The 61,884-nt window shown below is 35.5% G+C and overlaps 9 protein-coding genes, 1 long non-coding RNA gene, 1 other non-coding gene and 1 pseudogene across 13 annotated transcripts; 5 read left to right on the top strand and 7 right to left on the bottom strand.

Moving 5' to 3' along the window:
* The first annotated feature begins 569 nt into the window (after window positions 1-569).
* TRNAW-CCA lies at window positions 570-641 on the top strand. The gene has a single exon. It is a non-coding gene; the product is annotated as a tRNA-Trp (tRNA).
* A 2,980-nt stretch (window positions 642-3,621) lies between these two features.
* Window positions 3,622-5,380, top strand: LOC123216272 (uncharacterized protein At4g00950-like). The gene is made up of 2 exons (XM_044636679.1): window positions 3,622-4,343; window positions 4,922-5,380. The coding sequence occupies exons 1-2, from the start codon at window positions 3,747-3,749 to the stop codon at window positions 4,997-4,999; spliced, it is 675 nt and encodes a 224-aa protein (XP_044492614.1). The 5' UTR covers window positions 3,622-3,746; the 3' UTR covers window positions 5,000-5,380.
* Window positions 5,381-5,856: 476 nt separating this feature from the next.
* Window positions 5,857-8,194, bottom strand: LOC123216273. The gene is made up of 3 exons (XM_044636680.1): window positions 8,023-8,194; window positions 6,705-6,787; window positions 5,857-6,127 (listed from the first exon to the last, which is right to left on the bottom strand). Exons 1-3 carry the CDS (start codon window positions 8,099-8,101, stop codon window positions 6,098-6,100), a joined length of 192 nt encoding a protein of 63 aa, XP_044492615.1. The 5' UTR covers window positions 8,102-8,194; the 3' UTR covers window positions 5,857-6,097.
* Window positions 8,195-9,539: 1,345 nt separating this feature from the next.
* Window positions 9,540-12,805, bottom strand: LOC123216583. The gene is made up of 3 exons (XM_044637042.1): window positions 12,572-12,805; window positions 10,405-11,368; window positions 9,540-10,318 (listed from the first exon to the last, which is right to left on the bottom strand). The coding sequence occupies exons 2-3, from the start codon at window positions 11,346-11,348 to the stop codon at window positions 9,841-9,843; spliced, it is 1,422 nt and encodes a 473-aa protein (XP_044492977.1). The 5' UTR covers window positions 11,349-11,368; window positions 12,572-12,805; the 3' UTR covers window positions 9,540-9,840.
* An 870-nt stretch (window positions 12,806-13,675) lies between these two features.
* LOC123216582 lies at window positions 13,676-29,769 on the bottom strand. Of its 2 annotated transcripts, none has more exons than XM_044637040.1 (16): window positions 29,298-29,769; window positions 26,026-28,734; window positions 24,362-24,824; window positions 23,209-23,437; window positions 21,937-22,101; window positions 21,190-21,462; window positions 20,799-21,044; window positions 19,816-20,202; window positions 18,282-19,706; window positions 18,061-18,117; window positions 17,365-17,793; window positions 16,597-16,820; window positions 15,988-16,121; window positions 14,912-15,175; window positions 14,652-14,830; window positions 13,676-14,522 (listed from the first exon to the last, which is right to left on the bottom strand). In XM_044637040.1, the coding sequence occupies exons 1-16, from the start codon at window positions 29,689-29,691 to the stop codon at window positions 14,418-14,420; spliced, it is 7,683 nt and encodes a 2,560-aa protein (XP_044492975.1). In that variant the 5' UTR covers window positions 29,692-29,769; the 3' UTR covers window positions 13,676-14,417. The 2 variants fall into 2 exon arrangements, with proteins under 2 accessions (XP_044492975.1, XP_044492976.1); XM_044637041.1 differs by having other exon boundaries at window positions 26,026-28,714; window positions 29,298-29,430.
* Window positions 29,770-32,265: 2,496 nt separating this feature from the next.
* On the bottom strand, window positions 32,266-33,267 carry LOC123216289 (LOB domain-containing protein 1-like). Its single transcript, XM_044636699.1, has 2 exons — window positions 32,995-33,267; window positions 32,266-32,825 (listed from the first exon to the last, which is right to left on the bottom strand). Exons 1-2 carry the CDS (start codon window positions 33,187-33,189, stop codon window positions 32,487-32,489), a joined length of 534 nt encoding a protein of 177 aa, XP_044492634.1. The 5' UTR covers window positions 33,190-33,267; the 3' UTR covers window positions 32,266-32,486.
* A 916-nt stretch (window positions 33,268-34,183) lies between these two features.
* On the bottom strand, window positions 34,184-37,930 carry LOC123217372 (protein KINESIN LIGHT CHAIN-RELATED 1-like). Of its 2 annotated transcripts, none has more exons than XM_044638374.1 (3): window positions 36,895-37,930; window positions 35,238-36,150; window positions 34,184-34,577 (listed from the first exon to the last, which is right to left on the bottom strand). In XM_044638374.1, the coding sequence occupies exons 1-3, from the start codon at window positions 37,508-37,510 to the stop codon at window positions 34,343-34,345; spliced, it is 1,764 nt and encodes a 587-aa protein (XP_044494309.1). In that variant the 5' UTR covers window positions 37,511-37,930; the 3' UTR covers window positions 34,184-34,342. The 2 variants fall into 2 exon arrangements, with proteins under 2 accessions (XP_044494309.1, XP_044494308.1); XM_044638373.1 differs by having other exon boundaries at window positions 35,238-36,146; window positions 36,891-37,925.
* Window positions 37,602-39,303, top strand: LOC123216430 (annotated as a pseudogene).
* Window positions 39,304-41,002: 1,699 nt separating this feature from the next.
* On the bottom strand, window positions 41,003-44,216 carry LOC123216429 (probable alkaline/neutral invertase F). The gene is made up of 4 exons (XM_044636838.1): window positions 43,566-44,216; window positions 42,506-42,943; window positions 41,479-42,037; window positions 41,003-41,349 (listed from the first exon to the last, which is right to left on the bottom strand). Exons 1-4 carry the CDS (start codon window positions 44,214-44,216, stop codon window positions 41,057-41,059), a joined length of 1,941 nt encoding a protein of 646 aa, XP_044492773.1. The 3' UTR covers window positions 41,003-41,056.
* An 8,673-nt stretch (window positions 44,217-52,889) lies between these two features.
* Window positions 52,890-55,229, top strand: LOC123216306 (laccase-6-like). Its single transcript, XM_044636721.1, has 6 exons — window positions 52,890-53,053; window positions 53,145-53,296; window positions 53,392-53,636; window positions 53,726-53,854; window positions 53,927-54,868; window positions 54,963-55,229. The coding sequence occupies exons 1-6, from the start codon at window positions 52,934-52,936 to the stop codon at window positions 55,091-55,093; spliced, it is 1,719 nt and encodes a 572-aa protein (XP_044492656.1). The 5' UTR covers window positions 52,890-52,933; the 3' UTR covers window positions 55,094-55,229.
* A 2,419-nt stretch (window positions 55,230-57,648) lies between these two features.
* On the top strand, window positions 57,649-59,297 carry LOC123216795. The gene is made up of 2 exons (XR_006502339.1): window positions 57,649-57,855; window positions 58,806-59,297. It is a non-coding gene; the product is annotated as an uncharacterized LOC123216795 (long non-coding RNA).
* Window positions 57,857-60,204, bottom strand: LOC123216792 (pyridoxine/pyridoxamine 5'-phosphate oxidase 2-like). Its single transcript, XM_044637364.1, has 7 exons — window positions 60,050-60,204; window positions 59,911-59,960; window positions 59,778-59,835; window positions 59,655-59,687; window positions 59,445-59,540; window positions 58,283-58,447; window positions 57,857-58,175 (listed from the first exon to the last, which is right to left on the bottom strand). The coding sequence occupies exons 1-7, from the start codon at window positions 60,137-60,139 to the stop codon at window positions 58,074-58,076; spliced, it is 594 nt and encodes a 197-aa protein (XP_044493299.1). The 5' UTR covers window positions 60,140-60,204; the 3' UTR covers window positions 57,857-58,073.
* Between the last annotated feature and the right edge of the window lie 1,680 nt (window positions 60,205-61,884).

Raw genomic sequence — 61,884 nt, 5'->3', positions numbered from 1 at the left:
TTTGGTTGAAGAATATGCTGAAAATGGTTTTCAAAGAAATAAAGGCGTTATCAAGAGCTTTTGAATGGTTCAAGTATATGGGTAGTTTAGTCACCCTTTAAAAGGCATAAAGGGATGTGTCTTATTCTCCCTTGGTTTGATTGAGAAATGAATTTGATTCATAGACTGAAAGGAAATAATTGCCTTGTTTGTTGAAAACGCCTTTTCAAGTATGAGAAAACCTTGTAGTATTCTGGGTTTGGAATGGGCCTTATGACACATTGAAGGAATTTAACTCCTGTAAATGTACTCATAATGGCTTCACATATTTTACCCGTTTAAGTGAATCAATCTTTGTATTCCGTTTTGGGTGTTTCCTAAAGGTACAAAGTATGCATGTTTGCAACTTTTAACCAATGTCTGTTGCTCATAAGCTAATTCAGTTAAAGTCTGATTAAAAATTCAAATCTTGCATGGTTTTAAGGGTTATACGGGGTGGTTTTTTTTTAACTTCAGCACCGATCAACCTAGATAGTAGGTAATAAACCTTCAAAAATATTTATATACATAAATTTACACTCTTTTCAAGTGGATCCGTGGCGCAATGGTAGCGCGTCTGACTCCAGATCAGAAGGTTGCGTGTTCGATTCACGTCGGGTTCAATTACCTTTTTGAGTTTTTGGCCCAACCCGCAATGGGCTTATGTTTGGCACGGAAACTGGCCCAACCTTTGGTGGGCTTAACTTTTGCTACAATTAGGGCAAATCAAATTCAACCAATAGCACATTAAAACGCTTAAGTTTCGTTAAAATAGTATGGAAATGACACATAACATGTATCTTCATGCCGAATTTATGACTCATGCTATTTGATATAAAGGTCAACTATCATTTTTTTCAAAAAGGCAAGTTTTATATGTGAAAAATAAATTTTTAATAATCTGTGGATAAAAAAAGATGTAACTTCAAGTTAGCTCTCTCTCTTTCTCTCTCTCTCTTTATATATATATAATTGCATTGAGAAACGATCTTAATATGGCATATTTATGTCAACATGTCATCATTTGTTTCTATATTTATAACATGTATTTGCATGTCAAATTAATGACTCTTGTCATGTTATTAGGCATTTAGATCAATTATCATTTTTTCTAAAAGAACAATTTTCATATGTGAGAAATGATCTCTTAATAATCTGTGGATGAAAAAAGATGTAACTTCAAACATTATACACACACACACACACACACACATCATCATCATCATAGTTGCTTTCTAGATTTGTTGACATTATAAGTGTAGTTTTATTGAAATTACAAATTGGTCTGAGTGAGCAAGCATGCTGGGCCAATCTAATTGATGGGCCTGGCCTACGTGCAGTGTGTCAGCAACCCCACCGGCTTTACACTTGTAGTTGGTTGTTATGATGATTGAGGCCTTTGAGATAATTCAATGGGTCGTCATCGCTTTCAATTTATCGCAGCTAAGCATTTAGAGCCGTGCCGTTACAAGACAAACCAAACGAATTCCAACTTTATTGACCAATTCCGAGAGGACAGAGTAGGTCAATATTAAGTAAGCAATAGACAAGCAATCTAAATTCGCTGTTTATTTTCTCCCATTTCAATAAGCTATTTGAATGATCAAATAAATGTAAAGAAGGATTGTATATACAGCATGTTCCTCTTTACCACCTTTCTCATTGGTGTATATAGAGACTACACATTTAGTTTTCAAAGGGCTCGAGAGGTAGTAGGTGAAAGGAGAAATGAGGTGCATAGATAGATAATTCTGTACAGCATCCGGCGGGCTCATTTATGGCGTGCCTGAAAATGACAGAATCTTTCCTTTTTTGACTTTTGTAGTTGGGAGCTAGCTGGCCAGCCTCCGATTCTCTAGCTCGTTTATCACAGTCTACATTTGCTTTTCTCACAAAAAAGGTTGGCAATTTGGATTAATCGCATTACCATTGAGATTAAAATATGAAAAGTGAAAAAAAAAGTGCTCGAGCACCGCCAGATTAGAAGGATCTAATCATCCATCATCATTAACAAAACTTTCAGAATGTACCCTTCTTCATTGGAGAATAAAAGAACAACATATGTTTTACACCACCATGCAAGCCTTTAGGTTTAATGATAGACTATTTAACATAATATTTAATAATATAAAATTTTAATTTAAAAATATTATTAAAAAGATTTAAACTCTTATTTTTTTTTTTATATTCAAATATCATGTTAAAAATTTATATATACCATTTAAATATTTAATCAAACACTAAAAACTTAATGGGTCAACATGAGAAGTCCACTAGTGATACAGGAAGGTAAGTGGGTATCCAATGCAGTAGAAAAAAATTGGGTGTGTACAGAATTACTGTAGTTGCCGACACTGAAGCCTATCTATTGGCTGAAATAAGTTGAAGTCAAAATCTTGTTGCCACGTTTAAAATTTAAATAAAAGGGAAACCAATAAGACTTTAGTAAAGTAAGGGACAAATTAGATCAGAGCAGGTTCTCTGATTCTGACCCTTAAGACTTTACCCATTAAAAGGGGTGAAATGATACCGATGCTTTTGTTTTTTTTTTTTCCCAAGTAAAATTCAAAGGTTGAATTGGTTTCTTTGAAATATTTTGTGCTGTCGCCATTTAATTATCAATAAAATATCACTCCTTGTGGCAATTATCAAATTATAAATTTCTCAAAGTATACTGGTTGTCCAAGTTTTTTTTTTATTAATTTTAAAAATTTTATTTACCTATTTATAAACAGTTAAAATTAATTGAGTCTATTAATTATATTATTTTTTTCTTTAAATCTTAAAAACTAATAATTTTCTCCGATCCAAATTTTTAGAAATAATATTTTTTCCTTTAGGGTTTCTAAACTTTCAGGTTAAATTTTTTTACGACAACTAATGATCTTCAGATAACTTCTCTTTTTTTCAACTGTGTTTCTTCCCGTCCTTCTCAGCATCATCATTGATAAAGACTTTTTCATCGATGATGATACCAAAGAGGACGGGAAAGAGCACAGTTGAAAGTAGAAGATGTCGAAGAGGAAGAGATGCCATTTGAATATCATCGGTTGTCGTAAAAAAATTCAATTTGAGAGTTTAGAAACCTCCGGGGGGAAAACGCTGTTTCTAAAAATTTGGGTTAGAGAAAATAGTTAGTTTTTAAGATTTAAGAAGGGAAAAAAAAATCAAATTTAAGTTTATTTTTAATATTACAGATAAAATAATGATTTTACCTTTAAAATTGTTAAACTTAATCGTTTGTGGATAGGTATATAGAATTTTTAAAATTAATAAAAAAAATTTGAAAAATCAGCATATTTTGGATGAGAAATAGTCCTTTGGCCTATTAAAAAATCATCTATAATTAATCACATATTATGAACGGTTTATATATATATATATATGTATATGTATATATATGTATATGTATGTATGTGTGTGTGGGTGCGCGCGTAAGTACACACACAATAATACAACTAAAATCAACCATGTATATATATATATATATTAGCAATGAGTTAACGTGGCAACTTTATGTGCGTTCTATCTGAGAGCTCATAAAAAATCAGATAGTAACGATCTTTTATTATGATTTACCTTGTACTTAAGACTGTGTCGAGTAAGGGGGTGAAGGCCAGGGGCCCTCCTTTTGTTCACTTTCCTTATTTTGTCTCTGTTATCTTTTCTTTCCTCCATGTGGTTTTAACACTTTCTCTCCACTCCACTCAAACCCACTTTGTTTAGTCATGGGATCTGATCAGCATCAGCTAGAGCAAAGCTCCACACCAAAGCTCTCACTTTTATTTTCAACACCAGTTGGCATGGAGTCACCTGAGAGACCTGGAATGATAACCCCACCACTGTACTCCTCAGCCTCTGTCCCATTTCGTTGGGAAGAAGAGCCTGGTAAGCCTAAAACTTGCACCACTCTCACCACTTACTCAAACCCCAAGTGTTTAGAACTCCCACCTAGACTTTTATTAATGGAGCCCTCTCCCACTACAGTCCTTGATGGTCCTTACATGGGCAGGTCTAAGATCCAGACTTATTCGTTTAGGTTGAATACTAGTGAGTGTTATGGTTCCTTTCGTAGGAATAGCTTCAGCCCTGAGAGAGATCAGCATGGTGCTATTGTTATTAGTAAGAAAGGGCAGAAAGAGAAAGGGTTTTTGGGTTCTTGGAGGAAGAAAGGTAAAAGAGACGTTGGTGGGGGTAGTTACGTCTTTCCATCTTCTGTAGATAGAGAGAGTGACTGCAGCAGAGAAGACGAAGGGAGAAATGTTACCGGTATCAGGAGGACAGGCAGCTTTTCTACTCTTTCAGCTCGTCGGTCTAACTTCTGGGTAAATTTTTGGCTCTTTGAATGTTTGTTTCACTTATTCAATTTCACATATGTCAAGTTTGAGTGTTACTACTGCTAGGCATTACTTCAATTGGTCGTTTTTGCTTGTATTCTTGGTCAATTATTACATGCTTTATGTCGAATTTTTCATCACATTATCTGAATCAGTTTTCTTACCTGCTATGAAGAATATTAGTAAATATCAAGTCTTAATAAATGCCCACAGAAGTGCTTCTATTTCTTGCTACGAAGTTGGATACACTTTTATGCTAGAGGTCCCCAGCTGCAGCGAGGCAGAAGGGGGGGGGGTTTCGTGGGGGGTGGAATGAATAGTGAACAGCGTAGGTTTAGAGAATGACTGGAGATAGGACCAATAACTACTAGTGACCATTTATAAAGTTCTACTTCATTAGACAGATCTAGTTTCTTCATTTCAAGTACTTATGGAATCAGAATGGTTAACGTTAAATCTGCAAAAAAAAAAAAAAAAAAAAAAAAAAAAAAAAAAGGAGATCTTTTGGCTCTTAACGAAGTTTTATGAGTAAAAAGTTAATGCTGTCCTGACCAATGACAATGCAGGCGACGATATGTGGTGGCTTGAAGCAAGTGGTGCCGTGGAAGAGTAGAAAAGTGAAGAAAGATAGGCTTCTGGGATGACTTTTCTTGGGACAACGTTCTTCCTAGTTAATTAATTACTTGTACTACAATTGTGTGATTTTGTGATAATTATCTTGGTGAATGAAAATGACTTTGAAATGTAATATAGCACATCACTGCTTCCGCAACCTGCACCACATCCCTGTATCTTTGGTGTGTGAAAATAGAAATTATTGTGAAAAATTAGTGAATTATGAACCGCTCAGACAACTGGTTAGGTGTAATAAATTTGTATCTGCTGGTGATTGCGGCAACATATGGCTCCACTCGTGCTAGTGAAGCTACATCTCTAGTTGTAACGAGGCAATTGTCTTGTGATAATTTGCTGTTGTCTCAAGTTGCTATCAATGCTTACGGAAAATAGTGGTCCCTGTTGTTATATACTCTCTTTTCCTTTTTCTGGGTTATTATTGATTTTGCCTACCGACTGTTTTCTACACTGCTAATAGTCTAATATGAAAGAATCTTGCGTATGCACAACTCAGGGATACTCTAAATGCATTCTTTGAAGAGACTAAAAATGGCAACGTCAAACAGGGCAGTTAGCATTAAATCTTAGTTACCGTAAAAAGTGTCTGGTTAATAGCAATTGATCAATTGACATTGCAAAGTTGTCCAACGACCAGAAAGCTTCCTATTAATGTTCTTGACCGCTTGGGTCCTCGTCTCCAAAAAAGTCGCCCCTTCTGATTGCTACCTACATTGCAATTAAATCAATCACAACCACGACCAATTGACACCTTTTAGATGTCATTGAAATATTAATACCCAGGAGATTGCTTCTTCAAAAGACTCATTGGAATTACAATAATGATTGATTCCTATCTGATGGCAGAAATGAAAATGGTGAAAAGAAATAAAATCTCAAATCCTTGTTTTCAATTAATGCTAAAGATTTAACATAACTTGAAACATTCGCATGCTTCCATGAAACAGGATAAGGTTCAATATTCAATTTTTCTTTAGAGTTTCTAAAGTTTAAAGTCTGGCTTATTTCATTTGTGATGAGAATGAAACAAACATGGAAAAAGGTGTAAGAGGCACTGGTAGAGTGCGGAATGCTAAGCTTTCAACTTGAATCGGCAAACAACATCATCCCTATTTTTTTCCAGTCACGCCTGCAACCACCTGCAAAGATACAAGACAAGTATTTAAAGAAGCAAATGCACATCAACATGAGTGGATACGAAAATCAATTGCAACTGTGTAAAACACACATAAGCTGGCATCATTGCCCTCTCTTATAATGTAGGCCCAATTAAACACCAATTTAACTTTCTAATTATCCCTAATTGACACTTGGAGGTTTGCAGGAAGCTCATTAATACATTACTATTTTAGCCACCATTTCAGCAAATTTTCTTTTTCTTCCAAAAATTGAGATTATAACAATCAGATAAAACCAAACAAATTCAGAATATTAGTAGTCTATTTCAGTGGAAGGGACAAGTGCAGAAATTAAACAATTCATACATTATAAGATGCTGTATAGCACTGGAGGCAGCAGATCTCAATTACAACTTAGAGCAGTCATGCACAACATGCAGAATTCTATATCAGAAATGCTTCCACTTAATGGCATTAAGTTAAATAATAAATAGAAGCAGGTTGAGGAACTTGGCTAAAATTCATATAGCAACAGAAAGATCTATAATTTCTGAGCACAAGAAAACATTGAAATCTTAAAACCAAATTCAATACTCACATCACTTAAAGCAGGTTGAGGGACTTGTTTAGATGATTCAAATGAGTCTAGCATGGGCCTTACGACAGCAGGAAGGAAGAGGCCTGAAAATTTCAGAACATGATAAGTCAGTTAGCAAGAAAATGAAGTTTCATTTCCCCAAGAAAATGAATTAGTTATCTTTCCCAGCAATATAATGTAGAAAACCCTTGGTGCAAATAAAACTGGAAGAACTTAAAAAACAGATGAGGTCCATTGCATACAACAAAGACTAAAGCAACTAAACAATGAATTGATGCAGAATATACTGGTAATGGTTAAGCAATTCAATAATTTTCAAAGAAAACAAATAATTTCATTCAAAGCTATCTAGCCAAGATGATGAGAATTGTGTCATTTAGGAAGCTTAACATGATTAAGCTTTCTCCTTCAGGTTTTGCAAAACAATGATTGCATCCAAATAACGCAAAAAAGCTGTCAGTGTTTCTCCAAAAGATGTCATGGGAAGTTTCATCCTGACAAACTCAAGAAAACTTCCCTCACTTGCAACAAACAACAGCCGCCACTGGATTTTTTCCCTTCTTTGGTGGGTAGAGATCATATAACACTGACAGCCAATATTGCAATGTTCCACTGTTCCCAGTTGGACCTCCATATCCCACAGAGTAGTATATAGTGAATGCTCCCATAGTAATGTAATTTATTGTAAACTTCAAATGCAATATACTTATGTATTTTCACATAAGTCATCTTTGGCAGCGATTATTTACTGCTCACTGCTCAGCCTTGAAAAGATGACCTTTCTGAGCAAAACTACGAAAAGAAACTGCTTCTAATTTGCATAGAAAATATTTCCTCAACTCCAATAGAATTAAAAGTTAAAAGAATTTCTGCTCACAATAAAAAGAAATACCGCCAAAAGTTTGCATAAAAACCTATTAAAAACCATGTGTTCAAATATCAACAAAATTGTTAATAATTGGAGTGGATGCTCCTAATTAAGAAAAAAAAAACCAAAAACTTCGAGATCTAAAATCGATTTGAAAAATCTCAATTATTTGAAATTATTTAATTACCTACAAAAATCCCTAGTTGCACATCAAATCATCGTGGCAAGATCGAGACTAGTACAACACGATACTTTACTTCAATAGCAAACGTAGGAAACCCCAAAAAAAAAAAAAATCAAAGGAAAAAAGATTCGTTACAAATGTAATTCACATTCAACGGGTATAAAGAAAATTATTAGAGGTTGTATAAATTTGTAAAAGTAATCAATGGATTAACAAAGAGACATAAATTAGGGTTTAGAGAGAGAGGAATTAAAAATGAAGCGTACCAACACCAGCCATGAGACAAGAAACGGCGACAACGGGCTCTTGCACGAACATCATTCTCAGCTTCTCCATCATCGGCATCTTGTTTGTTCTCTATTTCACAAAGCCTTTGCTACACAGCTTCTTAACAAGGACTTGGCAAACTGTAATACATTCACCTATAATTTATTGGGGATAAACGCCAGGGGATAATACGGGTCCAAGCGGGTCGGGTGGATATGTTACTTCGTATATATTGAAGTAAATTACATTGTCCCACTCAAGGAAACAACTTTCCACCTTGATGATATAAATAATATTTTTTTATCTAAAATAAAACTCTTTAAGAAAAACTAATGGTGTAAAAAAAAAAAAATTAACATTCATAAATTTTGAAAAAGATTAAAAAAATATACTATTTTAATATTATACCTGAACTTTTCAAGTATGATAGTTTAATCTTTCGAATATGCTTAAAAATTTGTATACATACTCCTAAAACCCGAACCACTATTAAATCTCATTATTATTGTTGTTGTCGATTGAGCCACAACGCTAAGGATATCAAAGAAGGTAAGATTGTGTGATATAAAAGTAAGACAAAGATAAGAGAGAGATTAAGTTGTGTCAGAGATAGATATTATTATATATTTCTAATTAGAGTGACAAAATGATTTCATCGATGTGAATTGATGAAATCTTTAGAGAATGAACTAAAAATGGAGGTCTCGACATCTAGAGTGGGTTTGGAAGTCGAATCATAATGATTGTCGAAAGTGAGAATGACGATTAGAGTTTGGTTGGTTCAAAGGAAGATGAAGTTAGAGTGAAAGAAAATAAAAATAAAAAGTTTCTGATGTCATTTTAAGATTTGAAAGGTCATTAATTTTTGTTGTTAATTTGAGATTATATATTAATTTTTAAAAATGAAATAATAAAAATAAAATAATAATTTCACTTTTGGACATTGTTTCAAAATTTTTATTAATAAAGTTTGATTATAAATGAAACAATATTATCTATATGAACAGAGGGTGAAAAAGTTTTTTGGGCCAAACCTTGAATGAAAAAAAGTCATATATTGTTTTTTAAGTATTATATTACGATAAATTATATTTAATTATATGATAATACATTATTTACTTATTTAATTATATACTTAAAATTGAATATATATAATATTATTGGAGATGTAAGCCTATCAGTTAACGTGAATACGTATAACTATCCATATTCTTATTATTCTAAATAATAATGATAAAAAGAAATTATTTAGAGTACATATGTTTTTTACTAAAAATAAATTATACGGTCGTAGTTTTAATACACAATTTAAGTATATAGATGATATGTCATCATATGATTGAATAATTTTAAATTTAACATAAAACAATATTCAATTATATAATGATACAGTACACATACAGTCAAATTGTGTACCCAAAATATATATACACATTATAAACCTATCATTAACGCATAAAATAGATGGAATATAATGTTAAAGATATGTTAATTCTCAGGTAAGAATTACACAAAATAGAACAAAAAGTGCATCGCATAGAGAGAATTACAAAATAAAATACATAATATACAAATATCACCAAGGAGAAATTTAATGAAATAGGAGCATGACCACATGTTCAACCAATATATACATATGAACAGCTCATCACATCATTTTTACATAAGAGTAGACGTTCAGTAGAAAAAGACAAGTACATACAAGACTAAGAAATCTGACAATGTAAACACATAAGAAGATACATTTTGATTTTGTTGCCTCTCTTTGTAAATGAATCTTCACAAGAAATAGGGTTTTACTTGATGACCTATAGAGTCTAGAATAACATCCATCCCACAGTCCATCCCAAAAGCAATCCAGCACCAACAAGACCCAACCCTAAAGCCAGAGCAACTGCATACTTTGATGTGTCATTTTTTGGGCGGCTTTGCTTGCCTCGTTTGCCTTTGGCAGCCTTCTGCCAACTCTTTCTCAGTTTCCTAACTTTGTTAGGCGTCCATGGAAGTGCCACAGGAAAAAGAGTAGAGATTGGCTGGTCGCTGTTCTTGATCTGGAAGTAAAGGGCTTCCAGCTGTAGCAGTTGGAACCACTGCTTATATGCAAAGAGTTGCGAGGCTTGTCTGAAAAAAAGTTTGAGAATGTGCTCCTTCTCAGCATAGGCTTGCTTTGCTGCTGTCTCAGCTTTCCTAGCACGTGTTTGAGAATGGCACAGTGCTTCCATAAGCTTAAATTTGCAAGGATCACTCTCTGAAACTTTTCGTATTTCTGAGATGTCCTCGTGGGTTGTGCTAGACCTGATAATAAGGTTACAAGTTCATCTAAATGTAAGCTAAGGAATTTGGCTATCATGTACATAAATGTGTAAATACGCACACTTTACCTTAATGCCTGATCAGAAATATCTGGTATTTGCAGTTTTTCAACTGAGGCTCCTCCAGGATCAGAAGAGCCCTCTTTATAAACAATTAGATTCGAGATAAGGTCAACTTCAGATTTCCAATTCAAAGTTGATGCTTCAGCCTTATTAATATCTGCAGAACAAGAATACATGTTTCTCCTAACGTGCATCTTCTGGGGCGGAGGAAGGTCACAATTCTCCATGTAGCCGAGTGACTTCTGTGCAACCAAGGAGGCCAAATCATCTTTATCTGTTGTGCGCCACCATGGTTCACCCTTCCCATCCCCAATCCAGGGAGATTCTGGATCAAAGTCACTCTCATTTAGCTTTTTTGAAGTTGGACATCCTGCAGAATCTATTTCGACAAATTCATAGTTTTCCCTTGTGTCCATCAATTCAATAAATTCTTGGGTGTTCTTACAATCTAGAGCCTCTACATCTTGTTTCCTGACTTCATGATCTTTCACCATATAAATAGCAGGGACCCTATGATGTACATCAAGAGGAACCTCACTGTTCTTATTGACATTGACATGAGTAACACCTGTTTCATTCGATGGGTGTTCCCCACCAACCTTGGAGGATGATTTTACAAAACCAGCTCGCAGGGCTTCCATCTCAACCTCGAGTGCATTCAATTGCTCACATGTTAAACCCTTTTGGTAACCACAGTTAGGTTGCAGCTGAAGCCACCATCTTGTATCAGCAGGTAGATTGGAATATGACTGATTCCTGTTCAGCGGCATGAAACCTATAGCAGGATTATCAGGTGCATCTGCTGCACCTGGAGCTCCTGCATCAATCTGTTTTGATGACGACGACGATGATTGGCAGCAAGCTAACTTGGGAGCTCTCTTGGCATCTTCTTGGACAAAGCAACGATTGGCAGTCCTCTGCCACACAGCCCTTGCTTCAGCTGCCGCCATTACTGTGTGGATACATTTATCTGTTAAGGGAAGAACTTATTAAGAGTTGATTGACTAAACGAAATTGTATCCCAAATATACACTGGCAAGCTGGTTACTTTAGCCAAATAAAAATTATCAAACTACAACATATGTTAAAATGGACTTTCACAGGTTACATAAGGATGAAATATTACGATGTTTGTTACAAAGCTTCTCCTCACCAGCAAAAGGGGGTAAAGAAGAAAGGAAAAGGAAATTGAAAAAGCAAAGAAATTAATAGCAAAACTAATAATACTTAAATCTGTCGCACCATGATCAGGTAAATACAGAACTTGTACAAAAAAATGTATATAAGCAACACTTTTCATAATACTCTAACATATCAAAAGATCATGCAAACAATGTCCACACGAAAATAGACACATGTACAGAGAAACATGATGGTGTTCTCAAAACAATCAAAATTTTTGAGGACCGGTAATTTTACATTGAACAATTATGGCTAATAAATCCCTCTAATCATAAAACATCTATGAATACACACTAACCAAAAAAAAAAAAAAAAACAGAAGGAAGCTCATCGAATTTTGGCATCTAATAAATTTTAACTTAGAATTTATAAAATCCTGATGATTTTCCAGGAAAAACTAGAGAAAATATACTTACAAAAGGCACAACGTATTTTAAAATTGCCAGCAAAAGATTCTAACTGTTTGAAAGCAAATCAAGTAATTAAAAGTTGATTGCCCTCAAATTATAATCTAATGTAGTTCCATTCCTCCCATCAAGCATTGTTTTTCAATTCTGCTAGAAACCAAAATAATACCTTCTTACCGATGGAAGTATATCAATAACATAAAAAAGGAAAAAAAGCTATGATGCAGCTATTTCCTCATAATTCAGGGCTCAGAAACATGCCAGTATCATCACTAAAAAATAATAATAATAAAAAAAAGGAACATATATCAAGAATGGATACCTTATATTTGACTTAAACATTCCTGTTACAAGAGGAATCAGGAAAATCCATATAATAAATATTCATAAAATTAAACTTAGAAAATGAAAAACCAACAAAATTGAAGCAGCCATCAAGAATAGGAAGATCAGCTGAGTCAAGCAGCAAACATGCTTACAAAACCCAAAGACAGAATAGAAAAGCAAACAACAAAACAGAACTACAAGAACACAAAATTGATAGAAAAAGAAGGAATGAAAAGTAGAAGAGAGCAAGTACAAACCATTAGAATTGAAATTAACAAATACTGAATCTGGGAAGTAGGAGTTTGAATAGATCCAATTATAGTAAAGCTCAAAATGAAATGAAAACCATTTGTTTTCAGATCTGAAAGTGTTTAATAAAAGAATCTAAGAACACGAGAGAAGTGTACGGGGTCGTGCAGCAGTTCTTTAGATGTTCAGTTATTTATCAATTATCATCATTCTCTCATACCTCCGTTTGCAAAATACAGGCTTCCCCATTTCTTATATTAACCAAAAAAGAAAAAGCCAAAAATAAAAAATAAAAACAAAAATAAAAAAGCGGTAGAAAACGACAACGTCTGAGCATCGACGTGTCGTTTTTACAATTTGTGAATGGGTCCATGTTAAAGAACCGTGAATCGCAAGATAGCAAGTTACCAGTCGTTGAGTGATCTGGTCCGTTTATTTTTCGGTATTTTTTAAGAAATACGTCAATAAAATTTCAGGTAAATATGCACGAAGGTCAGCATGTTATTATTTTGTGATTGACCCCACCGCCACGTAAGAAAGATTCCAATGTTCAACTTGAAAGCAAATTAAAAAGGAAACAAGATATTTGATTTTAGAGTTTTGAGATGATCAATAAACAATTTTATAGTATTTAATTTAAGAAGAGTAATTATCAATGGCAAGGCAGCTCCATAATAAGCATTCTGTGTGTTCCCATGGTTTCGTGGATGATCCCCCGCCCGTCTAGATGGCAGTTTTGCTAAAATCAGGAAATAAACTGAAATTTAGTCCACGTGTCAGTTGATTAATGTAAAGATAAAAGAAAAAGCAACTTAAAGTTAGGTTTGAAGTAATCTTTTAGAAAGGTCTGGAACGAAAGTCACTAGTGTTAGAATGAGACTTACCGCCTATGTTGTTGACCTTATAACAGTTTGCCATTAGCACACAACTTAATGCAGGGAGAACCGGTGGTATGCGATACGTGTATATTATAGGGACTTTCAGCTGTCCACTGCCCACAGAAAGGGCACACAACTGGCGACCACCCACTCGTAGAATATAGGTGATTAATGAACGGTGAAGAAGTTGGTGTAAAGAAGTTTGCGCTCTCCATGAACGACCGAGACAAAAGATTGAAGTAGAAACAGTGGAGACCAACAGGACTCCCTAGAAATAGAGTCTAAGTTAGTTATTTCAACTTCGGGTGGCCAATACCGAATTGGTATATGACATTGCTATTCCAGTAATTACATATACACATACTCAACTATTTACAAAAACAATTACTTTAGACCGCAAAACAAATTCAGTTCTTAGAAAACATCATACAAAACTTGGATTGGAACTTTCTCTAATGCCTTCTCATGACTCGCAGAAGTACTTCAAAAACCAGAATTAGTGCTCAGCATTGGCAGAACGAGACAATGTTTGAATACTGTATGAAGACTGAAGACTTCGCACCCAACACACCATTTTCCCTTTACTCAAGACGACGAAGCTTAGCATTGAGTTGCTGCCATCTATATGGCACCAGAAAACAAATGTGGGGAAGGGGGAATTTTGTATTACCAATATTGTTTAAGACAACAGCCTGTAGCTCAGAGGCAGGGCACAGGATTCTGCCTTCTTTCCCCTTCCTCAAGTAAATGCACCAAAAAAATACTCTGTTTTCTAGGCTCCTATCAATTTTTTTTTGAAAACGAATGGCAAGGAGGTCATCTGTATAGGGCACTCACGATAAATATATACATGGTAGGGTGACACATACAAAAATGGACAGAGTTGCACTATCAACCAACTTCTCAAAATTCCAAGTTAGCCCCATTTCACAGATCTGTAAGATCGCCTGTGAGATCTAAATAGAACTTGTTCAACTTATCTGAAGTTGTTAGTATCTTTGAGTTGTACCAGCTTCACAGAACCATCTCCGCCACATGTAAGAAATCCATGTGAAACAACTTGTATATCTGTGACAGCAGCCTGTGAAATATATGATAAGGCTTTCTTGAGTACAGAAAAGCAAAACCAAATGCTATCTATATACTCTAGCCAAATATGATATACAAAAAATGGGAAGGCTCAAAATTAATGCAAATATATTTTGATTACCCGAACGACTCCACCAAAACCCCGAGAGCTAGGCTGCAAAAAGGTGTGCCTTTCATGCAATTTTGACCAATGATAAACTAACTTGGCTGCTTTGGCATCCCAAAGTTTAACATCTCCATCTTTGCTTCCAGTTAAGAACAAACTGGTATTTGGGATGGTAGATATTCTTGTGACACTCCCTTCACGCAGATAATTAAATGAATAAATTGATTAAATCTCTAATATACAGTTAAATTATCAGGGGAGAAAAATGCCTCTACCTGAGTGAGCCTTTGGTATATACCAAAGCATCCCATTGTTGTCTCTAGGATCATTCCCAAAGCCTGTTCGTGTATCATTATTTACAGATGAGTTTATGTTTGGTTCACCAGAATCCAAATGCCTGTGCCTTTTAGCTCTTCCGGTTACTATGTACCGGAAGTCATGAATTCCAACATCACCAGCTTTACCACCAGTCAAAATGAGGGGAGAAACAGATCCACTTCCAATGTTATTATCAAACACAGAAATGGAGCGTGCACCACCTCCACATAAAAAGGAGAAGGGTGAATGCAGATAATAAATGGGAGATTCCACTAAACTAAAGAACAATTTTCTGAACAAACGAAATCTTAATTGTAGACACTAATAATAAATGCATCAAACTGTGATGCATCATATGAAATCACACCATTGATCTATACCACATAATAGTAATGTATATTTTCCTATTATATGTTGCTAATTAGTCAATTTCATTTTCACCACGCACTCCCAAGAACTGGCATTTTGACTCCCGCATCTCAATTTAACTAAAAAATTTTGGTAATTTTTTCTTTTTTGGGTCAATATTTCACTATGATTACTTCAAAAACCAGAAAATCCCACATATATGCTATGTGAAAAAACAGATTTTTTTTTTCTGAAACTACAAGCAAAAACAGAACTTCTACCTAGACATTTCAAAGGGGTCGGCTGTGCCATGCCCCTTGAAAAAGCACATTGCAGGCCTGCAGGCTGTGCTGGCTGTGACGGGAGCCCTAGGGTCTGACCCATAGGCCGGCCTGGCACGGCCTACAAAAAAATATAAATATAATATGGTGGGTCGGCCTGCTAAAGGCCTATGATGCATGGCCTGCAAGGCTGGCCCTTTGGCAGTGGCACAATGGGCCACACTGAATTTGGCTTGACATGGCCCACTGCCATGTCTACTCCTTGTGAGTGATCATGAAAAATATTTCGTATAATTTCCTGTTTTAAATGTCAGTATCAAAGGTTAAAGTTGATAAAAAAAACTCAAACATGATTATTCCACCCTATTGAAGTTTCAAAATCTTTAACAGGGTGGGAAAAAAACCTTCATGACAAATGATGGAAGCTCTGGAGCTTGAAGGTGGAGCCAAAGTGTCCCAGATAACCACATTAACACCACTAGAGCTATGTCCAGCTGCAGCAATAACAGATCCACTTGAGGTAATGTAAGTGACATCCCTGCAATTAAACAACAGTTGGTTAATTTTGACCATTTAGGGGCATGAAGAAACATCTTAACAAATAGAAAAGACCTATTTTAAGTGTTAATCAAAATTTAAAAAGATAGCAGCATCAAGTGGACAAAGAAAATAATTACATGGATGCGGGAAAAGAATAAATCAGACAGTACACAATGTAACATATGATTAATCAAACATACTCCAAATTCTCCAAATTCATAGACCAAGGCCATTACAATGTTGCTACAGGCTTTTTCAATATTTTTGCAACTACCATAAGCTAAATGCATAATGAGCTGAGCAAAAGAAAAACCAACCTATATGGCTGAAACAACAAGCAGACTCCAGAAGCCATTTTCATCATTTTAAAGAAGTGGAGGTATTATTTTAGTTTTTTCAAGGAAATTAATGTGAGAATTTTAGAATCTGTTCATGGATCAATTATTACAGAAATATAAGAGGAGGAAACATACGTTGCATGATTGTTAAAGCAGAGTGATGATTCTGTCGGACGGACATTGCTCCTCCCTCCCACCTCGAGCTGCCATGTGCATATAGTTCCATCCAGTGCAGCACTAGCAAATCTGTGCCCAAAGTGATCAAATTGCAAAGCAGATATTGATGCGAGAGCATATGGGGGAGGAACATTTGCAGCAGGAAGCACACCATAAGTAGCAGTAGCTTTATCCTTACCAAACTGCAACAGATATGTTTCACATGAGCCAAATACTCCTAAAACCTTGAGATATTTACAAAAATTTTGCAACTTCTACATCAGCTATTGACTGGTGGTTTTGAAAAATGCAAAGAGATTTACAAAAGCGGGATGGATCAACTTGACAGTCAGTAAAAATACAGATAAGTCTCCCACTATGTACATGTCTAATGATTAATTTTTTCCAGTTTCATCAATTAAATCAATCGTTACAAACTAAAACATTGAACAATCATTCAAAGATGAGTATTCTTTTTCCTTTCCCTAGCAATTTTTCAAAACATTGGATAAAGTAAACTGGCATCATCCTGCAATCTCTGAACTATGATAATATGGGAGAATTTCACTGTGGCCCAAGCTTGACCTAATAATTAGTTACAAAGACTACTAGATTTCATCCTTGATGAAGGAAATCTGAAGAAGTCTTTTTGCGTAAGAGTTCTCCCATAGGGAAAACCTATGGCATAAAACACATGAAAAATATGAAATAAAAAATGATATTCTTTTAGATATTGAAGTTGCATACCTCCCATAAGTAAATGTGTGTATTGCTAGAACCAACCAAGAAGAAAGGCCTGGAGGGGTGACTTGAGAAAGCCCTTGTACTTATATTTTCCAATGTAGCTGGTGGATCAGTGCACTCCTCAAAATCATCTTGAATCTCCCAACCTAAGCCAGAAGCTCCAATACCAGCATAACCTGGAATCCCAAATGCTCCACCGCCAGTCAAATCTCTCACTGGTCTTGATGACGAATCCAAACCAATGGTAGCACCACCTAACCCAAGGTGTGCCCCTTTCTTGCTCCCAAGCCCAATGCCAGGAGAAACAAATGTTGGCATGGGGGTTGATTCTGAACCAGCCCAACCATTATGTGGCCAATCAGCATCTGACCAAATATAATCAGCTTGACATCTGAAAGGCAGCCCATTTTCCCAATTAAAGAAAACTATTCCCTGAATCACATAAAAAATTGCAATTGAGTATTCTTCATGTGACTAATTATGTGAGTAATGCATATATCATATTATTTGAACAAATACAAAATGTGCACATATGCACATAATATCACTATTGATTAAATTATTATCAATAATGATGGAGAATGATATATAAACCTTCTCTTCTCCATATAGAGGATACAGTTATAGAAAGTTATATAAAAAAGGGAATTTGAACCATCACTCCCTAAAAAAAGCAGGATTTTGAGTGCAGAGACAAACCTTTCGATTGCTAGCAACTGCTACCTGCCTTTGATCAATGGAGTTGATGCACATTGTCTGCTCCAAGTAAAACATTTAGTTAGAATCAGATAAGTAAAAATATCTGTAGATGAAAGGACTGAAGCCATTCTTAATCAATTTGAGGACAGAGCCTTCAATTAAGGAAATCGATGTATGATATGATTAAAAGAGACAAAAAGGAAAAAGGAAAGAACAATTGCCTCAAAAAGCTCCCCATTTCTCCTGCATATTTCTTGAGGAGAGTAAAAAGGCGTAACCTCATTTGCAATGCTTGTATCTTTATGCCAGGAGCTCAGTAAAGTATGACCATTTCGAAAAAGGCCCCTACCAGGCGATCCAATTTCACCACTAGGAGTACTACTAGAAATGCCAACATGATTGTGAGGTGCCTCATTTTTGTGATCCATCATGACACCTTCATTTATGTGAGTCCATCCTTTAGATGGTTTACAATGGATAAGATGTTTCCAATCTATTTTTTCTTGCACAAAACCTTCAAATACAATATTTGCATCAGCACAAGCATCCCAAAGTAATTTAGATGTGGCTACTTCATCCTTGTTATTCATCATGTGTATACTTGCAGCTCCCTCATGCAAATGTGAATAAAGGACTCTGGGTTGAGACAGTTTAGACTTTTCTAACCATTGACAAGTTAGAACATCAAATCCACTCTCCGCTTTCTGCTGCAGGAATATTGCAAGCTGTTTTACATGATAAGAAGAAACGTGCAACACTGTGGACTTCAATGACTTGCTCAATATCAAGGAGAGAAGCCTGATGTGTTCCATTACACTGATGCTAGAAGATTCAGAATTTTTTGCACTACTGGGAGAAAATTTTCCAAAGGGAAAACCAGTAGAATGATTGTCATCAAGTTTCATGGACATAGAATTAAGCTTATGTTTGGTGAATCTAGACATGTGTTGCCACAGGCAAGCCCCCATGATTTGCCATCTTTCATCTTCTGGAATTGAATGCAAAAGATCACATTTTTTATCATCAAAACATTTAGGAACCTGAAGCATCCCTTCCACATCATCAATTGATGTACAGGCTACCAATTCCAAAGTTTGGTGGAAATTTTTCTTCAGATTCACCATATCAACTTCGTAGGGAGTATGCCCATTGGTATAGGTAATCAAGATAGGTTGCACCAGAAGAAGAATATTTTTTGAATTCCTCTGAAGCCAAGCAGAGGCAAAATGCAGATAATACTCAGATAAATCTAGAAGAACAAGGGGTTCCATCATGAGTTGTTCAGATTCAGTTAAGTAGCTGGAAAGATTCCTCATAGCAGCTCTTAAACTCCACAGTGACAATATAACACATTGAAAGTAATGCCCCCAAGCATTTAAAAAAACTGATCCAACTTCTCTACACAGACCATTTTCAATATGAAGTGGTCTAGAATTGAAGCAAGAAATGCTTGAGGCAGCAATAAGCCGTGAAATAAAAATGGAGAAGTCTTCAGTAGCCTTCAAAAGTGGCTTATGCTGAAGAAAATATAAGAGGAAGCTTTCTTTTACATTGCTCTCATCTCGTGAAAGTCCTTGACAAGTATATCCACATAATATGTCATATCCAATAAATGACAACCCGTTGCTGCACAACAAGACTAAAATCTGTATAAAGGGAAACACAAAAACAATCAGTCCCTCTAAGGCAATTAGCGTGAGAAAAGCATCAGAAAGATAAGTTAAAGCATAGTATCATTGTCTATAAAAAACATACCAAGCTGATTAGACAAGAAGATTGCAATGCAAACCTCTGTTTGAGGTATGCAAGTCCAGTGTACAACTTGCATTGAAAATTTTCTAGTATTTTCTGACGTTGATGAGTTTCAAGATCCATTGAGCATGTACTGGCTCTACCATATCCTAGATTAGGCCAACTAGGATGCTCCCACATCAATTTTGAGAAATATTGAAGGGCTAAAGCCAATTTACAATGGGACTCCAGATGCAAAGCCACATCGCCTGACAGCCAGTTAGAGGAATTGCAGGCAGAAAGCTTTAGAATTGCAGGTACAATTTGAGAATGTTCAACATCTTGTATACTCCCTTGATCTGTAGCCACAATAGTGCTGGGAGAAAATGAAAGGCATTCCAAAGCTTCAAGCTTAAAATGGACAATAAAATGTTAATAGTTGCAGTTTCTGATCGGAGCATAATGTCACATTTGTTACCAAAAATTAAGACAATTCAACTGCATACAGCCACACTAGAAGCTAAATGAAAATTATAATAATAAAAAAAGATGTAAAAAGTTCAAACTTTAGCAAAAGCAAAAACTTAATACAAAAGGCTAGCTTCTAGCAATCTTTAGCAAGTTTCCTAGCTCCAAGAGTCCGTTTGAATTTACTAAAATTGTTTGAGGGATTTCTTTGTATCACAAAATAAATAAAAACCAAACTTTTCAATCCCATGTTGTACACCCAGTTTTCATTTTATTAAACAAAAATAATTTAAAAAATGCCATATGATACATGTATGAGAACAACACATAAAACACTATCGCAGAGTAGGGTAACTTTTTGAGATTAGGATAGCAAGAAAGTATGGAGTTTACAGTTTCAATGGGTTTTAGGGTTTAGGCATATCCCAATCAAAACTATAAATGTTGAAGACAGATTTAATCTGTAACAGTTCTTTAAATATTTAAAACTTTAAGAATTGGAAAATTAGAGTGTAAATGTTGACAATGAATTAACTTACAGGAAGCCCACATCTGTTTAAAGCAGTAGCTCTCATCAAAGTTGCCCATCTACCAAGGATAGCAGCATTTTTTTCCCCGATAGAATTCTTCATACAATTTTTGTTTGCTAGGGTAAGGCAATACAAACCAATACTGGGATCCACAAAAGCAGCATTATTTGACAAAAGAGCAAACTTGTTAGTAACAGTAGTTTCTTGGAAACCGATTAAGGTCAGAAATGACTCAGAGTAATTCCCCAATTCCCACTGCAAAAGAAAATGAAACAATTATAATTTGAGACTACTTAGAAGTGGAAAGGGGTAACAAACAAAGCAGTACGCAAGAAAGTTTAATAAAGAAAACCAAAAAATGGGGGGGATTCTGGAAATAAAAAAATATCATTCATAAAACCTCCAGAAGGCTTGCAAGCCAGTAGTCTTTCCTCTCCATGGCAGATGGAAGTATAAACTTTGTAATAAGATGATGCTCTAATGGTCCACCACGTGTCTCTAGGAGCCGGCAAATTACTAGCGCAAGCTGTTCATCCCCAAGGTTTTTTGCGCACACATTAATCGCAGAGGCTGCATCACCTCCAAGCAGAAAGAAAGCGATAGCCAGCTCTAGTTGATGTCTACCCAGTAAGACATAAGCATTTTTCAAAGCAGCTGCCTTATTTTTCTCCTCCTGCAAAAGATTGATGCAAATAGAGAATGGACATAAATACGGAAGAAAAATCAACCAAATTTAGCTGCATCTTAACACCACCAAATGCAGCAGTCAACAAACATTTATGAATACCAGAATCTAGGAAATTGTACAGGTAATAATCTACCCAACAAGACAAACGAATTTTTAAAAACAGCTGCCTTATTTTTCTCCTCTCATAAAAGTAATTAACTTACAAACTGGAACTAAATATGCTAGAGAAAATCGACCAAGGTCTTCCTCAGCACGTTAACAACAAAAACTACACTAACAAAAATGTTTGAATTTGAGAAGCTCAAAGCCTAATAATAACAATATTACTGACAATTTAACCAGGAAAAATAAACTAGTGAAAGGTTCTTCCAAGAAAGATTCCAGGAAATTAGTTTCATAATATTTGCTACAAATGCAATAATCACATCAAGAACTTAAAATCACCAGCTTTACACATACCTGAAAATTGCGTGAAAGAAATGCTACCATGGGTTTGTCCTTCTCATCCTTGCTAAGTTTAAATAGGCCAGCCAAAACTTGAAGTCTATTTAAAGCTATATATAAAAGTGCACAGTCTTTAGGATTTTTGCTCTTCAGGTACTGTGATCTTGCCAGTTTCTCCATCTACAATTAAAAGAATAGTATCAGAAATCCACAAGTAAAACACTTTTAACTGTTTATTACAGAGTTGAGATGAGACAACATATATCTTGTCCATCAGAGTACCCAGATGACATACAACATAATGCATAAAAAAATAAAAAATAATAAACAAAGTAAGAAAATATTGGAGAAGAGAAATTTCAAAAGTCAAAGAACCAATTTCTCAATTCCAGCAACTTCCATTCATGACCATGATCATCCGATGCAAACCAATAGTTTGCAATCACAAAACACTGTTAGCTGTGGATAGTGATTTACTTAATGTGGTATCCCAGCCAAACTCAAAGTTTTGCTTCTAACTCCTTTCATTGTTTCAATGAAACAATAATAAGATTTTCCATTTGTAGTTTTAGTATGATCTATCTGTGTGGCTTGCATATGAGGGGGGATATAGAACGAAAATACTACTGTCTTGACCTAATCAGTCAGCCTTAAATTCTGGACATAGTGACACCTGAATAAACCTATTTCTGATAACAAGCTGCAATCTGCCACCAACTAAACAATAATCAAGTGAAAGGCATGGCTATCCTAACTCCAAAATAACCACCTATCATTGATGCAGAAAGCCAAATCTGAAATCAAAACATGAATGAGATGCCTCTTCAAAATGGGTTCTCTAGATTAGGACGAATCAACTCTCCTGTCCTGCAATGCTATACACATTGCCAGCCCGACAAAACAAACTATTTCTCCAAATATCAACTGAATCCCACAAAATTGCATCCCACTATAAAACAGGTGATCGTACTACCAGATTACTCGGGAAGGAAATAATGTGAGACTCCACAGTAGTCAGACCAACGTGATCTGTATTTTCACGTTTTCCTGGATAAATCTACTCTTAAGATGGAAAATGAACCGTGCAGAAAATCATGTACAACTGAAACTAATCAATGCATAGTTATAACAGAAAAGGTTAACCAAGATCTACAAGGGTACCCAAAAAAGGACACAGTTCTGTTGCAATTAAAGACTGATATATTATTATAAACAAATGTTAAAAACTAAAGACTGAGATACAGTGTATAAATAAATTAATAAAAAATAAATAGCTCCCAATGTTACCCTTATACGCAATTGTGTCATGTTAGCGAACCAAAATCCAACACCCAGTGCCCGCATTTCTGGCCAAGATGGTTCATTAGTTAGAACAGAACCAAACAAAGTTTCCTGACAATCAGAGTGGAAAGCCCATCCTATAAGCCTAGACTCAACCATCAACTCTTCCACAGATGCCAATCTACCAAACCTTCGAGAAAAGTGTAGTTGCTGAAACCTTAATGCCACCCAAAACCTTCAACAAACAGTTCAACGATACACATATATCATTTTCAAAATTTAAAAAAACTAAAAACTATTGGAAAAAGAATTAAAGTTTGAATTAACACCACTATTACTTTACATAACAACAGCAAACGAAATTTTAAATCAGAGTAGGCACAAAGACTAAATAACATAATTTTATGCTATAACTGAAGTTGAAAACTATTTGTTTGAAAGTTCAAGTACCTAGGTAGGCACCATTTAAACTATTTAAGCTTCTAGGATTTGCAGGGTTCCAACATGATATCATAATCAGCTTGATTTAAAAGGTCTTATGTAGAATCTCCTAATTCTATTAGGTAAAAAGTCACACATTAAGTTGGACCTGAATTTAGATCCAAGCAACAATTCTACAAATTAAATCTGACCATGCATGTGTGGGGCATCTTTAAGATTTATAACATTGTAGAGCCTTTTCCTATCAACCACAAGTTTGAGATTAGTAGTATTAATATAGACAAAAAAATCTCTTTATGCAACATGCAAAAAGTGGTGCAGACTCAAATGAACAACTGTTTTCAATAAATGAAAAACCGTTTTGAGGAATGAGAATCCACTGCACAACATTTAGACTTGGTTCTTTATAAATGAGACTATTGTCTTGCCATTGCAGAGTTTTAAAGAGTTGAAATTTTTTCATAAATTTTGTGTGCTGGGCCCACCTCCTTCAAGCCCTTAATAACTAAGTTGACTTGTCAGCAAGGAAAAATCATTGAAAAGATTAACATCACAGACCTAAATACTGAGCTGGCACTAAGTAAGATTTAAGATCAAACCACATATTTGAGTCAAGCCCCCTAAGCAAAATCAGAATCTGGTTACTACACCATGCAGTAAATGCCATAGAACAATAATGCAGAAACAAAACAATGCAATAAACATATTGTTGAGGTACCTTCGGCCAGGTTCATCAAGATTTTCGTAGGCTGAAGCGGACTGCATATTACTAACTTCCTTGAGTAGATCAACAACTGCAAGAATTTCCATTTTATCTATGGTGGATATAGCTGGTAGGCCATTTAAATTCTCAAAAGACTCAGCTAAGCCACAAAGTTCAGATTTCGGAGAAGATGAATTAATCATGTAAGTGGAAGCATCAGCTGACTCAAAATTGTAAGCAAACTCAGTAATGCCTCCATTAAACTGTGAAGAAGATGTCATCGATGTATCAACCCCACTCCATTTAAATTCATTATTGGCAGAACCTTTGGAAAGAAACCCTTCATAATAATTTGACAAAAGGATCTGTGGGACAATATGGCCAGACTTTGTGGAGGGACATCTCTTCTCTGAGACATCAAGTGCAGTAAGGTATTCAATGAGATGCCTGACAGATATATATGCACGTTTCCAATTCCCTAAAGACATCAGCATTATATCATTAGCCTTAGCATGCGATTAAATATTAAGTTTTCAATGAACTGCTTCCCAAAATTAAATGAAAGCTGGAGACCTCACAGGAATAGAATCAATATAGGTCAGCATACTACAAAACATATTTGATAAATGTATCAGATATATCTGTTGTGAGGTCATGAGTAACATTCCTTTTGAGGATGTAAACACCCATGACCATGTAAGACAGACCATCTCAATTTAAACCCTTTAACATATTTGTGCTTCTTTTTAGTCACTGAGTGAATATTTCACAATAGGATGGTAAAAAAATAAATAAACAAAGTATACCACTCATTCTTCATCCTGCCTTATATATAAGAACTTCAAGTGTCCACATATATCATACCATAGACAAGATTTGCAGATGACTAAAACATAAGGAAAAGGAATAGGGATACGTAGGAGAAGAAGAGCAATTTCCTTCAAGATTGACAAACAAAATCCAAGATATCCACAAGACAATAAATATGAGTTACTTACGATAATAAACAGTCAGTGTCAGCAAGCTTAGATGGTAAAATCACCTGTTGCCTAGAGACATGGGGTCAAATCCTGTTCACACAAGATGGGTTTCGCAATAGGAGAAGAGGCTCCATGAGCCTCCAATAGACTAAAACAAGTAATTAACAACCAATATCATACCCAAATGTGAATGTTCGTGTGTAAAATATAATATAAAGTTTAGGCCACAGTTTTCCAAAATTCATATGGATGACTGAAGTGGTTTTACCAAGCTCCACAAACAATGGAAGAGACTTTATCCCATATGGAAAGTAAAGAGAAATTCATATATAGCAGTTAAGTAGTTTTTTTCCTATTTCTTATTTTTAACAGATAGGTCAAAGGAATGCAAGATGTCTGAACTGCAATAAAAGACAAAGTAAAAAAGCTTTTACCTAGATTATCGGCCTGAGATGTTATATAGCTGAAAAGCCTATTCTGGATCTACTCAAAACTATTCTCAAGTCCTAGCCACTGAATGAAATTTCTTCATTGTCCCCTTTCAGAAAAGTAAAAAGACCATTTTTATGATGTAACTGTCTAATTGTCTGACAATCAAAGATGAATGCTATAACTAGCATAGCAGCAGCTTAGATAGACTGTTAAAGATTGAAGCACAAGAATGAATTGTGTACATTATAAAATGGGTACAACTGATACCTGAATATAAATTTGTGAGGAGTGCCTCAGGATGATAAGCAGGCAAAGATCCCCTTAACTTCTCAGCAATTTCCAGCAAGCTCCAGGAACCAAGCATGATTCCTGAACCAAATTGAAGTTGATCACTTTCTACAAACAAATATCTTGGTAGATCACTTTTCATATCGGTCATCACAGAAAGAGGAGACTTGCATTCCCTTCTAAGATCTTCAACTGATGAAACTTTGGAAGCACCAATGTCACAACCAGTGGACACAGCACAAAGATCGTTTGTCCCTGTTCCATAGTCAAGACAAGAAGAGTTGTCCTTGACAAAATTTGAATGGCATTTGCCCTGATTTTCTTTGTCAGTGAGAAACAGCCACCTACTAAATAGACTAAAGTAGCTATTGTGCACAACAATAGCTGTGGCCCTGTGACCAGAAAACAGGCCATGAATAGCAGAAGAAGTATGAGCAAATGCAATGCACAACCAAATTTGCATTTTCAAAGACTTTTTAGAGTTCAGCAAAGTCTGACCGCCACAGCGCCTCTGTGCATATATCCACAGCTCATTCTCCATGCACACACCAAGTAAGAATTGACCATTTTCAAAAGTTAGCCAATTTACAGCAACAACACTTCTGTCAAAGGATAATGTATCTTCCAATATGAAACTGCCAAAACCTGTAAGGTATACAGACTCCCATACAGAAAGTGTGCTCACAGCATTTGAATCACTTTTAGAAGAAACAGTTGCAATCTTCCGGCCACAATTAGTTACGCACAGAGTAGAAACAGGACCTTGATGTGCAACAAACATACCTACAAGCTCCCATTGCATGTCAGGGGTTGATAGGCTGCCAAGGTTACTTCGCCACAGTTTCAAAATACCCTCAGAGGAGCCTGTTGCCATAGTATATGCAGGAATTTTGCTGCAAATATCATCATCAGCTAATTTTTTATCCACAGGTGTCAGACTACTTGGACAGACCACAGCAAAACTAGTAATTTGATTATTTGTGTGAGCCTCAGGAAATTGGGATGAGCGCAGACAGACAACAATGCAATATCTTTTATCAGTAGTAGAAATTTCAAACTTCCAGGCAATGCCTTTAACAAAATTATCTTCAACATTACATTCACAGCAACTTCCCAGTAAATCAACAGGGTGAAAGGTGATTTCCCATGATAAGGCCTCAAACCCATTCATCCAAACCCCCAAAAGCATAAATTTATTATACTTTACCATTTTAATGTTACAAGAAGGCAAAGGTATAGTATATATATTTGAAGGACCTTCCTCATAAACCCTATGACCACTAAGAGGTATAGTGCATATGTAATTACATGATATTTCATCCTCTTCAGTTATAGAAACCTTTACCATAAAGCAATCTATTCCTGCAACATGACCCATAAGAAGAACCCTGTCTTCAAGCAGCATTGAAGGAGCCCAGCTCAAGGATGTATATTTCGAACACAAACCTTGAGTTTCAAGTTTTCCACATAGTTTCCATGTAGGAATCAACGTTGGGAAGGCAGAGATGCTATTTGAAATGGTCGAAAGAGACCAGAATAACAGCAACCCATTAGAGTCAAGAGAAACAGCAAGTTCAACTTCAGAGGCACAAGGATGCACAGCAACTTGTAAGATTTTCCCCGTGTGGCCATCCATATCTAAAACCCCACATGCTGAAAATGGCAAGAACTTTCCCGTTTGAGATTCATTTGGAGATATATCCTCTATACTTTTTGATGTTTGGGTGTGCAAAAAGGACCAGACTAAGGAGTTACAAGGTGATAGACGAATCAAAGAACAAAGAGTTGGAGGACCAGAAAGGGAGTTTCTTGAAATGACAACTTTATTAAGAATTAGTTGCTCCTTAAAACTTGAAAAATCAGCTCTACTAAGAGTTCCAGATTCCAGGCTTTGTTTCTTCCATAATGTAACTCGTGGGCACCTTAAGGGATTGATGTCATCAAGACAATGGATAGCCCAGAAAGTGACCAGCATTCCAGGACCAAACCCAATTAACCACTCACATTTGCCAGCCCCTCCATGCTCAAATTCTCCAGCAGTAATAAATTGGTTGTCTCCTTCACTGGATTTAAACATACTTCGGTTTTCTGTTGCCCATGTAAAAAATACATCCATTCCAAGGTCTCCATCCAAGGCCTGATTTACTTCAATCACAGCAACAACACAAAAAGATCGCCTCATGGTTTTATTATCATTAACATCCCTGCCAACTTTTTTAACCCTCCCACTATCCATCTCACTCCATAATCTTAGAGTTCCATCTAAGCAGCTTGTCAGCAGCACATGCCTAGATGAATGTTTTGCATCTCCCTGCCTTATTTGTGATGGCCTCCATTGAATCATTACAATAGGCTGAGGATGATGTAACCTGACTTTTGTATATTCAGATTTTCCATCACTGTAACAAATCAAAACACACTTGCCTACCTCATTAGATCCAACAAGGTCTGGTTTATACATATAAGCTGCGGTTGCAGAAGGTCCCTCAATGGACCAAGTTGCAGAAACAAGATTTTGAGGCTGATTCTCTTTAAACTTCCAAGCAATTTCCCAGGATGTGTTTTGCTTTTTCCACAAAATGACCTCAATTCCAGCGGAAATGATCCCATCCCCTGACCCTGTCCATTGAATTGCCTCCACCTTTGCAAGTTGTATGAGTACTGCATTCTGGCTCCAACAAAAAGAACCTGAATATGAGTAAAAGAAATTTGAATTCAAACTAAACAGAATATTTCGAACAAATAATTAAATAGGAAAATGGTCTGTATGCATTTGGCTTTAAAACATGCTTCTTCCCTGTTGTTTTTTTTTTTTTCCTTTTGAGACACATAGTTTGACAGAAGAACTCATAAACTCTAAATGAAAAGTAACAAAGGCAAATATTAGATTAAGAATCTGGTGAAAAGAAATATAGTTCCAAGTAAAATTCTTTAACATCTACATTTGATGAACTCAGCAATTTAGTCACACTCCGCTGCAACCGTTATACCAACCTATATTGCAAAAAATTTAGAAAAAAAGAAAAAACACCAAACATAAATTAACTTATGATTAACCTATACTACGACTCACGTAATCGCATTTCTTGTAAACTAAACGATAAAGAGTGTGAAGAAAGTAGTACTCTAGCAAGGCTAAGTACGAGTAATAGTGAATGCGTACTCATCCTAGTAGGTTTCTAATATTCTTTCCATCAACTTTCTTGATAAACAAAGAGAAAAACAAACGCCAAAAAAGAACTCTTAGAAACCTTTAGAGCTCCCCGAATCATGAGTAAAGACATAGATACAATTCCCCGAGGCAGCAGCGAGGCCGCCAATTGAAGGAATTGCCAGGGACCAAGACACGGCGGTGACGGGCGTTGAATCATCGGAGAGCTCGAAAATTTGTCGAAAAATCGGACCAATTAGGGTTTCTTCTTGGGAGAGTGGAGACGGAAAATGAGAGATCACCAGGAGAGAAGATGCTCCGTACGCCACCCATGAGTAACCGGCAAACTCCGGTAACCAGTCGATTGCTGATACAGATCGGGTGGGTGCGGCCGGGATGAATTCAGATCGGAGAAGAGAGAGTGGAAGATGATCAATGGGATCAACTGTAGGATTTGCATTTCGAAAATTACAGCTTGATTCTACTTCTGGCATCTTTTCTTTTTGAAATTACAGCTCCGATCTGAGTGAAATAGAGCGGGACTGATGAAGAGCTTTACTACATATCCACACACGGGGTTCACAAATCTGGCTGCTACTAAATGCTACAAAAATCTAAGGGAGAAGGACTATTTCCCACCCAACTTTTGATGCGTTCTCAACTTGCCACCAACGGCAGATGAAAATCCAGTTTTCCCACCCGTGACCAAACTGCCGTCCAATTTTTCAGTTAGAGACAGGGGCAAAATCATCATTTGCTATTTAAAACATTAAAAATTTTAAATTTTACCGTTTTCCCCCTCCAGGTTTTAAAAACTAATAACTAACCCATCCTCAAAGTTTGAAAAGTTTAGATTGCACCCTTGGGGTTTGCTTCCTTCTCCGGCCACTATCGATGGCCGACGCATTCGACCGATCTCTCATCTCCGACTACAAAGGACGACGAAGGACGACGCTTCGACGACGACTACAAACGACGATGCTTCGACGAGGGACGCTTCGACGACGACGATGCTTCGTCTGTTCTTCCAGATCTCCGTCTCCGTCTCTTCGTTTGTTCTTCCAGATCGACGCCCCCCATCTCCGTCTCCGTCTGTTCTTCCAGATCTCCCATCTCCGTCTGTTCTTCCAGATCGACGCCCCCCATCTCCGTCTCTTCGTCGCATCGTGCGACGAAGGGATCTCCGTCTCTTCGTCGCACCGTGCGATGAGGAGAGGAAGATCTCTTCGTCGCACCACCGCCGTCGCACCAGGAGAAGGAGGAGGCCGGTGACGACGCCGGAGAAGACGTCCGGAGTTGAAGTTGGAGAATGGGGGTGAAATGCTAGTTTTGAAAGTTATGGGGGCGGCTGTATTTTGAAAAATATGGAAACCCTAGGTTTGGGGTGAAAATGTTAGTTTTTAAAGTTGAGGGGTATTTTGTCATCTACCGTGGGGTGAAAATGTTAGTTTCTAAAACCTAAGGGGGGTGAATGGTAAAACTCTCACATTAATTTTGAGAAATTAAATTGAGGGGTATTTTTGTCATTTCATCTAACAAGGGTAAAATAGACATTTTACCCTTATTCAAACAGAAATCATCCATTTTAATAGCTCACGGGTGGAAAAATTGGATTTTCATCTGCCGTGGGTGTCAATTTGAGATTGCATCAAAAGTTGGGTGGGAAATAGTCCTTCTCCCAAAATCTAATTGCTGTTTCAATTCAGGTAATTAATTAAATGAATAAATCTATCTGCGCAATATTAGTCATTTATACATGCAAAATAAATTGGTAATATATAATGTCACATATTGGTGTATATATAAATTAGCTAAAAAGATTTGATTGCACGTTTAGAATCAATCTAATTAAAATAACCAAATTTATGGTGTTGATGTAAAACTGACCAACTTGTGTTGTGACTGAAGATTTTTGTTGAGGAAGCTTCCGTTGCTTTGTCTTTATTTATCAGTATACCAGAGAAATTTTTTATAAATATTTAATATTAAAAATAAATAAAAATTTTATTTTATTTTTTATTTAAACCTAAAAAATTATAAATTAATAATTTTTTAAGATAAAATTTTAAAAAATAACATTTTTTTATAAAATTATTTTTTATTCAACGGTTTTTCTTTTTTAAAATTTTCTTTTTCTCTAATAATTTTTCTCTTTTCATTTCCTTCAAATCGATCATTCAAATATAGGAGAATGAAACACCATTTGATTTTATCTTCTCCAATATAGAGATTGTAAGGATTCGATAACTCTTCAACTGGCTAAATCTTCCAACATACGAAAGATTTTGACTGAGAGGAAGCAGAATTTGAAGAAGACTTAGCAAGCAGAGGAATCAAATCATTCTTTTCCACTTCTAAAGCTAGGGACCTTTTTGGTCTGCCTGTGGATTGCAGGCTTTTCGAAAGTGAGATGCCAAGCCACTGGTGCTATTGCTCGTCACAAGGCCCTCAAAAAGCTACTTGAAAATCAAAACCTGAAACCTTTTATTGGAACTAAACATCTTTGCTTACCTGTCATAATCAAATTTAAAGGTGTATTTTTAGTTAGTTAAGCTTATAAATTCAGTACTTATTTAATTTCGAAGTCTTGTTAAATTATGATAGATGAAGTCTTCTTATTCGGTTAGAGTTAAGGCGGCCATCTAAAGTTTTCAACAACAGACCGGTGGGTTGGTCTAGGCAATAGACGCTGCCACATCTTCATGCGGCTCTGACGACATGGTTAGGCAACTCTGCTATGTGCAGATTATAGAAGTTCAATAGAGAACTGAAAACCAAACTAACGAACATGGTTAGGCAAGGGCGGCTTCAAGTCACTTCAGCTGACTGAGAAGAAGAGTTCATGTTTTCTTCTCCTTTCTTTTTATTTGAATGTGTCAATATCAAGATATGTGACCACAAACTTCGCTACAGCACTTAGTCAATGGAGGCTTGAAAATGGAAAAACTGACGACTTTGAATTTTGTCCCAACTTGTTTTGTTTCTAGGAAGAAAATCTGGCAAATTTTCTTATGTTAGGCATATGACAATACTAATTATAAAAAAGGAGAGCGGTAACTGTAGTAGACTGGTCAAACGAATCAATAGTTAATAGCTTTAAAATTACAAATTATAACTTTGTAAATTTTGATTCTACCATGTAACATTTCTTGTCAAGCTGAACCAGAGTATATTTTCCATGGCTACCTACCTTCCTACTAAGTTCTTGATATATCTTTTTAACCTTCTAAAAAGAAAAATTCTAACTTATGATACTGAGGATAACTGAACGGTGAGAATAAGAATCCCCTCACAAAATCCAGTCACACTCCATAGAGAAGTCAAAAGGATCACAGGCTAAAGATCCATCACCTACTGAGAAACCTCCACAATCAAACATGGATTCATTTATGGGGAAGACAGGATCCTGGTGATGAACATTCATAAGGATGCCCAATAACTGATTTCTTTGCTCTTGCAAAGCCGCAACTTGAGTTTGTATTGATTCCAACTCAACTTTCAGATCCTGCACCATCTTATGCAAGTGAAAAGTAGCCCCAGCGCTGCCATAAACAGGGTCTCTGAGCCTTGCTGTTGCTTCATAAACTATTGCCTTTACAGCATCCTCCCGCTTTGTCTCCTCAACCATCTGTAATCACATCAAAACACTAATATTAAAACACACCAGCACAACACTTTTGGAGGATTTTAATGATAGTATCTAGCTTTACTTTTGATATTAAGCAGATTAATGAAACAGTAATACATCCAACATGAGGTTACAGAAAAGTTAAGATCCATTAGTGAATCATCCCCACCTGAATCATTTTAATGACATTGCTAGCTCCAAAAACCTTATGCACACAGGCAAACTTTCCCATCTCATCAATAGGAAAATACGGTGCAAGTACGCAATTGTTGTCACATCTCCGACGAAGCATCTTACAAGCAGCACAAGGTTGATGAGTCCTGGTTCTTGACACCTTTTCAGAACCCATTTGTTTAAGTGCCATGACTGGTTTGTGATATAATCCAAGTATATATAATGGCAAGAGAAAGGAAGTTGCCAGGAAGGGCTAGTACATGACTTGCTTATGGGGAACTAATAAATTCAAAATTGAAGTGCAAGTGAGTGGGGGAGGCGCACTTGTGGATAGTTGCAGGATGATGATGTGTTGAAAATTGAGTTTACTGTTAGGAAAGTAGGCCTAACAGTAGTAAACTATATGGTTTTTCCCCAAACAAGTCCTTGATGATGCTGAAGTAAGTCACTGTCATTGCCGAGGAAAAATCTGATTAGGTGTAATCCAACTTTGTCTTTATTCTAAATTACAACTATTGTGACTAAATTGTGCAGATATGATAACACATTAAATTTTCAAAGTTAGAAAAATCTTTTTCTTCTAAAATTTGGAGGTTGGAATCCATTTATTTGAATTCTTGAAACAGGTTGAAATTTGTTTTCTTTATTTCCACGTTTTATGTGAAGGTTAATATTTTCAACTTATTATTCCTTGGAGAAGAAAAATCTTAGATGATTATCATATTCAACTCACACGTGGTTTTTACTCCTCATTTTCCCCTAAAAGGGTCTGGGCTGAAAAAAAGACTACAAGCTACAATGAAACTGCCAACTGACTTGGTTTGAGCCTTGCAGAGATGGGTTAAAGCTAAAACTATGAGGCTTGTATAACTGCTTATATAATCTGTGTTTTTGCGAACATAAATGCAGAGGAAATGAATCTGTATAAATTGCCATATTGTTTCTCGTTGAATCTTATGAATAAACACATCAGTTAGTATCCAATTAAGAACACATAGAAAGGTGGGCTTTAGGCGAAAATTCAAGCACACAAGAGTTGAATGGGGCTAAGGTAATAGGTCTGCAGTTATCATCTAAGTCAGAAAGAACAAATGACAGCGCATCCCTGCTTTCAATTTTTGCTAAACAGCTTCAAAATGACTGCGCTATTATTTCATATAATTTAGTTATAAACGCAAGAGAGATAAGGGAAACAAAAGAATAAAATAAAAAGAGAGGTTGAGATCCAGAGACGCGTGGAAGATCCACCAAATTTAAAACCTATCTTTACACAATCCCCTGTATTATAAAGAGTCCATTCGGCTCAGAAGCAAGAACACGTAAGAGATTATCTTAGTGGAAGTTTAACTTTTAAAACTAAATCCAGTCCGCCTCTTTGTAGCGTCCTTCTTCTTCCTACGTGAGTTGGAATCAAGAAGATTTTCAAGTGATTTGCCTTTCCTGTTTCGAGACCTTCCTGATTCTTTCAAGAGTTCAGCAAGCCTTTTCTTTTCGTCCTCTACATCTGGGTTTGCCGTTCCAAGCTTTTCTTCTCTCACCTTAAGGATGTACTCCAATATCTCAATTGCATCTTCCACCCTGAAATAAATAATAAAATCCGGTGTTCAGCAATGCAGCCTAAGTAATCACTACACTGATGTTTGCCAAGAAATTAATCAAAAAACTAGACATTAGCACATCTGTGTGTACAGCCCTGCACCCGCAGACACCTTCAAAGACAATTAAGCACTTATAGTAATGACACAAAATGTTCCTCCATAGTCTTCATGTCAAGATAAGGAGAAATGGACTCCTTCCAATTGCTAACAGAAATGGCTAACCAAATCATTCTCCCTAAAAAGAAAACAGGGTTTATTAACAAAATATAACACCAAAGTTGAAGTCGTTGAATTACTAACAGAAATGGCTAACCCTAACAATATACCCTTTACGTATATTTCATGCAAAAACAGGACTAGCGTATTAGTATATTAGAAAAGTTCTGATTGAAATCTACTGTGGGTCTAAAAATACAAATTCCGTCTGTAACAACTTGTGAAAGATTGGATTGGATTTTACTCTTGATCTAGATTCACTTAGAGTTTCCAATGAGTTGTTATGTGAACCATCTGTTAATATTTATGGGCAAACCAAACAAGTGGCTAGAGCAGAGAATATAGCCCGCAGCAAGCAAAAAAAAAAAAAAAAAATGGTGAAGAACTAAACAAGAACTTGGAAACAATTTCCAAGTGTGCTCACCTTCCCAAGGCATCATAAGTTGCAGCAAGATTGCTGTATACTCCAAGAGTGTCCAAGTGATATGGACCACATTCCTGCTCTAATACACCCCTTGCTTCCTCAAAAAGCTCAGTGGCCTCTTTTATCTTGTACAGCTGCAGACAAGCCAATCCCATCTGGTTCAACACGATTCCAAAGAATGCTGATTTACTCTCCCCACTTGCTCGAAGCTTCACTGCAGCACTCTCAAAAGAGCAATGAGCCTCCCCATACCTCCCAAGCATATAGAACATCACACCCATCTGTGCTTCTATTCCTGTAATCGTGTTACGATGCCCAGGGGCATCTCCCAATATTTTCATAGCCTTCTGCAAGAGCTTCAATGCCTCCTCATGCTCATTCAAGGCTTCAAAGATTGCTGAGATTTCTGTCAAACCATTGGCAATCTCCTCAGAAGCAGATCCAGGCTCTGGTTTTGCGTATATCCTCAAGGCATTCTCACAGTAGGATTTGGACTCCCTTAGTTTGCCAATCTTGTAGTACAGATCTGCAAGGCGAATAAAAACTGAAGCAACAGAAAGGTGATTCTCACCCTTAGTAGCTTTGAATACTGTTAGTGCTTTCTGATAGGAAAAAATGGCCTCATCGAAGCGGCAAAGAGAAATATAAATATTGCCAATGCTAACATCGATAGAAGCAACCTCGCTCTCTTGACCATTAGCTATCATTACCATGCTAGCCAGAACAAGGTGCTCGAGGGCAGATTCATAATCTCCCGTTGCCTCACAGACAAGAGCCATAAGCCTGCGATCAGCTGCTTCTTCATAAGAGGCTGGAGGACTGTGCTCCTTGTGAATTTCAAGGATCTTCTTACATAGGTTTTTTGCCTCATCAAATTGCATTGCCTGTACATGGGCCTCAGCTAAGTACCTGTCTTCATATTAAATTATAAGAAAGTTAAACTATGCTTGAAGGTCTACATTTATTGGTCTCAAACAATTAAAAGTAGTCTAAGACGAAATGTTTCACACACAGTAAAAAAATGTGGTTGAAAAAAAAATGATACTAGTATACTAGAATATATTAGAATATTTGGTGTGGGTTCCCATAGAGAAAATAAGAACTTTCAGTCCTATCTTACATACTTCCTCCGGGAAGAAACAAGCTGAAACAGAGCAAGTTCAACCATTACTATTATTTGAATATACTGATTAGACAAGAAAACATTTATAAGAAATCAGAAGCTTCGTCCATCATGGGTAAACATAATGTGGGCACGTGAAATGAACAGCGGAGGAAACAAGTTGAAACAGAGCAAGTCCCACCATTACTATTATTTGAATATACTGATTAGATAAGTAAACATCTATAAGAAATCAGAAGCTTCGTCCTGCATAGGTAAACATAACGTGGGCACGTGCAATGAACAGGGGAGGCAATGGCATGAATAAAACAAGTGTACGCTGATTGTACATGAAACATGAGAGCCCACAAGCCCGGTAACCTACGGGCTAGATTGGGCTGATAAATGTCTAACCATAGAATAAGACCATTTCAAAACAGTACAAATTGGCCTCCCGCCAACTAATAAACTAACATGCACAAGGAGTGGTGAATCTTATCCCAGTGGGAAAGACAAAGGCAATGAGGTTTGATATGACATACAGAGCTTACCTACAAGTTTCAACGACTCTTGGATCCGAATCACCGATAGCCTCGATCTGGATCTTTAAACCCGACTCGTAACACCAAACGGATCTGTCCAACAAACAAATCGACGAATACGTGTCTCCAAGCTGCATATATCCCGAAAACTTCGCCAGAGCATGATCCGACCCGTTTTCAACATCTGAAAGCTCGATCGACCGCTCTAAAACCGGAACCGCCTCCTCAAGCCTTCCCAAACTGCAATAAATTGCCGCTACCACGTGCAAGCTCATAACCAGGTCCAGGCTCTGACCCGGACTCGAAAACCTCTCAAATGATTTGGACGCTCGAATTGCATAATCCAAGGCCTTGTTCGGGCTATCACCGGAAGAAATTGTGTCTCGGGCCAACTTGAGTAAAAAGGGACCCAGATCCGGGTTGTCTAGAGATGATTCGTCGATGCTGACCTTCTCTGTGGTCTTTGTCGTGGATTTGACGCGAGAATTGGATGGTGAAGGAGACGGAGCTCGCTTTATGACTGGAGATGGTGTTCGATGGTTGTCAGTTGTTCCGTTTCGGGTTTCTGCTAAGAGAATGTTTAACGACGGCATAACGGGTGGAGTTTTTACAGAGACTAGATCCGGCATTGTTGCGAAATGGGTAGCTAGAAACTAATTTTTTCTGAACATAAATTAGACGCACGCACACACGAAAAAACGAAAATTAGAAGAAATAAAGATGAGAAAGTGGGTTAAGTCTGATGATGATGAGTGTGGTTGTGGCGATGGTGGTGGAAAGTTGCTTGGAAGAAACGTCTCATGATCAAAGAATTCGAGTACTTTAATTTGATAACAATTTTTAAAAAGAAAAAAGGGACGAATAGAGATACGAAGTCCATTGATGATAAATGAGTGTTAATGAGTGAGCTGTATGTATATATTATTGAGGAGAAGAAGGAAGATTTTATCTTCAATTTATGTGCTCATCTTCTCTCTTAATATTCTCAACTTTTCTCCACCAACTTGACGCTCCCTTTTTTGCCTTTCCTCTTTTGCTTCCCGGTAACATGTCTCCAGTGCCTCTCCCTGCTACTGTAACTGTCACTGGCCCACGCATACTCTACTTAGACCGGGCAAAACGGGCGGGCCGGGTGGGTAAAGGCAAAATGAATTTTAAAGCAATGGTTGCTATTAGTATACTCATGAAGTCACGAGCTATCGCGAGGAGTATCAGATAACAATCATAATTGTTCTTCTAGTGCTTGAATATTCGAATTGTAATATTTGATTTAATCAGACTTTAGCTATTTAATATAAAGATTCAATTCGAACTTATTAGTAATACTATATTCACTCTCATAGATAAATATTGAAATTTTAAGAGCAAATTTTAACAGTAAAAAAATACTTTATTAATCACAAAAATGTAAAAATATATATCGATTAATATATGTATCGTATTCAAGGTTATAAAGATTAATAGTCGATAGGTAAGGTACTATAAGAATTTCTTTGAAACATTGAACCTCGTAAAGTTCAAAACTAAGCAGTACTCCCACACGGCTGTTAACAAATATCCAAAAATACTACTGGCTCTGTTTTACGCAGCAAAATAACATATACCGTTATAAGGTAGAGGAGTACTCCCACACAACTGTTAACAAGTTCAATGTCATCCCGGATTCTATTTCCGAATGGTTGTTTGATTTAATGCCCTTGAGAGGAGGATATTTGATTGGCAATGTTAGCCCAGCTCGCGTGGACTTCCCGGTGGACTGCATTGCCATTTTGAGTTCTCTTGCCACGCCAGCACAGGCAACAGCAATTATGGAATTGATTGAGGAGCGCTGGGAGGACTTGATAGGAGAGATGCCTTTGAAGATTTCTTAGCCAGCCTTGGAGGGACATGAATGGAGGATTGGCGCTGGATATGATCCAAAAAGCATAAGCTGGAGTCACAATAATGGCGGATCTTGGCCAGGTAAGCGTCATTAATGAACATACGTTGATCAAAACTCTGTTTATGTTGTTAGTCATGTCAACCGCAGTGATCCATTTTTCCTTTTATTTCCCTTAATGTGTGACCGTGTGTTTCTTTTTGGAGTTCTCTTGTGGCTACTTGCTGCAGCATCCATCAAGACCGGAAGGCCTCAAATTGCAAAACGAGCAATAGATCTGGCGGAACAGCGGCTTTCTAAAGATGGTTGGCCTGAGTAATATGATGCTAAGACTGGACGTTATGTAGGGAAGCAGGCAAGAAATTATCAGACATGGAGCATTGCTGGGTATTTGGTTGCCAAAATTTCCAATCTTCTCATGATTTCTCTGGAGGTAGACAAGAAGATAGCCAAGCCAAAGCTCACTCGTTGAGCCTCATTTTAAGAGCATAAATGCATAGCAAAGCCTGACATTACAAAGAGGAAGGTGAATATATGTTTCTGCAGTAGCTAGCTAGAATGTGTTTACTCTGACATATTAATGAATGGTAGAATATGGGACTCCAACATTAAGGATGTACTCCAATATTTCAGTTGTATCTTATAAATAGTAAAGTTAAATTTTTAGAAATAGTAAAGTTTAACTTTTTTTAACTTTTAACTCGAATCCAAAATTTTCTTTTACCAGGTGTGATTAAGTTAAACCCGGCTATCATAAAAATGTACCTCCCAACTAGATATAAAAAGATGGTCAAAGATTATTTGTTATCAAAAAAAAGTTTTTACTTAAGTTTTATCTTGAAACAAAATTTTACTCTTTGAACGTATAAGTCAAATTCTATTACCTTAAACTTAATTCCGTAAATATAAAACTAAATATATAAAGATATAATAGTGATAAAAAACAAACATTAATAGAGTTATTACCTCATTTATAAAAATGAATTGTGTTAATATTATTAGATAAATGAGAATTCAATATTTATATCGTCAAATAATTTTTAAAAAATTCAAATCTATTATGACTCATAAGGGAATACTAAAAAGAGAAACAAATTTAAATAGGAATAGAATTTTTACCTTTAGAAAACATAAACTTAGCTTTGCTGTTACTTACAATTTAAAAAAGAAAAAAGAAAACTTAACTTTACTATTTCTAAGAAACTTGAACTCCAGAAATTGACTTTTACTAACCTTGAACTTTCCTAAACACGAGACTACTGGAGCTTTTTATTGCATAAATTGACTCAAATTAAGACGCAACTTGATTAAGCTGAACATTAAAACTTAACAGCAGTAGAAAAACTAACATTCATCTTCATGTTATCAATTAAATACTTGGTTAAAATTTTTCCAAAGTTTTCTCCTCCCTCGTCTAACTCCTTGAGATGATTAAAACAAAGAATCTTATTCAAGTTACCATATTCACCTCCTTGTGTATGACATCCCATGCTTGATGTCATCCTCCAGATCTCTTGAACATTCATTCCTCTCCATGTGAACATTTGATCTTACTTAAATATGCTTCAAGATATCATTTCTAATATCATATTTTTTATGTGTGTTAAAAGTCTTTCGATGCGAACCTCTATCCGTATGATCAATTAAGTTCGGTTTAGAATAACTTAAAGAAAGGCTAGTTAAGTCTTTATTGACAACTTTCTCTTCGTCAATTTTTTTAAACCCTTTATGATATTGAGATAGTTTTTAAAACCTTACACTAATTTTAAGAAATTCATCTCCCTCCAAAAATACCAAAATTAATATTCTCTCCTCTTACGTGTAAATATTATATTCAATTTTATAAAATACTATTATGATCACTCCAATACACTTTTTTAACAGAAAAAAAATAGATCTATTGATGTATTTTTTATTTTAAAAAAAAACTTCAAATGATGTAAATCTTCATTTTTTAGTCAACCTTATATAAAAGATTGAAATCTCACACCAACATTGTTCCTAGCACATCAAGTAATATGCCTATTCATAAATTGAGTACAACTAATTTTAAGTGTACAAAACAAAATTACGATATAAAACAGTATTGTTCAGATCATGTATCATTGAATTATACCTCAATTATGACCAACACGGAGTCTTGGCAAGTGGTTATCATATAGAAAAAAAAAATTGGTAACCAATTGAAGTCTCATGTTCTCCCATTCATTAATATGTCAGAGTAAACACGTTCCATCCAGCTACTGCAAAATAATATTCACCTTGCGCTTTGTGGCTTTGCCATGCATTCATGTTCTTAAAATGAGGCTGAACGAGTGAGCTTTGGCTTGGCTGTCTTCTTGTCCTCCTCGAGAGAGATCATGAGAAGATTGGAAGGGTTCTCAACCATCATTTTGGCAACCAAATACCCAGCAATGCTCCATGTCTGATATTTTCTTGCCTGCTTCCCAACATAACATCCGGTTTTACCATCATAGTACTCAGGCCAGCCATCTTTAGAGAGCCGCTGTTCCGCCAGCTCTATTGCTCGTTTTGCAATTTGAGGCCTTCCGGTCTTGATGGATGCTGCAGCAAGTAGCCACAAGAGAACTACAAAAAGAAAAATGCCACACGGTCACACGTTAAAGGGAAATAAAAAGAAAAATGGATCACTGCGGTTAACATGATTGACAACATAAACAGAGTTTTGATCAGCGTATGTTCATTAATGACACTTACCTGGCCAAGATCCGCCATTATGGTAACTCCAGCGTATGTTCTTTGGATCATATCCAGTGCCAATCCTCCATTCATGTCCCTCCAAGGCTGGGTAAGAAATCTTCAAAGGCATCTCTCCTATCAAGTCCTCCCAGCGCTCCTCAATCAAATCCATAATTGCTATCGCCTGTGCAGGAGTGGCAAGAGAACTCAAAATGGCAATGCAGTTCCCTACTAAGAACCACCGGAAGTCCATGCGAGCTGGGCTAACATTGCCAATCAGATATCCTCCTCTCAAGGGCATGAAATCAAACAACCATTCGGGGATAGAATCCGGGATGACATTAAACTTGTTAACAGCTGTGTGTGAGTACTCCTCAGTCTTATAACGGTATATGTTATTTAACTGGGTAAAATCAAGCCAGTAGTACTTCTGAATGTGATAACTGAGAGCTGTGATCCTCTTATCAATTCGTTCGATCAATTCCTTGCCATCGCGCTCTGGTTTTAACATTTGTCTGGCACACCTCAGTGCAAAATAGAAGAGAGCCTGGATCTCAATTGGATACCCATATATACCCTGCCATGAAAACAAGCCAAATTTTAAATACAGCAGAAGAAAAAGATTAAAACCGCTAAGTATGCCAACTATCAACTTCACAGAGGATCCCTGGAATTAGCAGGTGTTTCAGCTCAAACATAGTATATGGATGTCTTTCAATTAGCTGATAATTTTGAACCATAAATGCTAGTTTGCTGTCACTGTTTATCGGGAAGACATAACACCGCATCTGTTGCAAAGTTCCAATCATATATATTTAAGGGACAGCTAAAGTTGACTCCAAAAGAGAGGAGCTGCACCCCATGCTAACTCCCTTGTTTAACAACTTCAGGCAGCACCAAATAAATAGGACTCAGCCTACATTGGCGCAAAACACCAAACTCAAGTACTAAAAATATTTGAAGAATCAGCATTTTTTTTCATATGCATACCCTTTTAACTCCATATTCTTGCAAGACAATATGAGGGGGGAAAAAAAAACCTCACCATTCTCCGGTCAATCATGCTACAACCATCTGCACACAAAAGTGTAGGGAATGTGTCAAAGCCATCTGAGAGACAAAGGTTGAGAATCAACTTCATTCCCCTCTGAACCTCTGGCCGTTCTGCTAGTGTATAATCACGAGTACACTTGGTATATGACCTTAGCAGTATAATCCACCAAAAGCCAGAATCCACAGGCGCTACTCTTCCTATGGCACTACCACCAAAATCTGCAATCAAGGTCTCCTTCTGCTGATGTGAGTCATAGAGTACCTTAAAACTCGCGGGCATCACACCTTCTCCAAGAGTAAAGTTATCGATTCTTTTCTCCCAACCTTGGAGGTGAAGGGTCTTCAATAAGAAGTTCTTTACAATCTCAGGTTCTGCAGGATCCTTCATCAGGCAAGCTAAGCCAGTTGGAACAAAATCTCTCACAAAAACCTGACATGAATAGGAAATCAAAAAAGTTCATTACCATTAATTGACAGAGTTTAAGCAAAATGTTAAATAGTTAAACATTATGTATATATACACACACACACACGGGTGTGTGTGTCTGTGTATACATACATACATACATACATACATACATACATACATACATACATACATATGCATACATACATACATACATACATACATACATATATATATATATATCCCTTGATTATGGGAAGAATCTTTTTAAAAGAGAGAAAGGTAATCTTTAAGTGTTTACTGATCATATTTAATTAAGATCAAACAAAGATACAGAATCACACATCACAATCTATGCACGATCTTTATTTTCTTGGGAAAAAGAGCAACAAACAAAGGAAGTTCTTAATAACGTTGTAATAAATTAAACGTAAATCAAAATCAACAATCACGCAATTGATGTTTATAATTTCGTATATAGGTTGAAGTTACGATAAAAAAGAAAGCAAGAAAAACTGCCAATAATGAACTCATAACACACTTTTATAGGGTTATTTAACATACGAATATTTTCCAAAAAATAATCCTAGTAAGAGCTTCCTAAAAGATGAAGAGAAAGAAATCAATATCGTATGCGCAAGTAAACCTGATTGTAGTTCAAAGCCTCGGCCATAGGATCCATCGCAGCGAATGTTCCCACTGGCTTCCCTTTGAAGTAGACGTAAGATTTCTTCAGTCTCTCCCACGCCTCTTCCATCATCGCGCCACCATTATTCTCTCCAACATTACCGTTCGATCTCAACACATAATCATATATTTCAAGATTCGTGCCAACACTTGGACACGGCTTTAAAGACAATGCCTTGGGCAGATTCACGTTATCGGACATGTTCTCGTTGCTCTGCAATCTCACCATCTTCTTCCCCTTCTCCGGTTTCACTAGCTCTCCAGATTCAGAGCTTTCTTTCTTTAAAGATTCTCTATCTTTCAAAGATTCTGAATCTTTTATTTCTTTAAATTCTACAGCGCATTTTGAAGTTTCAATCACTGTAATATCTTTCGAAGATTTATCAGAAATCGTCAAGTCCACCGAAGCGACTTCCGATAGATCATCCGTCGTGGATTCAGAAATCGATGAGTCTTTCTTGCTTCCGGGTGAAGACGCCACTACTTTAGGTTCCTTGTCTGCTAAACTCTTTGTTTCTGGACAATCTCCATTGACAGCGGAGGAAGAGTTCGTCAGTGCCGGTAGAGGAGCAACATCTGCTTCCTTTGAATCAGTTAGCCTCTTCGACATTCCGATATGCAGCAAGAAATTACCTTCGAAGTGTCTTTTGGTGTTTGGCTGTAGAGAGATGGGCGAGAGAGAAATTCAGTTACCAGAATAAAGGGAGTGACGATTTACTCACTCAACTTTAAAGAAAATAGAAGGCACGGAGTCTCTGTTTTGGCGGTTTAAAAGAGAATTCAAGTAGGTGATCTAACATTAAGGTCTTGTTTTCAGATTTTTTACAGTCTTGCCATTGGATATTCTATGGGGTTCGTGAAAATATTTGCGAATCAACCCAAGTGTGATATTACACTAATTTATTAGGGATACTTTGGGAATATTAACAACCACGGATCTTTTGTTTACCGAGGCGGGTAATGAAGGATGGATGCCAATGCCATTGTGCGCCAGCTGCCAGGTAAGCACACGATACAGCTGCAAGCGTTGTCTTTAACCCGTGTCCACGGAGAACTAATTTTTCAGACGTAGTAAACGGGTGGGCTAGGCCGGATTAAAATACATCTGAGTAAAATGGGTTGATCAAAGTATAGGTGTAACGATTTTAGAATGGCCGAAGGACTATTTCTCACTCAAAGTGCGCGGTTTTCTCAAGTTTTCTTTTGTTAATTTTGAAAATCTCATTTATCAATCTGTAAGTTATTAAAATTAATGAAACTCTAACCTCTAAAAAATTTATCTCATTTTTCCCCTAAAATTTTAAAAACTAACAATTTTCCTCCAATCCAAATTTTAAAAAACAATATTTTTTTCTTTTGGAGTTTTTAATTTTTCAGAGTTAGTTTTTCGACATCGTTTCTTCCTCTCTGGCGCAGCCTCCTTCCGGCTATTTCCCTGGACACAGTTGTCGATGATGAAGACTCTTTGTCGACAATTATGCCCAAGACAACCACCGGAAGGACACCACGTCAAAGAGGAAGAGGCGTCGCCTGGAGATCGCCAGAGAGGAAGAAACGGCGTCGGAAAACTAACTTTGAAAAATTGAAAACCCTAGGGGGGAAAATATTGTTTTTTAAAACTTGGGTTGGGGAAATTATTTTTTTTTTGGGTTTAAGGGAGAAAATAAAATCAAATTTAAGTTTATTTTTAATAATACAGATAAAATGATGATTTTACCCTTAAAACAATTACTTTTAACTAACCATAGGTGGATAAATGAAATTTTCAAAATTAACAGGAAACAACTTGAGAAAATAGCATACCTTGGGTGGAAAATAGTCCTTTGGCCTTTTAGAATCCGTATCTAATCTTATTAGTATAGGTTACTATACAAAATTATCTACTAATATTAATTTTTTATTATTTTTTAAAATTATTTAAAAATATTTATTTTGTAATTTTCAATATTTTTTCTTCAAATATATAAGTATTTTGGGGATAAACAAAAATTTAATTCAAATTATAAAAAAGTTTTTTTATAGATTTGAAGAATTTTAGTATTGAATACGAAGCAAACATTTATAACAAAGTATTTATTGTTTATATTCTTTTAATTTCTTTTTAATATAACAAATTTTTTTATTTTAGAGTAAATTTAAGTTTATTTTATAAAAAAAAGAAAAATATATAAAATTTATATTAGGTACATTATAAGTTTGATGTTGAAAAAAAAGAAAGAAAATGAATAGAAAAAAAATTGGTAACCCACCCGCAAAAATTCATTATACATGGGTATGGATAAAAAATTTAATACACACCCATTTTTAAGTGTATTACTCGCAGATTGTGTAAACGAAAAATGGGGCAAAGGAGGTTATGCAAGTTCTTGATACCATTATCTGATATTACAATTCTTTTTTGGGGCAAAAATGGGGCAATCTGTTAATCGTCAGTCATACATTTTTGCATTCTTGCAATTAATAAAGTATTTTCTATTGATAAAATTTTGCTTTTGAAATTTCAATATTTAATTTTTTTACGAAAGAGGTAAGATTTGATTGAATCAAACATTATAATTTGGATACTCAACCAAATATTTATAATAATGGTTTCTAATATCATGAGTACACCAATAAAAATTGTTGCTTTAAAGTCCACTTTAACGTTGAAAACAAATTGCTCACTTGGTGGACCAAACAATCCAAATAAAAAAGATTCTGTTTGTCCTCTCTCGGTGGTATCATCATCACCATCGTCGTCGATATGAGTCAAATCTCACCCAACAAAATATCAATCAATCAAACTATGGACAAGAATTGCGGTTTCATGTCATGTGATAAATTAGATCGGATGGCCAACTGGGTCGGCACCAACTTCGCCACCGCCTTCTTCGCGTCCTTGGAACGTTGCTCCTGCATCAACCTCAGCACCACCGATCTCGAAGACGAGGAAGAGGCCAAGGATCGACCACTTTTTCTGTCCAACTCCACAGAACACGATGGCCTGGAGCCCGAGGTCGCCTCAGATGTCAATAAGCTTCAAGTCTGATTATATTTACCGTTCTTCTATTGTTCGTTATGCATGGTTGTTTTTCAGAACTTTCCTTTTTATATAGTCCCTGCGTTTTTTTTTTTTAATTGTTTTGGTAAGAATCTGTGTATCAACGCTTGCACGCTTGTTGTAGAACTTGCGCCTCATGAACTAGCTTCTCTTTACTAATCGACTGGTAAATATTTGCTATATTTTATTATACATGAAAATTGTAATTCACCTCTGTTTGAATTTCCATCTTCATTGATTTTCTTCAATTGAATTAGGCTTTACCAAAATTCTTTATTGTGGGGAAAATTTCGTCCATCTGCAAGTATTTATGTTTCTTTGGTCACATTTACACTTTTGCTGTCTTAGATTTCAAGATTAAAAACGAAATAATTTTGTAGATTGTTTAGGTCTGAGTTTGAATAGCCTTTTATCTAAAATTTGCAATTATGTTTTGCTCTTTACTCTTTAGGCTGATTTACTTTAGGAATTGTATGCTTATGAAGAGTCAGTAATAGCTAGAATACTGAGTTGATAGGGTGCAATAAAATGTAGTAGACTGAACCTTCAGTCTCTTCTAAATCAGGCAAATTCAGAGGTTGGCTCTTCTTTGTGTTAATCTCCTTACTACACATTGGTTGGATGTTCGGCTGCCAGCTTGTTCTAATTTACCTGTAGTAAGTCTTGGTCTTGTGATAGTTTTTATGTGATGCAAACTAAGACAAATTGAAGTAGAACAGTATTGTGCTTAGAGTTTAAAACAATTTGTGCTTGAAGGGTGTTTTTCCCTTTGGTCACAACATCATATAATGTTTTTTGAATTACTTGAATATTTCTTGACAAAGTATATAGAAGCTTAATGAGCATTTAAGTTTATTGGAGAGTTGTTAGGGCTTACCATTCACCTCTCTCTACAGTGAGAGAGAAGTGAATACAGAGCACCACTTTTTAAGTTATTTTGTATCATTGACTTAAGACTTCAGAGGTTAAAAAGTGAAGTCAATTTCATAGATTGAATTTGTGGAGCCAATTCCTTTTCGTCTTGTGGAATTTTATGGTTCTTGTTTATTCTTCAAAACATTTTTACCAGACAATCAAATTCTAGTAAAGTTCTTTGCTGTGCAACTATACAAGAGAATGAATGATTGTTACCATTCATGTTTCATTTGATTCTTTACTTGTTTTATTGTCTCTTCAATGACTGTAGTGGTTAGTGATACAAATGTTGTGTTTACAAATGTGAATTTGGGATTGTTTCTTCGTTGCTGAGTTTTTTTTGGGTAAGTTTTCATTGCTGAGTTGGTTGGGAAATCTTAGTGCTAAAGGCTCTCGATTAAGGTTTATGCTTTGATATAGTTTTTTCTCCTGTTTTGATGCAAAATGACATGCTTGACAGCCAACAAAGCAATATATCTGCTGCAACACATGACAGTCTATTGAAAATTATGGTATTCACATTTATTTTAGCATTTACTGAGTTAATTCATGGAATATTTGTAATTTTGGAGTAGATTAGGAGATCTTGCTGGAAAAGTCTAAGCGTGTGGTTCTGACATTGGATGCTGTCATACTAATATTGTCTGGGATAATTAGATATGACACGTTCAGTTGGCGACAAAATGAGAATTTTGCTGCTGCACACGACAAAATCTATCGTTATTTCTTTAACCGTTAAGGATTGACTTAGTGTAACAAATGTTTCTCAACTGGGAATTGTCGGAAAATCTTGTTTCTAATGAGTGTGGAGTGAATTTATGCCAGTGTTGTTTCTTTGTCTGGTTTAATGAGATGCAACTTGATTTTCCAAGTGAGGCAAGAACAAAATCCTTGCTGCAGCACACAACAGAGTCTATCAATGTGACTTAATTTTGTTAAAGACAGTGATCATTCTAATGGTTAGAGCGGCAGTTCAGAGAATGCTCTTCACTTTTGTAGTTGTTTGGGAAATCTAGTTGCTAAAATGTGTGGGTGAATTCAAATGATACTTCTTCTGCTGCCAAATTAAAACCGCTGCAATTAGCATGCACAAATTTATATTTTTGCCCTCAAGTTATTTGTCTATGTAGCCTATGAAATTCATTGCAATTATTTTTTTTGTTATCAAAATCCTACTATGACACCCTGCCATAAGCTGTTTTGAACTTTTTTTTCTAGTATAACGTTTACCTTATTGTATACATGCCATTAAATTGCAACTTCTGATGACAAACAAAAGAATAGAGAAGTAGTAGATGGGTTAGTTTTGTTTGTTAGGTTGTGTGTGCAGGCTTGTTCAAGTGAGTCACAAGAGATGATTACTGAAAGTAAATATAAATAGCAGGCCAGAAAGAGAAAGATGAAGTAAAACGGAGAATGCATGATGGGTTTACAGTAGTTTAATGAAATCTTCTTGACATACATAGATGGGCAGACTTTGGATTATTTGCAGCTCAGTGTCTACTGTTACCCTGTTTTTCATAAAACCTAATTTTCATGCTCACAGACTTAGCTATATGTTCTCCATACTGCATATCCATAAGAAATGATCACTTATCTTCATGATCTCTCCAGCAAAGCAGCATCAAAACACAACGCCTGATTATGTAGAGCCTTGCTCGCTTCTCCTCCAAAATCCTACTTCTTGAAACCTGTGCTTTGTTAGGCTTCTGGGTTGAAAAACTCAGACATCTCATGGCCACAGTATGAGTTTCTGTGTGTAAAAGATATTGAAGAAGATAAAAGAGAAAGAGAAAGAGAAATGAGGAGTTCAAATACCTTTTTATTGCTTCATCAGCTACTAACCTAACAAACAAAAACATTATTCTTTTCAGTATAAGATGAAACTTTTAGTGCGAGGAGGTTACAATGGTTTGTTACAAAATTTTGTCCTTGTGTTCATAGAGTTCCCTCAACTTGTTGGCTTCATTGGGAGGTCCGAAAAGGTACTGGAATTCAGAAACCTGCATTCAAGTGCTGCCTTCTGCTTTGCTTCAATGGACTGTCAATTTTGAAGGAGTTTCTATTTAGCTGTATTGCATTTACATGCCAAATGCTTATGCACGGTCCCAGGGCAGATGAGGCTGCTACCATTTATTGCCCTCTTGTTTTTTTTTAGCCATATTTTCTCATCTGCTAACTTAAGTAACTCATGTATTCTGTGAGCTGTGGCCACACATTTTACTCTTTTATTGGCTGCATGCTACTTTACCTTCCCAAATTTCGCCAGATAAGCTGGACCTTGGACCTTGGAAGGTTAATATATAATTTTATTCTTCAAATCTTATTAACTCAATTATAAAATTTGTTAGCCAAACATATATAATAAAGAATTATTTAATATTGAAAAATGAAAACTATATTATAAAAATTATGAAAGAGAAAGTTACTTTGACAACGCAGAAGGCAGAACCAGTAACCATAATTCCTCGATCCTTGTAAGTTGGGTGGGGATTCAGGTTTCAGTTAGAAGACTTATGTATAATATCATGTTTACTGTTACTGATAAAAACAATTTTATTGTTTAAATATTTAATCAATGGAAATGATACCTTCACCACCAATCATCATCACCATTCCAATCCTTGTCTTGTCCATAGCTGTTCTTGTAGTGAACTCCCTATAATCAACCAAACTAATTCACAAACAACCAATAACTCCACTTGTATGAATTATTTGTTATAAATAGCAATATTTTGAAAATTGGATCTAACATAGATCAGATAAAGAACACCATTTTGTCTAATAAGTGATTAAATTATTTGATCAATGATCAAACTACTTAATATTTAAAATAATTTTATATAATTATTGTTAAATATATAATTTAAATTATTTTAACAAAATAATAGGCTTCATTTGTACCGTATATGTTCAACAGTTTTTTTTATGAATCATAATCGTTTTTTCTAACGGGGTGACAATCTAATCCCGTTTTAAAAGTCAAGATGAATAGTTCACTGCGATTTTGGGCGTATAACGTATCTCTTTGTTAAAGACATAAAAGAAAAGGAAATATCAATTCTCTAACCCTACGGAATTAGAACTGGACGGTATTTTGTTGATGTCTTCGTAATAGTAATAATTCCGCCAAGCTTCCTAGTACCTGTACTGCTTTAAACATTTAATTTTTAATTATTTATTTCCTTCATATATACGTCATGATCACCACAAAATATTCAGAATTAGTTGATATCTTGCTTACGGGATCCTGATTATGTTCAAATTTCAAAGTTTTGAGCAAATTGAAAAGCTTTCCTAATTGGTTAATTGCAATGCCAACTCCATATGTAGAAATATATTCTATTCATATATATATAACAATTAAAATTTATATTATACAAAATTAATTAATTTGTATTAAAATCTAATCTATCACATTTATATATAACTCTGTATATGAAAATATATTCGAGTTATAAGTATAAAAATTAAAATTTATGTTATATAAAATTAATTAATTTATATTAAAATCTAATTTATCATACTTATGTACAATTCACTTATATTGTTTTTATTTAATATAGGACTCTTTAATTTTTAACACTTTCTATTAAATGTAGTCATCATAGGTATTAGATCTACCATTTAATTGGGTGTGTTGTCACTTAATATCTAAGACCACCTAGGTCTATCAATTTAGTTTTAGATTAATATTATATAAAAATATATTGAGTTTATAAGTGTATAGATCGAGACTTATATTATATAAAACTAATTGATTTGTGTTACTGTTCAATATACTATATTTATATATCTCTCATTCATATTATTTTTATTTGATACAAGATTTTTTAATGCCTAATATTATCTATATTCAAAACCAGACTAATATTATCTTAACAAGTGATTATTAAAAAATTATTAAAAAAATGATATTTGGTCGAGTATATTAAACTCTTAAAGTTCCTAATTAATTCTTTATTATATATGCTGTTTAAGAAATGGAGAGTCAACTCTTTAGACCTAAACATTTTGTCCCTATAATTGTTTGTGAAGGCTGAAGATCCCAGTTTTTAACACGACCGTGCACTCTTCTGCCTAACGTCTTGATGTTGATACATAAACTTACTATTTGACCAAGTTATAATTATAAAATAAAAGGCCAAAAAAGTCTAAGGTACAGTTAGAATCTTCAAATTATTTAAGTAATGGAAGATAAATAAATGAGATTAGCTGTGGGGGTTCTCTCCTTTACGTGGGGTTTTCAGGCCAACTGCTTCAATATTTGTAAAATAAATCTTGGTAAGGAGTACGTAGTGTTAGGAATTAATTAATAGAGAAATAAATAATCATGCTTTTAATCAGCAGAGCTTGCACACGCAGGCCTGCAGCGTAATTCTTAAGTTTCAATCAAAATCATTTCAGCTGGACATCATCATCTGTTGACTGAATTTTGGTCGACAATCTATTTTTCTTCAAAATCAATTGGGTAAAAGTTGTGCATGCAAGCAATGCAATTCTTCTTCTACATACTTCTTTATAAAAATATTCATTATCTTAAATATTGCATGATAATAAGAGCATATATCTCTCAGGATAAGTGGTTAATCAGTCACATGGGAGTCTCAATCATCAGTCATAATTCAGGGTCCTAATCATAGTGAAATGGGTAAAAATGGTTGACATTGATGATGAACATACAAAACAAATGCATGAATTAAGAGGAAATGAGAAGAAGAAAAGTCCAATTAGTAAAGAATTTAGAGGACGCACAGTGTCAGAGGCAGAAGTATTAGGATGGCGTGCAAGAAGTTTGCTTATGATTGAGCAAAGGAAGATGTCTAAGAAAAGAACAACAAACAAGCCCACACTTTACTGCATTTGAGTACTGCAAAGCTAGTTTGTTTTTCATCCTTTGGTCTTTTTTCACTTCTTTTTCTGTCATTTCATTGGTGAATGTCTCTCGTGTAAAACAATGCTGCTATTTGTATTATCATTATTTATAAGGCATCGATTGGTCGACTCGGAAGTATGTATATGTACAGCATAGGGCTATTTTCTCAGTCAAAAAGACATGATTTCACAGCAAATTTGCTGACAAATTATGACCAGGGAGAAAATCAACCCTTTTTTTTATTACATTTAAAGATATAAAAGAGAAGACTAAACCTTCCCCACATTCTGTCACAACAAATAATCACTCTTCCAACACCTTATTATCACGAAACCATGTTAGAGGAATCATGAAAGCTGACAAACATAATACAACTAGACAAATCCCTTTTCTCTTCCATTAAAAAACTACATGTCTCGCTCTCTATTAAACCCCCTTCTTCCCACTCCACTCTCCACTTACAACTCTTGTAATTATTCACTCTCTGTCTTTCAAAATGCCCAGCTTAACCAATACTTTATTCATTCTATGGTTAAGCTTCTTGTCCTGTGTCTGCTTGATACATGCAACGGCAATATGGCCTGCAGGGGGATCAGCTAGATTTTATGATTTCAAGGTCTCTTTTACTACTCCTATCTCTTAATATTTGTGCATAGTTTGAAATGCTTTCTTTTTCCAATGACTAAAGCTTTGATCATTTCAATCAGATTTCAACTATGAGAGTCACTAAACTGTGTAACTCCAAAGAAATCGTCACAGTCAATAACATATTCCCAGGCCCCGTAGTTTATGCACAAGAAGATGATAGAGTGATTGTCAAAGTCACTAATCAATCGCCTTACAATGCTACAATTCACTGGTAAGCTGTTAAAAATTTCATCCATTGTTGAAAACCATTAATGATCTTCAATTTGTTAATGGCCGTCCGTGTGTATATATATGTAAATATTGCAGGCATGGGGTGAGGCAAAGACTCTCGTGCTGGTTTGATGGACCGTCTTACATAACCCAGTGCCCTATACAACCAGGGCAAACTTTCACATATGAATTCACATTGGTTAAGCAGAAGGGCACCTTTTTTTGGCATGCTCATGTTTCTTGGCTTAGGGCCACCCTTTATGGTGCTCTTATTGTGTTTCCCAAGACTGGGGTCCCTTACCCTTTCAAGTACCCTTATGAAGAGCATACAATAATCCTTGGTAAAGCTGTGTAATCATTGATTAAACAAATGCATATAAATTGAATTTATTTTTCCAAATTCTTACATTCTGAAATGTGTCACTATCAGGTGAGTATTGGCTGCAGGATGTAGTACAACTTGAGCGGCAAGTTACAGCTAGTGGCGGAGCTCCTCCACCGGCTGATGCATATACCATCAACGGCCACCCTGGTCCCAACTACAATTGCTCCGCCAATGGTAAATAAGCAAGTTTTTAATATTATTTATCTTCAACTTTGAGGTTATCTGATTAATGAATCATAATTTCAGATGTGTATAAGATTGATGTTGTCCCCGGGAAGACATATCTATTAAGGTTGATAAACGCAGCCGTAAACACGGAGAGCTTTTTCGCCATAGCTAATCACAAATTAACAATTGTGGAGGCTGATGCTGAGTACACAAAACCATTTGTTACAGACCGAGTCATGCTTGGCCCAGGACAGACGATGAACGTTCTCGTCACTGCTGATCAACCAATAGCGAAATATGCTATGGCTATGGGACCCTACATGTCTGCACCAAACGTCTCGTTTCAAAACATATCAGCAATTTCTTACTTTCAATACTTAGGAGCCCTGCCTAACAGTTTATCATTTCCAGCTAAACTGCCAAGCTTTAATGATAATTTTGCTGTTAAGACTGTCATGGATGGACTAAGAAGCCTAAACCCTGTTCCAGTTCCAAAAGAAATTGACAGCAACCTTTTTGTCACCATTGGATTAAATGTCCAAAAGTGCCACTCCAAAACACCCCAACAAAATTGCCAAGGTATCAATAATGGGGTTATGGCAGCTTCAATGAACAACATCAGTTTTATCAAGCCTGGTGTTTCAGTTTTGGAAGCTTTTTATAACAAAATTGATGGTCATTTCACAGAGGACTTCCCTGATGCTCCCCTGAAATTCTATGACTTTGTCAATGGGGCTCCTAATAATATCCCTAATGACACTCAATCATTGAATGGGACTAGGACCAAGATCCTTGAATATGGGACCAGAGTGCAAATTATCTTGCAAGATACTGGAACCGTCTTCACCGAAAACCATCCGATTCATCTTCATGGCTTCAGCTTCTATGTTGTAGGTTATGGCAGCGGCAACTATAATCCACAAACTGTAAATTTCAATTTGGTGGATCCCCCTTACATGAACACAATTGGAGTTCCCGTTGGTGGATGGGCTGCCATTCGATTCACTGCAGACAATCCTGGTAATTTCTCTGTGTCTTCGTTTTCTTTCTTTAATTGTTAAATTAGCTTGGTGTTATTGATAATTTTAAGTAATTGTGTATGCATGGAGTGCAGGGGTTTGGTTTATACATTGTCACATTGACGTACACCAGTCATGGGGATTAGCTACGGTATTGATAGTGAAGAATGGGGAAGGAGAGCTGGAGACACTACCTCATCCGCCTGCAGACTTGCCCAAGTGTTAGAATTTATAACAAATTAAATCGCACAAAATGGGATGAATTTTGTGCAATTCAAGTGTGTAAAGTCCATGGATCATTGCTTTGAGACTATGAAATTGTGGGTGTAAAGAAGTATCGATTGGGAAATTAATAAAATTGATAACCATCTTTCCTTTTTGCAGATTTTAAATTTATGTTTATAATGTGATTTTTACTATAAGTTAAGAATTGGGAAACTGATAAATTAATGCAAGTAAAACAGGATGAAAATTTTTGTACAGTTGCCGACAGTGAGAGAATCAAAATGGTCGTTATTGGCCACAACAGTTCCAAAAAAAAAAAACAACAGCAATGTTATATATGAGTATTTTAAGTATATAAATTAGTACACTCATATATTTTATCATGTGATTGAGTATTACTTTATCTTTAATTTAAAATTATTAAATTATTTAATACCATATATAAAAAATATATCTATTTATATCTTTAAAATAAATTTAGTATTTTTATTGAGAAAGCAAACAGTCCAATCACATGCAGCCAGCGTAAAAACATTCTGATTCATTTACTTTTAGAGGCTAATTTTCATCAGACTAAATATTGTTGGACTAGCAGCTATATTTGGAGTATAAATGGAAATTGAAGTGACTGACACGGCTGCAAGGTTGGCAATAGAGGAGGCAGTCGTATTTTTACAGCAAATATCGATAGTTTCAGTCGATCATGGGTCATTGGGAATCGCAGTGAAAGAGACACACAAAACAAAGGCATTATTGATTATAAGAGCAACCATATCCAGTCCTAACTTACACCAACACACAATGTGAAACAAAACTCTTGAGAAGCATGTCTAACAGTGAAATGGAATATTTGGTATGAAAAAAATTACCTTACTGTCCTATTAAGGTTATTGGGTCAACAAAACCAATAAACAATAAATGGCCAAACGGCAACCACAAAAAGGGCAGGGCTTTCAAAGTTGCCAGGACTTGGCATCACCCTAACCCAGATATTCCGTTAGAAATCCACATTTACCCATTATTCAAGGGCAAAAATTAATTTCTAGTTAGTGCTAATGTTAATGGTGACTATGATTGCGATGCTAATGGTACAGCTAATGCAGTAAGTGAAATTTTTAGGCACAAATCTACAACATAATATAGGGTACTTAGAACAGCATACCTTGTCTGCAGCAGGTCATAAAGTCAATAACAGAAGAGAATCCGCCTTTGAAGGGCGGATAGGTCCTCTTAGATACACTCTGAGCACATGGACAAGGTACAGGGAAAAATGGATGGAAGAGATTGTGAGACACTTTATCAAAAACATGGGGTACATGTTAAACATCAGACTTCATCCACTTAAACCAGTGAAGCAAAAAGATTTTCAAACAAGCAATCAGAGTTGAAATTATATATACACAATGCAACAAATACAACCCTAATTAGAAAATTAGAATGCTAAGTAATATTATATGTAGTACTTAGTAGTGTAGTACAATTAACTTGAGAAGTACAATGCCTCCTAGAGAAGAAGCATATTCTAAGTACTGATGGACTGTTGTCTCAAATCTTTTAGCCGGAATAAAAATTTAAACTGAATTAAGATAATGTTATTAAAACAATAATTTAATGGCCAAAAAGACTAATTCCCACCCAAGGTTTAATCTATTTTCAAATTTTCATGTGTAAAATTTTAAAAACCAAAATATTTATCTATAAGTTGTTAAAGTTAACAAAACCTGTTAGTTTTAACAGTTAAATTGTCATTAAATTGGTGATATTAAAAAAATAAAATTTTATCTCATAAATATTAAAAACTAGCAATTTCCTTTTACGATTAAACTTTGAAAAGTTGCATGCCCCCTTAAGATTTCAATTTTTCAGAGTCAATTTTCTAACAAATAACCGACTTCTTAAGTGTTCTCTATCCCTTTTAGTGATATCCCTCCCTTTTGATAACTTGAAAATCATTCTTTCTCAACACGATTTGTTTTTCTCTAGATAAAGACTTGTTAGCAAAGACAAGTCTGAAAGAAGAGAAAATAATATAAATTTTTATATTTTTTAATATTATATATTAAATGATAATTTTACCATAAAACTAAGAAATTTTGTTAATTTTATCAACCCATAAGTGGATATATAAATATATGAAAGTTTAAAAATAGACTAAACCTTGAATGAAAATAAGTCTTTTGGCCAATTTTAATCATCAAAGATTAAATATTAGTAGCACATTATTAAAATAAATCTACATGTCATTATAAATTACCTAATAATGTCTCGATAACATAATAGCTTCTAAAACACTCCCCAACAAATCTATCTTTCAGAGTTTAGGTGTACATTTCAAATAAGACAAGGTGACATTGTGTCATAGCTACTACATGCTTCGCAGCTAACAGCCCAAAGATCAGGTACTCCACAAAGGGGAAAATTTTTCAACGACTAATAGTTAAAAGAGGCAAGACTGGTACAACCAACTCTCAGAGAAGGTTGTGGGTAGTGGTAGATGAGACGCATGAAAAGGATATAAGATTTAGTCATTTTCTTTCCTGAAAGCCATGGCTGAATTTTCTTATTCTTTCCATAGAAAGGCCTCTTGCTCAAATGAGTATTCCATAACTTTCAGTCATGAAAGTAACTTACTTTCCTTAATACATTTCCTTCATTGTCCACTTCCACGACACATTTTAATGGATACTCATTTCAGCAAGATGCTTTACATGGAAGGTTTACATACATTCACAACATTTATTCTCAGGACTTCACATCAATCAGGTACGCAAGACTTTTGACTGTTTTTAGTACTAATTTATTTGAGAATATCAGATAAATCTTATCACTCTTATCTTCCAACAAGTAAAAGAAAAGAATATGTAGGTGTGAGGTAAGCTTGAGGGGATGTTTTTATTTTCAAATCAATCCCCAATAATTCATTATAAGTTTCATGGAGGAAACAGATTTTCCCACATTTCTCTTAGCACACAAAATTGAGATTACGGGTTGACAATCTCTGAAGTCCAGCATTTCTCTCCGTTGTCACTTAGTTTACATGTAAACATTAGCCTCTGGTTACTCTTCAGATTCAAGTAATCAACCTGTGATTTAAGATGCAAAGTGTTAAATTTAATGAGAGATAAGAAATAAAATGACAAAAATTACTACGGTCTAATTTTATTTTTCTTTCAAGGTAGGCTTTTTCAACCTGATCTGGATCTAGAACCAGCAGGCAAAATGCATCAACTGGGCCAGTAGAAGGATCTAGAGAAAACTCCATGGGTTGTTTCTCTAGACAGGGATAGCCTGGATTAGGGCCTAAGTACTGCAATCTTGATTTCACAGAACTGGCAAACCAAGATTTCTCTCTAATCTGCATCATGAATTTTAAAAAATGGAAAAAAATATGAAAGGTTGCCTTTAAAAAAAGAGAGATAGATTGCTATCAAGGCATGATACCAAAATCTATTAGGTAATGCATCTAACAGAATGATCTATTATGGAACAAAATTTCAATGATATACAGCAGGGTGTAGGATTCTCCATTTAATGAAAACATCAACTAGAAGTCATGATCTGATTGCAGGATTCAGCTTTCACAAGAAACTTCACCATAAGCTATCTTGCACGTTGATAATGTAAATATATTCAAGCAGAGCAAACATAAAGTCACAGACACACAAAATAACTAAATTATTATAGCATCTAAATATCTGCTACCATGAATGCAGCTTCAGGAGCAAGCAACTATGATCTAAAATTACAGGGATTAAACAAAGAAAAAGAAATTAAGCACCCCCATCCTAAGCTGACTACAAGGTTTTGAATATTTCAAATTGAGATTTAGCAACTCAAGAAGAAACATAAGAGCCCCAGCTGCCGTAGGTGGAATACAACCTGGATCTCTACAGTGAGAAACATTATGGAAAATCACAAAATAGTCCATCACTCATAAAGTTAGGCTTGCCACAAATCTAATGGCTGAATTTGGATATCAATGCCCTCCACTTGCTTAAACCAAATGTTTCAACCACCCCCTTGGGATGAACTTCATGCCCAGAATGTTTTAACTCTGATACAACAAGAGTTCTAATATAGAAGGGTAATTCAAACATGAAATCTCGTCTTTTTTTTTTAGTTTTTTATTAATTTTTATCTTCTTTCAGTGTAAATTGTGTAATAGTCATGAGTTTCAAGGGAAAACTACCATATTTCTAACGGAATTTAATATGTCAAACACCAACTGGTTCATCTAACTCAATCACAAAGTACAGCATCAAGCTGCAAAATCGAGCAACATTGTGCTATAAATGAATAATAAGACCGATACTTGTATGCATTTCAAACTAGGAGACAACATCCCGTATCACCTGTAGTTTGACAGGATCAGGATCCAACCCATCAATAACATCAATTCTTCCATTGATCCGAAATTGCTCCCAAGAATCAGTAAAGTACCAACAAATCTGAAACATGTAAATTCATTTGAGGAAAAAAAAAGCAAATATAATTAAGAAACTTTAAAGTTTAAAATTCAGTATATCAAACAAACCGATATGAATACCTCAAACACTAATTACCTCGGCAAATGGGCAATGCTTAAGCTCTTCAATCTGCAAATTTTAAGCCAAAAACTTACCACACACAAGATACTGCAATCAAGATAGGATAAATGAAATAAAACGAAACCAGAATTACAGAACCTTGCGAGTACGTATATCAGTGTTGATTTGAATTTTGTCACTGTTTTCTTGAAATCCTCTGAAAACCCAACAACCACTTACGGCTTCAGTTCCATTTCTGTTTCAAACGAATTTGGTTCAATTGAGAGAATACCTGAAAACGACGGTGCGATTCGAAGGTCTCCCATTTAATCCAATCGTTGCCTGAAATCCAAACTAGGACTATATCAACTACAAACAGAAAAGAGATAAAAGAAGGAAGTAAATAAAGAAAAAAAAAATGATGAACGCACAAGCTGAAAGTAGGACGAGTGCCTAAGGCGGGAGTTGGGCTCCATTGCCTGTACCAGCCTCTGCTTCCATGGGGCTGCTGCCGTTCCCATTCGCTTCACTCTACAAATTTGTAATCGCTTGATTATTATTTTTCAACACTTTATTTATTTTTTTGGAGAACAGAAATATCAAAATAGCTACCACTATTAAAATTTTTTTCTAGCATTTTGGTCCCTATCAGTTACATTTTAGACAATTTAGTTCGCGAGGTTGAGGTTTGCCAATTTAAGGGACTAAAACACTTCTAAGAGGGATTAAACGTGATTTGAAATTTTGCAAAACCAAATAAACTTCAGCTAAACTTAGGGAATACAGTGTAATTTTCCAATTTTAAAGGTACCTTATAAACCCCTTTCATATTTTTGTTGGTTACGGAATGGGAAGCCCGAATTGGCGAAATCTAGCCCATCTAGCCCCTTTCATATTTTTCTCTTCATTTTGGATTAGTAAGCCCATCTAGCCCTTGCAGCCCGCCTGGGCGAAATCTAAATTAGTCCAAAATCTTAAATATGGCTTATAGTTTTAGTGCAAAAAATATTATATATTAATCTCACCTTCATAAAATTTGTAGAATGTGTATCATCAGTGACTTTTTTTTTTTCCCCCTCTTTAGCTTATATTTATGAATTTTGGGTATAATTTTTTCCTTAGTAGAGATACAACTGCATTATAGAAAAGGATATCCTCAATTTCAAATTTGGATAATATTTTATGGCTGAATGACTATTTCCCACCCAAGGTTTAGTGTAAACACAACTTTTCATCTGTTAATTATTAAAAATTTAAATACCCACTCTTCTATTAAATTTCACTATTATTGTCAAAGGTAAAATTGTTAATTAAGAAAAATATTTTAAAAACTAAAAATTTGTCACATTTTTACCCCTCAAGTTTAAAAACTAACAAATTCCTTTCACCCGAAGTTTGAAAAACTTCATCTCCCCTTAAGGTTTTTCTAGACGTTGCTAGCAACAGTTATGTTCTACCTCCCTCTCGGCTTCTCTCTCAATAGCACTTCATTTTCGACTATTATTGGCTGACAAAACCAACCAATGAAGATGAATCGGTTGTCTCCAAACAAAGACACAATTTTTCTTTGTCCAAAGACGAAATCTTCTTTGTTTTCGACAAAGTTGAACTATCATCTTTATTGAAAGACGAAGGAACGTCTTTGTCTTCAGCTATGGTCGGTCAAGGTTAATAGGGAACAAAAAGAGGTTGACGGAGAAGCTGAAAAAGAGAGAGAACGCTGTCGTCGTTATCATATCCGATCTTCAGTGGCATCCTGAAAAAACCCTTGAAGAAAAAATTGATTTTTCAAACTCTAAGAAGGAAAATTTGTTAGTTTTTAAACCTAGAGGTAAAAATATAATAAATTTTTAGTTTTTAAAATATTTTTCTTAAATAATAATTTTACCTTCGATAATAACAGTAAAATTTAACTGAAAGATAAATATTTAAATTTTTGGTAATTAATGGATGAGAAATTATGTTCGCACAAAACCTTGGGTAGGAAAGTCATTTGGCCTATTTTATGCATGATTCATGTGACATTTAATCCAAGTGGTCACGCTAATTAAATTAATTAATCACCGATGAAAATAATTGACGATCTAGATTGGGGACAGAGTCAGGTGATGACATTAAATGAAACAGCTATACATAATTGCCAACAGTATGGCTTCAAACATTAAGTTTTTGGTCCGTAGAAAATTGAAAGGGATCTCTCAATATCATATTATATACGGTCTTGTTAAATCTGTGGTGATTCACAGCGCACATCGACAAGGCAACA

This window comes from Mangifera indica, chromosome 5 (assembly GCF_011075055.1).
Source record: "Mangifera indica cultivar Alphonso chromosome 5, CATAS_Mindica_2.1, whole genome shotgun sequence".
Taxonomy (NCBI): Eukaryota; Viridiplantae; Streptophyta; class Magnoliopsida; order Sapindales; family Anacardiaceae; genus Mangifera; species Mangifera indica.
The sequence above is the reverse complement of the archived record's forward strand: the minus strand, read 5'-3'. Positions and strand labels throughout refer to the sequence as shown.

Bases quoted from the DNA above. Each gene is read 5' to 3' on its own strand.
- LOC123216429 (XM_044636838.1), bottom strand. From the start codon at position 44,216: ATGTCGAAGAGGCTAACTGATTCAAAGGAAGCAGATGTTGCTCCTCTA. The intron at 42,944-43,565 runs GTTTACTTGCGC...TATTCATGTCAG, and splicing joins AGGCTTTGAACTACAATCAG to GTTTTTGTGAGAGATTTTGT. The intron at 41,350-41,478 runs GTAAGTGTCATT...TTCTTTTTGTAG, and splicing joins TAATGGCGGATCTTGGCCAG to TTCTCTTGTGGCTACTTGCT.
- LOC123216792 (XM_044637364.1), bottom strand. From the start codon at position 60,139: ATGGGAACGGCAGCAGCCCCATGGAAGCAGAGGCTGGTACAGGCAATG. The intron at 59,836-59,910 runs GTATTCTCTCAA...TTGGGTTTTCAG, and splicing joins AATCGCACCGTCGTTTTCAG to AGGATTTCAAGAAAACAGTG. The intron at 58,176-58,282 runs GTTGAAAAAGCC...CTTAAATCACAG, and splicing joins TGGTTCTAGATCCAGATCAG to GTTGATTACTTGAATCTGAA.
- LOC123216582 (XM_044637040.1), bottom strand. From the start codon at position 29,691: ATGCCAGAAGTAGAATCAAGCTGTAATTTTCGAAATGCAAATCCTACA. The intron at 20,203-20,798 runs GTAAGTTAATTC...GTCCATTTTAAG, and splicing joins TAAACAGATGTGGGCTTCCT to CTTGAAGCTTTGGAATGCCT. The intron at 14,523-14,651 runs GTAATCAAAATA...TATATTTCACAG, and splicing joins GTTTTGGTGGAGTCGTTCGG to GCTGCTGTCACAGATATACA.
- LOC123216306 (XM_044636721.1), top strand. From the start codon at position 52,934: ATGCCCAGCTTAACCAATACTTTATTCATTCTATGGTTAAGCTTCTTG. The intron at 53,637-53,725 runs GTAAAGCTGTGT...TGTCACTATCAG, and splicing joins AGAGCATACAATAATCCTTG to GTGAGTATTGGCTGCAGGAT. The intron at 53,855-53,926 runs GTAAATAAGCAA...TCATAATTTCAG, and splicing joins CTACAATTGCTCCGCCAATG to ATGTGTATAAGATTGATGTT.
- LOC123216272 (XM_044636679.1), top strand. From the start codon at position 3,747: ATGGGATCTGATCAGCATCAGCTAGAGCAAAGCTCCACACCAAAGCTC. The intron at 4,344-4,921 runs GTAAATTTTTGG...ATGACAATGCAG, and splicing joins CTCGTCGGTCTAACTTCTGG to GCGACGATATGTGGTGGCTT.
- LOC123217372 (XM_044638374.1), bottom strand. From the start codon at position 37,510: ATGCCGGATCTAGTCTCTGTAAAAACTCCACCCGTTATGCCGTCGTTA. The intron at 36,151-36,894 runs GTAGGTAAGCTC...TTTAATATGAAG, and splicing joins TCCAAGAGTCGTTGAAACTT to ACAGGTACTTAGCTGAGGCC. The intron at 34,578-35,237 runs GTGAGCACACTT...TATTTATTTCAG, and splicing joins ACTTATGATGCCTTGGGAAG to GGTGGAAGATGCAATTGAGA.
- LOC123216583 (XM_044637042.1), bottom strand. From the start codon at position 11,348: ATGGCGGCAGCTGAAGCAAGGGCTGTGTGGCAGAGGACTGCCAATCGT. The intron at 10,319-10,404 runs GTAAAGTGTGCG...CCTTATTATCAG, and splicing joins ATTTCTGATCAGGCATTAAG to GTCTAGCACAACCCACGAGG.
- LOC123216273 (XM_044636680.1), bottom strand. From the start codon at position 8,101: ATGCCGATGATGGAGAAGCTGAGAATGATGTTCGTGCAAGAGCCCGTT. The intron at 6,788-8,022 runs GTACGCTTCATT...TGAAATTTTCAG, and splicing joins TTGTCTCATGGCTGGTGTTG to GCCTCTTCCTTCCTGCTGTC. The intron at 6,128-6,704 runs GTGAGTATTGAA...GTATCTTTGCAG, and splicing joins CTCAACCTGCTTTAAGTGAT to GTGGTTGCAGGCGTGACTGG.
- LOC123216289 (XM_044636699.1), bottom strand. From the start codon at position 33,189: ATGGCACTTAAACAAATGGGTTCTGAAAAGGTGTCAAGAACCAGGACT. The intron at 32,826-32,994 runs GTGGGGATGATT...ATGTGATTACAG, and splicing joins ATGTCATTAAAATGATTCAG to ATGGTTGAGGAGACAAAGCG.